Source organism: Nothobranchius furzeri, chromosome 15, assembly GCF_043380555.1.
Source record: "Nothobranchius furzeri strain GRZ-AD chromosome 15, NfurGRZ-RIMD1, whole genome shotgun sequence".
Classification (NCBI taxonomy): domain Eukaryota; kingdom Metazoa; phylum Chordata; class Actinopteri; order Cyprinodontiformes; family Nothobranchiidae; genus Nothobranchius; species Nothobranchius furzeri.
In genome coordinates, this window is record NC_091755.1 from 16,875,032 (window position 1) to 16,947,120 (window position 72,089).

Here is a 72,089-nt window from a genome sequence, read left to right on the forward strand (position 1 = left end):
GTTATAATGGTTGTCTTCGTACAAAGGGGGTGTTGAATACTCCTTCGCGAGTAGTCCAGGAGGTGGTGTGATGGGACGTATCTCAGAGGCGTTATGTGAGCGTACCACCATGGCCTGAGCAACTGCAACTACTGAGAGTACACCCAGTACAGACAGCGAGATCTTTTTTTTTCTTGGATGTTGTATGTGTGGGTACAGCCGCTTTAATGGCAGTGAGAGCAAGTGGGCAAATGTATTTATAGGTCACTAGCAGAAACTAAGGCACGTGGTCAGAGTGTAATCGTAACCACCGTAGCTCTTGTCATAATTTAATATACATAGAAATCAGAAACGGGCATGTCAGGATAGACATCGCGAGTGATAATGCGGCTAGTATCTGTGTGCGCTTGAGAGCACCTTGTTGTTCTACTGTGGTGCCAACGCCGCCGGGTCTGTAAATGTCATCGACCTTCTTTATATACGCATACGCTAAAGACCGTATATTCTCTATGGATTTGAACACGTCCTTTGTTTCGCGTAACGCTTGAGCTGTCTCGAGCGTGATGTTGTGAGTGTACGCCAGTGTTTCACGTGCACCGAGGTCCGAAAGGGCGTGCGCTACAACTATTAACCTTGGTTTGGGAGTGTGGCGAAATGCTCGCTCCGCTGTAATGGGCGGTTGCAATGTTATCACCTGGTACGTTTCGTTAGTCGGGTCGTAACACACCGGTCCGTCACATGGACCGTCACATTGTATGGGGCACAGTAAGGACAACACGCCGCCGACCGTGACTTCGCACTCGACCGCGGTGGTGTTATCGATTTGCAAAGGATCACATACGCCTCTCCAGTCGCAATGAGGCACATTGTAGTCGACGCGACCGTCGGTCACCATAGCTTTCGTCAGCCAACACACTCGATTGCCCTTCGAAACATCGGCGATCAACGTGAGCGTAGAGGTCGCCGTCGCTTTACTGTACGCCAGGATATCCGTGTGTGAGAGCACGCTCGACGTCGATTGACAACCGGTCATGTCAGACCTGATCAGACCTTCCGAACACATGACCATTAGTTGTTGTGCGGCCGAGAGTATCGTGATCATACCGTTGAGATGTGTAGAAAGCGCGTACACGCCAGCCTTCCACGTTTCCAAAGTTTCCAGCAGTCTAGAGGGACTTGTCTTAGTGCGCACGGCTGTGCTGAATTTGCGTTGGGTAGACACAACGGCTTCGACCTCGCTTAGGATCTGTGGGCTCATGTACTCGTGGTAGGCCAAGACGTGTATAGTCGAGCGTGGTGACGCCCCGAACACTTGACCCGGTTTTTTTGTGGCGATATGCGTGTCCAGTAACGCGGCAAAGTCCGCGTGTCTAGCTTGTATTGATTTTACAGCTCGCTCATACCCCAACAGTACGGTCCGTAGAAGTTCGTTCACTTGTTTCCATGCGCTCGTGGAACACAGGACATCGCAACCTCTGTGATACTCAAGTAAAGCGTCACACACCAGCTGCTTGCACGTTGGAAATACAATCGGTAGTAACTTCTTACTCCACTCTATGTTGAACTCGTATAGTATGTATATGGGCGGTTGCGGCGGTTTGCGCATTTTCTATCTACCCTCCGCTAATATGCCTCTGTGGTCTGTCTCCTGAGATGGTGCGGTTGGAACTTGCGAGAGTGCACTATCGACGGTAGGCGTTTCCATTTCGTCAACTGTGCCATTTTCAGCCGCTGGCAAACGGCTGTCGACGGTCGATGCGAGACACCAACATAGCGTTAGACCGCGACCCTCATGCCAGTTTTCTGTAGTACTGGTTGTAGTTTCTGGTGCACACTCGATACGCCATTACGATCACAATTGCGTTGATTAATAAATCCAGTGTTGTAGCGACTGCAGCCAGCGCCGTCGCGCAACTCGTGTCGGTGTTATCTCTCGATACTTTCATTCGTATCCAAGCGTATGCAGAATCTACGGATCTGGTGAAGTTGCCTGTCACTAGCTTGCGCACGTTTGATATGGCACTTTGCGCGAGACTCACACAACCTGCAGTGGCGACCGTCGAGTCAGTGCAAAGTTTTTCCGATATATCGCTCGCAACATCGTTTGTCATTTGCTGTACACTGCGCACACTGGCCGCGAGGTCGCGGAGAGGGTCTTCGTTACGAGTTGTGTAATCTGCTGACTTGCCGATTCAATTCTGGTGGCGCTGACCCAAACGAGAACGCTTTTAAGGCGCATGTCGTGGTATTTCTGGTAGCGCCGTGGTTGACGAGGACGATCATCTTGAGCAATAGTTCATCTCGAAGCGCAACGATGGTGAGGGCGACGGGTTGGCCGATTCCGCATTCAGGCCACTCGGTTGCCGCTAGATTGCCCAATGCCACACACGCAGACGAACCCTGTACACACTCAATGACCCGTGTGCGATCGTTGATTTCTGCTAGCACGTTTGCTAGTTCTACGTGCTTCCACGGATCGGGCGTGGGCACGCGCTTGTTTTAGAGGCGTTTTCGCGCAGCCTCTACCCTGCACGACCGCTCGTGGCCGCACTAGCTATATTTATCTTTATTTGTTTCACACACACACACACACACACACACACACACACACACACACACACACACACACACAGGCCCTTGCGTGCAAACCCCGGTCAGGCCTGCAGTGTACACATCAGAGACATGATGTTCTTTCAAAGAACTGAGGTTGTTCATTACTAAATGACTTTTACAGGAATATTGTTATTATACTATTCAACAGGTTTATCATAATAATGTGTATTAAACCCACAACCTAGCACTGAGGACAGAGGGACTTTATTTAAATTAGTACTTAATGGAAACGATACATAATGATACATAATAGCCATGTCATACATTCAGCCTAGGAACAGTAGCATTGTGCAGTATTAAAAATATACACATCAATTGCTCGAATCCCATTGTTGCAAAGTAAAACTCTAATAAAACTCTAGTCTGACATCAACAGAGAAGACTTAGTGTATGTACTACAAATACAGCATTAGGATTTCGAGTGGACCGTGCACCTTGTGAACCATCAGAGGCTTATGACGCAACATATCTTCCAGTTGCTATTAGACAAGTTATAATTCTCGACCATTTTTCGGAACTGGTTTCTTGGGTCCGTGAGTAAATGCCAAATGAGATGATAGTCCTTAAGTAAGTTCCTGGCGATCCCATGTCACGCTCTTGCCCATCAGCCGGTGAACGCTGAGACGGAACTCGATGAGAGCGATGTCTTTTTTAAGTGCTCCGAATGTACTTCTAACAAGCGTGCGATTCACTTCGTGAGTAAACCGCAGCTGCAGCTGATTCAAACAGTCGAGCCAACTTTCTACATCACAATATTCGTTTTGTAGTTAGTCGAGTTACCTTTTGTGTGGCGCATGCACGGGTCGTTAGCGTCCAGCTCCCAGCTTAGAGAGTCCTGTATTGACACAGACGTCAATACATCTCGATGTCATGCAACACACAAAGTCTGTCGCATACAGGTGGGTTAACACATGTACGATACCTTTTGTGTGGCGCATGCACGGGTCGTTAGCGTCCAGCTCCCGGCTTATAGAGAGTCCTGTATTGACACAGACGTCAATACATCTCGATGTCATGCAACACACAAAGTCTGTCGCATACAGGTGGGTTAACACACATGTACGATGTGTGCAATGGCGCGCCCGTTTACAATGGGACACGACGATGATCATTGTTAACCAAACTCTTGTTTCTCACGACAGGTGGTAGCGTTGTCTCCTGCACCTGGTCTTCGTGCACAGAGGGTGTTGTAATGTGCTCGTCATAGTCGCGATCGTTGTCACTCGAATCCGTTGTTTTCACGACAGGTGGTAGCGTTGTCTCCTGCATGTTGTCTTCGCGTGCGGCAAGCGTTGTGCTGTGCTCGTTATAATGGTTGTCTTCGTACAAAGGGGGTGTTGAATACTCCTTCGCGAGTAGTCTAGGAGGTGTTGTGATGGGACGTATCTCAGAGGCGTTATGTGAGCATACCACCATGGCCTGAGCAACTGCGACTACTGAGAGTACACCCAGTTCAGACAGCGAGATCATTTTTTTTCTTGGGTGTTGTACGTGTGGGTACAGCCGCTTTAATGGCAGTGAGAGGAAGTGGTCAAATGTATTTATAGGTCACTAGCAGAAACTAAGGCACGTGGTCAGAGTGTAATCGTAACCACCGTAGCTCTTGTCACAATTTAATATACATAAAAATCAGAAACGGGCATGTCAGGATAGACATCGCGAGTGATAATGTGGCCAGTATCTGTGTGCGCTTGAGAGCACCTTGTTGTTCTACTGTGGTGCCCACGCCGCCGGGTCTGTAAATGTCATCGACCTTCTTTATATACGCATACGCTAAAGACCGTATATTCTCTATGGATTTGAACACGTCCTTTGTTTCGCGTAACGCTTGAGCTGTCTCGAGCGTGATGTTGTGAGTGTACGCCAGTGTTTCGCGTGCACCGAGGTCCGAAAGGGCGTGCGCTACAACTATTAACCTTGGTTTGGGAGTGTGACCAAAAGCTCGCTCCGCTGTAATGGGCAGATGCAATGTTATCACCTGGTACGTTTCGTTAGTCGGGTCGTAACACACCGGTCCGTGACACGGACCATCACATTGTATGGGGCACAGTAAGGACAACACGCCGCCGACCGTGACTTCGCACTCGACCGCGGTGGTGTTGTCGATTTGCAAAGGATCACATACGCCTCTCCAGTCGCAATGAGGCACATTGTAGTCGACGCGACCGTCGGTCACCATAGCTTTCGTCAGCCAACACACTCGATTGCCCTTCGAAACATCGGCGATCAACGTGAGCGTAGAGGTCGCTGTCGCTTTACTGTACGCCAGGATATCCGTGTGTGAGTGCACGCTCGACGTCGATTGACAACCGGTCATGTCAGACCTGATCAGACCTTCCGAACACATGACCATTAGTTGTTGTGCGGCCGAGAGTATCGCGATCATACCGTTGAGATGTGTAGAAAGCGCGTACACGCCAGCCTTCCACGTTTCCAAAGTTTCCAGCAGTCTAGAGGGACTTGTCTTAGCGCGCACGGCTGTGCTGAATTTGCGTTGGGTAGACACAACGGCTTCGACCTCGCTTAGGATCTGTGGGCTCATGTACTCGTGGTAGGCCAAGACCTGTATAGTCGAGCGCGGTGACGCCCCGAACACTTGACCCGGTTTTGTTGTGGCGATATGCGTGTCCAGTAACGCGGCAAAGTCCGCGTGTCTAGGTTGTATTGATTTTACAGCTCGCTCATACCCCAACAGTACGGTCCGTACAAATTCGTTCACTTGTTTCCATGCGCTCGTGGAACACAGGACATCGCAACCTCTGTGATACTCAAGTAAAGCGTCACACACCAGCTGCTTTCACGTTGGAAATACAATCGGTAGTAACTTCTTACTCCACTCTATGTTGAACTCGTATAGTATGTATATGGGCGGTTGCGGCGGTTTGCGCATTTTCTATCTACCCTCCGCTAATATGACTCTGTGGTAAGTCTCCTGAGATGGTGCGGTTGGAACTTGCGAGAGTGCACTATCGACGGTCGGCGTTTCCATTTCGTCAACTGTGCCATTTTCAGCCGCTGGCAAACGGCTGTCGACGGTCGATGCGAGACACCAACATAACGTTAGACCGCGACCCTCATGCCAGTTTTCTGTAGTACTGGTTGTAGTTTCTGGTGCACACTCGATACGCCATTACGATCACAATTGCGTTGATTAATAAATCCAGTGTTGTAGCGACTGCAGCCAGCGCCGTCGCGCAACTCGTGTCGGTGTTATCTCTCGATACTTTCATTCGTATCCAAGCGTATGCAGAATCTACGGATCTGGTGAAGTTGCCTGTCACTAGCTTGCGCACGTTTGATATGGCACTTTGCGTGAGACTCACACAACCTGCAGTGGCGACCGTCGAGTCAGTGCAAAGTTTTTCCGATATATCGCTCGCAACATCGTTTGTCATTTGCTGTACACTGCGCACACTGGCCGCGAGGTCGCGGAGAGGGTCTTCGTTACGAGTTGTGTAATATCCGCTGACTTGCCGATTCAATTCTGGTGGCGCTGACCCAAACGAGAACGCTTTTAAGGCGCATATCGTGGTAACTCTGGTAGCGCCGTGGTTGACGAGGACGATCATCTTTAGCAATAGTTCATCTCGAAGCGCAACGATGGTGAGGGCGACGGGTTGGCCGGTTCCGCCTTCAGGCCACTCGGTTGCCGCTAGATTGCCCAATGCCACACACGCAGACGAACCCTGTACACACTCAATGACCCGTGTGCGATCGTTGATTTCTGCTAGTATGTTTGCTAGTTCTACGTGCTTCCACGGATCGGGCGTGGGCACGCGCTTGTTTTAGAGGCGTTTTCGCGCAGCCTCTACCCTGCACGACCGCTCGTGGCCGCACTAGCTATATTTATCTTTATTTGTTTCACACACACACACACACACACACACACACACACACACACACACACACAGGCCCTTGCGTGCAAACCCTGGTCAGGCCTGCAGTGTACACATTAGAGACATGATGTTCTTTCAAAGAACTGAGGTTGTTCATTACTAAATGACTTTTACAGGAATATTGTTATTATACTATTCAACAGGTTGATCATAATAATGTGTATTAAACCCACAACCTAGCACTGAGGACAGAGGGACTTTATTTAAATTAGTACTTAATGGAAACGATACATAATGATACATAAGAGCCATGTCATACATTCAGCCTAGGAATAGGCTATTAAAAATATACACATCAATTGCTCGAATCCCATTGTTGCAAAGTAATACTCTAATAAAACTCTAGTCTGACATCAACAGAGAAGACTTAGTGTATGTACTACAAATACAGCATTAGGATTTCGAGTGGACCGTGCACCTTGTGAACCATCAGAGGCTTATGACGCAACATATCTTCCAGTTGCTATTAGACAAGTTATAATTCTCGACCATTTTCGGAACTGGTTTCTTGGGTCCGTGAGTAAATGCCAAATGAGATGATAGTCCTTAAGTAAGTTCCTGGCGATCCCATGTCACGCTCTTGCACATCAGCCGGTGAACGCTGAGACAGAACTCGATGAGAGCAATGTATTTTTTAAGTGCTCCGAATGTACTTCTAACAAGCGTGCGATTCACTTCGTGAGTAAACCGCAGCTGCAGCTGATTCAAACAGTCGAGCCAACTTTCTACATCACAATATTTGTTTTGTAGTTAGTCGAGTTACCTTTTGTGTGGCGCATGCACGGGTCGTTAGCGTCCAGCTCCCAGCTTAGAGAGTCCTGTATTGACACAGACGTCAATACATCTCGATGTCATGCAACACACAAAGTCTGTCGCATACAGGTGGGTTAACACATGTACGATACCTTTTGTGTGGTGCATGCACGGGTCGTTAGCGTCCAGCTCCCGGCTTATAGAGAGTCCTGTATTGACACAGACGTCAATATTTACAAACCATAAATGCTAATGACTCCATTCCTTTTTGTGGTTGTAGGGGCTGTTGATTGGAGTACATTAAAACAAACCTGATCTCTCTAGGACATTCAGAAGCCAAGTTATAAGCCCACAAATGTGTAACTGGACTACTTCTTTAAATTGACACCAGATCCGGTGACCTTTGGGACATGGTGTGACCCCCTTAGGAAAGTGCTAACATCATGAAACGTTCAGATCACTTACAACTCAATAGATTCTACCTTCCTGTAACGTTTCAGCCTGATTGGACCTTGTTTTCCCACAAATGGATCCAGAATGATGTGAAATTGTGCTTCGTGCAACATAATTCTGGTTGCCATTTACAAACCATAAGTGCTAATGACTCCATTCCTTTTTGTGGTTGTAGGGGCTGTTGATTGGAGTACACTAAAACAAACCTGACCTCTCTAGGACATTCAGAAGCCAAGTTATAAGCCCACAAAGGTGTAACTGGACTACTTCTTTAAAGTGACACCAGGCCCGGTGACCTTTGGGACATGGTTTGACCCCCTATGGGAATGTGAGATCATCATGAAACGTTCAGATCACTTACAACTCAAAAGATTCTACCTTCTTGTAACGTTTCAGCCTGATTGGACCTTGTTTTCACACAAATGGACCCAGAATGATGTGAAATTGTGCTTCGTGCAACATAATTCTGGGTGCCATTTACAAACCATAAGGCTAATGACTCCAATCCTTTTGTGGTTGTAGGGGCTGTTGATTGGAGTACACTAAAACAAACCTGATCTCTCTAGGACATTCAGAAGCCAAGTTATAAGCCCACAAATGTGTAACTGGACTACTTCTTTAAATTGAAACCAGATCCGGTGACCTTTGGGACATGGTTTGATCCCCTTAGGAAAGCGCTATCATCATGAAACGTTCAGATCACTTACAACTAAATAGATTCTACCTTCCTGTAACGTTTCAGCCTGATTGGACCTTGTTTTCACACAAATGAACCCAGAATGATGTGAAATTGTGCTTCGTGCAACATAATTCTGGGTGCCATTTACAAACCATAAATGCTAATGACTCCATTCATTTTTTTGGTTGTAGGGGCTGTTGATTGGAGTACATTAAAACAAACCTGATCTCTCTAGGACATTCAGAAGCCAAGTTATAAGCCCACAAATGTGTAACTGGACTACTTCTTTAAATTGACACCAGATCCGGTGACCTTTGGGACATGGTTTGATCCCCTTAGGAAAGCGCTATCATCATGAAACGTTCAGATCACTTACAACTAAATAGATTCTCCCTTCCTGTAACGTTTCAGCCTGATTGGACCTTGTTTTCACACAAATGAACCCAGAATGATGTGAAATTGTGCTTCGTGCAACATAATTCTGGGTGCCATTTACAAACCATAAATGCTAATGACTCCATTCCTTTTTGTGGTTGTAGGGGCTGTTGATTGGAGTACATTAAAACAAACCTGATCTCTCTAGGACATTCAGAAGCCAAGTTATAAGCCCACAAATGTGTAACTGGACTACTTCTTTAAAATGACACCAGGCCCGGTGACCTTTGGGACATGGTTTGACCGCCCTTAGGAGAGTGCTATCATCATGAAACGTTCAGATCACTTACAACTAAATAGATTCTACCTTCCTGTAACGTTTCAGCCTGATTGGACCTTGTTTTCACACAAATGAACCCAGAATGATGTGAAATTGTGCTTCGTGCAACATAATTCTGAGTGCCATTTACAAACCATAAATGCTAATGACTTCATTCCTTTTAGTGGTAATGGCGGCTGCTAATTGGAGTACTCTAAAACAAACCTGACCTCTCTAGGATATTCAGAAGCCAAGTTATAAGCCCACAAAGGTGTAACTGGACTACTTCTTTAAAGTGACACCAGGCCCGGTGACCTTTGGGACATGGTTTGACCCCCTTAGGAAAGTGCTATCATCATGAAACGTTCAGATCACTTACAATTCAATAGATTCTACCTTCCTGTAACGTTTCAGCCTGATTGGACCTTGTTTTCACACAAATGAACCCAGAATGAAGTGAAATTGTGCTTCGCTCAACATAATTCTGGGTGCCATTTAAAAACCATAAGTGCTAATGACTCCATTCCTTATTGTGGTTGTAGGGGCTGTTGATTGGAGTATACTAAAACAAACCTGATCTCTCTAGGACATTCAGAAGCCAAGTTATAAGCCTACAAATGTGTAACTGGACTACTTTAAATTGACACCAGATCCGGTGACCTTTGGGACATGGTTTGACCCCCTTAGGAAAGTGCTATCATCATGAAACGTTCAGATCACTTACAACTCAATATATTCTACCTTCCTGTAACGTTTCAGCCTGATTGGACCTTGTTTTCACACAAATGGACCCAGAATGATGTGAAATTGTGCTTCGTGCAACATAATTCTGGGTGCCATTTACAAACCATAAGTGCTAATGACTCCATTCCTTTTTGTCGTTGTAGGGGCTGTTGATTGGAGTACACTAAAACAAACCTGATCTCTCTAGGACATTCAGAAGCCAAGTTATAAGCCCACAAATGTGTAACTGGACTACTTCTTTAAATTGACACCAGAACCGGTGATCTTTGGGACATGGTTTGACCCCCTTAGGAAAGTGCTATCATCATGAAACGTTCAGATCACTTACAACTCAGTAGATTCTACCTTCCTGTAACGTTTCAGCCTGATTGGACCTTGTTTTCACACAAATGAACCGAGAATGATGTGAAATTGTGCTTCGTGCAACATAATTCTGGGTGCCATTTAAAAACCATAAGTGCTAATGACTCCATTCCTTTTTGTGGTTGTAGGGGCTGTTGATTGGAGTACACTAAAATAACCATGACCTCTCTAGGACATTCAGAAGCCAAGTTATAAGCCCACAAATGTGTAACTGGACTACTTCTTTAAAGTGACACCAGATCCGGTGACCTTTGGGACATGGTTTGACCCCCTTAGGAAAGTGCGATCATCATGAAACCTTCAGATCACTTACAACTCAATAGATTCTACCTTCCTGTATTGTTTCAGCCTGATTGGACCTTGTTTTCACACAAATGAACCCAGAATGATGTGAAATTGTGCTTCGTGCAACATAATTCTGGGTGCCATTTAAAAACCATAAGTGCTAATGTCTCCATTCCTTTTTGTGGTTGTAGGGGCTGTTGATTGGAGTACACTAAAGCAAACCTGATCGCTCTAGGACATTCAGAAGCCAAGTTATAAGCCCACAAATGTGTAACTGGACTACTTCTTTAAATTGACACCAGATCCGGTGACCTTTGGGACATGGTTTGACCCCCTTAGGAAAGTGCTATCATCATGAAACGTTCAGATCACTTACAACTCAATAGATTCTACCTTCCTGTAACGTTTCAGCCTGATTGGACCTTGTTTTCACACAAATGGATCCAGAATGATGTGAAATTGTGCTTCGTGCAACATAATTCTGGTTGCCATTTACAAACCATAAGTGCTAATGACTCCATTCCTTTTTGTGGTTGTAGGGGCTGTTGATTGGAGTACACTAAAACAAACCTGACCTCTCTAGGACATTCAGAAGCCAAGTTATAAGCCCACAAAGGTGTAACTGGACTACTTCTTTAAAGTGACACCAGGCCCGGTGACCTTTGGGACATGGTTTGACCCCCTATGGGAATGTGAGATCATCATGAAACGTTCAGATCACTTACAACTCAAAAGATTCTACCTTCTTGTAACGTTTCAGCCTGATTGGACCTTGTTTTCACACAAATGGACCCAGAATGAAGTGAAATTGTGCTTTGTGCAACATAATTCTGGGTGCCATTTACAAACCATAAGGCTAATGACTCCATTCCTTTTGTGGTTGTAGGGGCTGTTGATTGGAGTACACTAAAACAAACCTGATCTCTCTAGGACATTCAGAAGCCAAGTTATAAGCCCACAAATGTGTAACTGGACTACTTCTTTAAATTGACACCAGATCCGGTGACCTTTGGGACATGGTTTGATCCCCTTAGGAAAGCGCTATCATCATGAAACGTTCAGATCACTTACAACTAAATAGATTCTACCTTCCTGTAACGTTTCAGCCTGACTGGACCTTGTTTTCACACAAATGAACCCAGAATGATGTGAAATTGTGCTTCGTGCAACATAATTCTGGGTGCCATTTACAAACCATAAATGCTAATGACTCCATTCATTTTTGTGGTTGTAGGGGCTGTTGATTGGAGTACATTAAAACAAACCTGATCTCTCTAGGACATTCAGAAGCCAAGTTATAAGCCCACAAATGTGTAACTGGACTACTTCTTTAAATTGACACCAGATCCGGTGACCTTTGGGACATGGTTTGATCCCCTTAGGAAAGCGCTACCATCATGAAACGTTCAGATCACTTACAACTAAATAGATTCTACCTTCCTGTAACGTTTCAGCCTGATTGGACCTTGTTTTCACACAAATGAACCCAGAATGATGTGAAATTGTGCTTCGTGCAACATAATTCTGGGTGCCATTTACAAACCATAAATGCTAATGACTCCATTCATTTTTGTGGTTGTAGGGGCTGTTGATTGGAGTACATTAAAACAAACCTGATCTCTCTAGGACATTCAGAAGCCAAGTTATAAGCCCACAAAGGTGTAACTGGACTACTTCTTTAAAGTGACACCAGGCCCGGTGACCTTTGGGACATGGTTTGACCCCCTATGGGAATGTGAGATCATCATGAAACGTTCAGATCACTTACAACTCAATAGATTCTACCTTCTTGTAACGTTTCAGCCTGATTTGACCTTGTTTTCACACAAATGGACCCAGAATGATGTGAAATTGTGCTTCGTGCAACATAATTCTGGGTGCCATTTACAAACCATAAGGTTAATGACTCCATTCCTTTTGTGGTTGTAGGGGCTGTTGATAGGAGTACACTAAAACAAACCTGATCTCTCTAGGACATTCAGAAGCCAAGTTATAAGCCCACAAATGTGTAACTGGACTACTTCTTTAAATTGACACCAGATCCGGTGACCTTTGGGACATGGTTTGATCCCCTTAGGAAAGCGCTATCATCATGAAACGTTCAGATCACTTACAACTAAATAGATTCTCCCTTCCTGTAACGTTTCAGCCTGATTGGACCTTGTTTTCACACAAATGAACCCAGAATGATGTGAAATTGTGCTTCGTGCAACATAATTCTGGGTGCCATTTACAAACCATAAATGCTAATGACTCCATTCCTTTTTGTGGTTGTAGGGGCTGTTGATTGGAGTACATTAAAACAAACCTGATCTCTCTAGGACATTCAGAAGCCAAGTTATAAGCCCACAAATGTGTAACTGGACTACTTCTTTAAAATGACACCAGGCCCAGTGACCTTTGGGACATGGTTTGACCGCCCTTAGGAGAGTGCTATCATCATGAAACGTTCAGATCACTTACAACTAAATAGATTCTACCTTCCTGTAACGTTTCAGCCTGATTGGACCTTGTTTTCACACAAATGAACCCAGAATGATGTGAAATTGTGCTTCGTGCAACATAATTCTGAGTGCCATTTACAAACCATAAATGCTAATGACTTCATTCCTTTTAGTGGTAATGGCGGCTGCTAATTGGAGTACTCTAAAACAAACCTGACCTCTCTAGGATATTCAGAAGCCAAGTTATAAGCCCACAAAGGTGTAACTGGACTACTTCTTTAAAGTGACACCAGGCCCGGTGACCTTTGGGACATGGTTTGACCCCCTTAGGAAAGTGCTATCATCATGAAACGTTCAGATCACTTACAATTCAATAGATTCTACCTTCCTGTAATGTTTCAGCCTGATTGTACCTTGTTTTCACACAAATGAACCCAGAATGAAGTGAAATTGTGCTTTGTGCAACATAATTCTGGGTGCCATTTAAAAACCATAAGTGCTAATGACTCCATTCCTTATTGTGGTTGTAGGGGCTGTTGATTGGAGTATACTAAAACAAACCTGATCTCTCTAGGACATTCAGAAGCCAAGTTATAAGCCTACAAATGTGTAACTGGACTACTTTAAATTGACACCAGATCCGGTGACCTTTGGGACATGGTTTGACCCCCTTAGGAAAGTGCTATCATCATGAAACGTTCAGATCACTTACAACTCAATATATTCTACCTTCCTGTAACGTTTCAGCCTGATTGGACCTTGTTTTCACACAAATGGACCCAGAATGATGTGAAATTGTGCTTCGTGCAACATAATTCTGGGTGCCATTTACAAACCATAAGTGCTAATGACTCCATTCCTTTTTGTCGTTGTAGGGGCTGTTGATTGGAGTACACTAAAACAAACCTGATCTCTCTAGGACATTCAGAAGCCAAGTTATAAGCCCACAAATGTGTAACTGGACCACTTCTTTAAATTGACACCAGAACCGGTGATCTTTGGGACATGGTTTGACCCCCTTAGGAAAGTGCTATCATCATGAAACGTTCAGATCACTTACAACTCAGTAGATTCTACCTTCCTGTAACGTTTCAGCCTGATTGGACCTTGTTTTCACACAAATGAACCGAGAATGATGTGAAATTGTGCTTCGTGCAACATAATTCTGGGTGCCATTTAAAAACCATAAGTGCTAATGACTCCATTCCTTTTTGTGGTTGTAGGGGCTGTTGATTGGAGTACACTAAAACAACCATGACCTCTCTAGGACATTCAGAAGCCAAGTTATAAGCCCACAAATGTGTAACTGGACTACTTCTTTAAAGTGACACCAGATCCGGTGACCTTTGGGACATGGTTTGACCCCCTTAGGAAAGTGCGATCATCATGAAACGTTCAGATCACTTACAACTCAATAGATTCTACCTTTCTGTATTGTTTCAGCCTGATTGGACCTTGTTTTCACACAAATGAACCCAGAATGATGTGAAATTGTGCTTCGTGCAACATAATTCTGGGTGCCATTTAAAAACCATAAGTGCTAATGTCTCCATTCCTTTTTGTGGTTGTAGGGGCTGTTGATTGGAGTACACTAAAGCAAACCTGATCGCTCTAGGACATTCAGAAGCCAAGTTATAAGCCCACAAATGTGTAACTGGACTACTTCTTTAAATTGACACCAGATCCGGTGACCTTTGGGACATGGTTTGACCCCCTTAGGAAAGTGCTATCATCATGAAACGTTCAGATCACTTACAACTCAATAGATTCTACCTTCCTGTAACGTTTCAGCCGGATTGGACCTTGTTTTCACACAAATGAACCCAGAATGATGTGAAATTGTGCTTCGTGCAACATAATTCTGGGTGCCATTTACAAACCATAAATGCTAATGACTCCATTCCTTTTTGTGGTTGTAGGGGCTGTTGATTCGAGTACATTAAAACAAACCTGATCTCTCTAGGACATTCAGAAGCCAAGTTATAAGCCCACAAAGGTGTAACTGGACTACTTATTTAAAGTGACACTTGGCCCGGTGACCTTTGGGACATGGTTTGACCCCCTATAGGAATGTGCGATCATCTTGAAACGTTCAGATCACTTACAACTCAATAGATTCTACCTCCATGTAGCGTTTCAGCCGGATTGGACCTTGTTTTCACACAAATGGACCCAGAATGATGTGAAATTGTGCTTCGTGCAACATAATTCTGGGTGCCACTTACAAACCATAAGTGCTAATGACTCCATTCCTTTTTGGGGTTGTAGGGGCTGTTGATTGGAGTACATTAAAACAAACCTGATCTCTCTAGGACATTCAGAAGCCAAGTTATAAGCCCACAAATGTGTAACTGGACTACTTCTTTAAATTGACACCAGATCCAGTGACCTTTGGGACATGGTTTGACCCCCTTAGGAAAGTGCTATCATCATGAAACGTTCAGATCAGTTACAACTCAATAGATTGTACCTTCCTGTAACGTTTCAGCCTGATTGGACCTTGTTTTCACACAAATGAACCCAGAATGATGTGAAATTGTGCTTCGTGCAACATAATTCTGGGTGCCATTTAAAAACCATAAGTGCTAATGACTCCATTCCTTTTTGTAGTTGTAGGGACTGTTGTTTGGAGTACACTAAAATAAACCTGATCTCTCTAGGACATTCAGAAGCCAAGTTATAAGCCCACAAATGTGTAACTGGACTACTTCTTTAAATTGACACCAGATCCGGTGACCTTTGGGACATGGTTTGACCCCCTTAATAAAGTGCTATCATCATGAAACGTTCAGATCACTTACAACTCAATAGATTCTACCTTCCTGTAACGTTTCAGCCTGATTGGACCTTGTTTTCACACAAATGGACCCAGAATGATGTGAAATTGTGCTTCGTGCAACATAATTCTGGGTGCCATTTACAAACCATAAGTGCTAATGACTCCATTCCTTTTTGTGGTTGTAGGGGCTGTTGATTGGAGTACACTAAAACAAACCTAACCTCTCTAGGACATTCAGAAGCCAAGTTATAAGCCCACAAAGGTGTAACTGGACTACTTCTTTAAAGTGACACCAGGCCCGGTGACCTTTGGGACATGGTTTTACCCCCTATAGGAATGTGCGATCATCTTGAAATGTTCAGATCACTTACAACTCAATAGATTCTACCTTCTTGTAGCGTTTCAGCCTGATTGGACCTTGTTTTCACACAAATGGACCCAGAATGATGTGAAATTGTGCTTCGTGCAACATAATTCTGGGTGCCATTTACAAACCATAAGTGCTAATGACTCCATTCCTTTTTGTGGTTGTAGGGGCTGTTGATTGGAGTACACTAAAACAAACCTGATCTCTCTAGGACATTCAGAAGCCAAGTTATAAGCCCACAAATGTGTAACTGGACTACTTCTTTAAATTGACACCAGATCCGGTGATCTTTGGGACATGGTTTGACCCCCTTAGGAAAGTGCTATCATCATGAAACGTTCAGATCACTTACAACTAAATAGATTCTACCTTCCTGTAACGTTTCAGCCTGATTGGACCTTGTTTTCACACAAATGAACCCAGAATGATGTGAAATTGTGCTTCGTGCAACATAATTCTGGGTGCCATTTACAAACCATAAATGCTAATGACTCCATTCATTTTTGTGGTTGTAGGGGCTGTTGATTGGAGTACATTAAAACAAACCTGATCTCTCTAGGACATTCAGAAGCCAAGTTATAAGCCCACAAATGTGTAACTGGACTACTTCTTTAAATTGACACCAGATCCGGTGACCTTTGGGACATGGTTTGATCCCCTTAGGAAAGCGCTATCATCATGAAACGTTCAGATCACTTACAACTAAATAGATTCTACCTTCCTGTAACGTTTCAGCCTGATTGGACCTTGTTTTCACACAAATGAACCCAGAATGATGTGAAATTGTGCTTCGTGCAACATAATTCTGGGTGCCATTTACAAACCATAAATGCTAATGACTCCATTCATTTTTGTGGTTGTAGGGGCTGTTGATTGGAGTACATTAAAACAAACCTGATCTCTCTAGGACATTCAGAAGCCAAGTTATAAGCCCACAAAGGTGTAACTGGACTACTTCTTTAAAGTGACACCAGGCCCGGTGACCTTTGGGACATGGTTTGACCCCCTGTGGGAATGTGAGATCATCATGAAACGTTCAGATCACTTACAACTCAATAGATTCTACCTTCTTGTAACGTTTCAGCCTGATTGGACCTTGTTTTCACACAAATGGACCCAGAATGATGTGAAATTGTGCTTCGTGCAACATAATTCTGGGTGCCATTTACAAACCATAAGGCTAATGACTCCATTCCTTTTGTGGTTGTAGGGGCTGTTGATTGGAGTACACTAAAACAAACCTGATCTCTCTAGGACATTCAGAAGCCAAGTTATAAGCCCACAAATGTGTAACTGGACTACTTCTTTAAATTGACACCAGATCCGGTGACCTTTGGGACATGGTTTGATCCCCTTAGGAAAGCGCTATCATCATGAAACGTTCAGATCACTTACAACTAAATAGATTCTCCCTTCCTGTAACGTTTCAGCCTGATTGGACCTTGTTTTCACACAAATGAACCCAGAATGATGTGAAATTGTGCTTCGTGCAACATAATTCTGGGTGCCATTTACAAACCATAAATGCTAATGACTCCATTCCTTTTTGTGGTTGTAGGGGCTGTTGATTGGAGTACATTAAAACAAACCTGATCTCTCTAGGACATTCAGAAGCCAAGTTATAAGCCCACAAATGTGTAACTGGACTACTTCTTTAAAATGACACCAGGCCCGGTGACCTTTGGGACATGGTTTGACCGCCCTTAGGAGAGTGCTATCATCATGAAACGTTCAGATCACTTACAACTAAATAGATTCTACCTTCCTGTAACGTTTCAGCCTGATTGGACCTTGTTTTCACACAAATGAACCCAGAATGATGTGAAATTGTGCTTCGTGCAACATAATTCTGAGTGCCATTTACAAACCATAAATGCTAATGACTTCATTCCTTTTAGTGGTAATGGCGGCTGCTAATTGGAGTACTCTAAAACAAACCTGACCTCTCTAGGATATTCAGAAGCCAAGTTATAAGCCCACAAAGGTGTAACTGGACTACTTCTTTAAAGTGACACCAGGCCCGGTGACCTTTGGGACATGGTTTGACCCCCTTAGGAAAGTGCTATCATCATGAAACGTTCAGATCACTTACAATTCAATAGATTCTACCTTCCTGTAACGTTTCAGCCTGATTGTACCTTGTTTTCACACAAATGAACCCAGAATGAAGTGAAATTGTGCTTCGCTCAACATAATTCTGGGTGCCATTTAAAAACCATAAGTGCTAATGACTCCATTCCTTATTGTGGTTGTAGGGGCTGTTGATTGGAGTATACTAAAACAAACCTGATCTCTCTAGGACATTCAGAAGCCAAGTTATAAGCCTACAAATGTGTAACTGGACTACTTTAAATTGACACCAGATCCGGTGACCTTTGGGACATGGTTTGACCCCCTTAGGAAAGTGCTATCATCATGAAACGTTCAGATCACTTACAACTCAATATATTCTACCTTCCTGTAACGTTTCAGCCTGATTGGACCTTGTTTTCACACAAATGGACCCAGAATGATGTGAAATTGTGCTTCGTGCAACATAATTCTGGGTGCCATTTACAAACCATAAGTGCTAATGACTCCATTCCTTTTTGTCGTTGTAGGGGCTGTTGATTGGAGTACACTAAAACAAACCTGATCTCTCTAGGACATTCAGAAGCCAAGTTATAAGCCCACAAATGTGTAACTGGACTACTTCTTTAAATTGACACCAGAACCGGTGATCTTTGGGACATGGTTTGACCCCCTTAGGAAAGTGCTATCATCATGAAACGTTCAGATCACTTACAACTCAGTAGATTCTACCTTCCTGTAACGTTTCAGCCTGATTGGACCTTGTTTTCACACAAATGAACCGAGAATGATGTGAAATTGTGCTTCGTGCAACATAATTCTGGGTGCCATTTAAAAACCATAAGTGCTAATGACTCCATTCCTTTTTGTGGTTGTAGGGGCTGTTGATTGGAGTACACTAAAATAACCATGACCTCTCTAGGACATTCAGAAGCCAAGTTATAAGCCCACAAAGGTGTAACTGGACTACTTCTTTAAAGTGACACCAGGCCCGGTGACCTTTGGGACATGGTTTTACCCCCTATAGGAATGTGCGATCATCTTGAAATGTTCAGATCACTTACAACTCAATAGATTCTACCTTCTTGTAGCGTTTCAGCCTGATTGGACCTTGTTTTCACACAAATGGACCCAGAATGATGTGAAATTGTGCTTCGTGCAACATAATTCTGGGTGCCATTTACAAACCATAAGTGCTAATGACTCCATTCCTTTTTGTGGTTGTAGGGGCTGTTGATTGGAGTATACTAAAACAAACCTGATCTCTCTAGGACATTCAGAAGCCAAGTTATAAGCCTACAAATGTGTAACTGGACTACTTTAAATTGACACCAGATCCGGTGACCTTTGGGACATGGTTTGACCCCCTTAGGAAAGTGCTATCATCATGAAACGTTCAGATCACTTACAACTCAATATATTCTACCTTCCTGTAACGTTTCAGCCTGATTGGACCTTGTTTTCACACAAATGGACCCAGAATGATGTGAAATTGTGCTTCGTGCAACATAATTCTGGGTGCCATTTACAAACCATAAGTGCTAATGACTCCATTCCTTTTTGTCGTTGTAGGGGCTGTTGATTGGAGTACACTAAAACAAACCTGATCTCTCTAGGACATTCAGAAGCCAAGTTATAAGCCCACAAATGTGTAACTGGACTACTTCTTTAAATTGACACCAGAACCGGTGATCTTTGGGACATGGTTTGACCCCCTTAGGAAAGTGCTATCATCATGAAACGTTCAGATCACTTACAACTCAGTAGATTCTACCTTCCTGTAACGTTTCAGCCTGATTGGACCTTGTTTTCACACAAATGAACCGAGAATGATGTGAAATTGTGCTTCGTGCAACATAATTCTGGGTGCCATTTAAAAACCATAAGTGCTAATGACTCCATTCCTTTTTGTGGTTGTAGGGGCTGTTGATTGGAGTACACTAAAATAACCATGACCTCTCTAGGACATTCAGAAGCCAAGTTATAAGCCCACAAATGTGTAACTGGACTACTTCTTTAAAGTGACACCAGATCTGGTGACCTTTGGGACATGGTTTGACCCCCTTAGGAAAGTGCGATCATCATGAAACGTTCAGATCACTTACAACTCAATAGATTCTACCTTCCTGTATTGTTTCAGCCTGATTGGACCTTGTTTTCACACAAATGAACCCAGAATGATGTGAAATTGTGCTTTGTGCAACATAATTCTGGGTGCCATTTAAAAACCATAAGTGCTAATGTCTCCATTCCTTTTTGTGGTTGTAGGGGCTGTTGATTGGAGTACAATAAAGCAAACCTGATCTCTCTAGGACATTCAGAAGCCAAGTTCTCAGCCCACAAATGTGTAACTGGACTACTTCTTTAAAGTGACACCAGGCCCGGTGACCTTTGGGACATGGTTTGACCCCCTATGGGAATGTGAGATCATCATGAAACGTTCAGATCACTTACAACTCAAAAGATTCTACCTTCTTGTAACGTTTCAGCCTGATTGGACCTTGTTTTCACACAAATGGACCCAGAATGAAGTGAAATTGTGCTTCGTGCAACATAATTCTGGGTGCCATTTACAAACCATAAGGCTAATGACTCCATTCCTTTTGTGGTTGTAGGGGCTGTTGATTGGAGTACACTAAAACAAACCTGATCTCTCTAGGACATTCAGAAGCCAAGTTATAAGCCCACAAATGTGTAACTGGACTACTTCTTTAAATTGACACCAGATCCGGTGACCTTTGGGACATGGTTTGATCCCCTTAGGAAAGCGCTATCATCATGAAACGTTCAGATCACTTACAACTAAATAGATTCTACCTTCCTGTAACGTTTCAGCCTGATTGGACCTTGTTTTCACACAAATGAACCCAGAATGATGTGAAATTGTGCTTCGTGCAACATAATTCTGGGTGCCATTTACAAACCATAAATGCTAATGACTCCATTCATTTTTGTGGTTGTAGGGGCTGTTGATTGGAGTACATTAAAACAAACCTGATCTCTCTAGGACATTCAGAAGCCAAGTTATAAGCCCACAAATGTGTAACTGGACTACTTCTTTAAATTGACACCAGATCCGGTGACCTTTGGGACATGGTTTGATCCCCTTAGGAAAGCGCTACCATCATGAAACGTTCAGATCACTTACAACTAAATAGATTCTACCTTCCTGTAACGTTTCAGCCTGATTGGACCTTGTTTTCACACAAATGAACCCAGAATGATGTGAAATTGTGCTTCGTGCAACATAATTCTGGGTGCCATTTACAAACCATAAATGCTAATGACTCCATTCATTTTTGTGGTTGTAGGGGCTGTTGATTGGAGTACATTAAAACAAACCTGATCTCTCTAGGACATTCAGAAGCCAAGTTATAAGCCCACAAAGGTGTAACTGGACTACTTCTTTAAAGTGACACCAGGCCCGGTGACCTTTGGGACATGGTTTGACCCCCTATGGGAATGTGAGATCATCATGAAACGTTCAGATCACTTACAACTCAATAGATTCTACCTTCTTGTAACGTTTCAGCCTGATTGGACCTTGTTTTCACACAAATGGACCCAGAATGATGTGAAATTGTGCTTCGTGCAACATAATTCTGGGTGCCATTTACAAACCATAAGGTTAATGACTCCATTCCTTTTGTGGTTGTAGGGGCTGTTGATAGGAGTACACTAAAACAAACCTGATCTCTCTAGGACATTCAGAAGCCAAGTTATAAGCCCACAAATGTGTAACTGGACTACTTCTTTAAATTGACACCAGATCCGGTGACCTTTGGGACATGGTTTGATCCCCTTAGGAAAGCGCTATCATCATGAAACGTTCAGATCACTTACAACTAAATAGATTCTCCCTTCCTGTAACGTTTCAGCCTGATTGGACCTTGTTTTCACACAAATGAACCCAGAATGATGTGAAATTGTGCTTCGTGCAACATAATTCTGGGTGCCATTTACAAACCATAAATGCTAATGACTCCATTCCTTTTTGTGGTTGTAGGGGCTGTTGATTGGAGTACATTAAAACAAACCTGATCTCTCTAGGACATTCAGAAGCCAAGTTATAAGCCCACAAATGTGTAACTGGACTACTTCTTTAAAATGACACCAGGCCCAGTGACCTTTGGGACATGGTTTGACCGCCCTTAGGAGAGTGCTATCATCATGAAACGTTCAGATCACTTACAACTAAATAGATTCTACCTTCCTGTAACGTTTCAGCCTGATTGGACCTTGTTTTCACACAAATGAACCCAGAATGATGTGAAATTGTGCTTCGTGCAACATAATTCTGAGTGCCATTTACAAACCATAAATGCTAATGACTTCATTCCTTTTAGTGGTAATGGCGGCTGCTAATTGGAGTACTCTAAAACAAACCTGACCTCTCTAGGATATTCAGAAGCCAAGTTATAAGCCCACAAAGGTGTAACTGGACTACTTCTTTAAAGTGACACCAGGCCCGGTGACCTTTGGGACAAGGTTTGACCCCCTTAGGAAAGTGCTATCATCATGAAACGTTCAGATCACTTACAATTCAATAGATTCTACCTTCCTGTAATGTTTCAGCCTGATTGTACCTTGTTTTCACACAAATGAACCCAGAATGAAGTGAAATTGTGCTTTGTGCAACATAATTCTGGGTGCCATTTAAAAACCATAAGTGCTAATGACTCCATTCCTTATTGTGGTTGTAGGGGCTGTTGATTGGAGTATACTAAAACAAACCTGATCTCTCTAGGACATTCAGAAGCCAAGTTATAAGCCTACAAATGTGTAACTGGACTACTTTAAATTGACACCAGATCCGGTGACCTTTGGGACATGGTTTGACCCCCTTAGGAAAGTGCTATCATCATGAAACGTTCAGATCACTTACAACTCAATATATTCTACCTTCCTGTAACGTTTCAGCCTGATTGGACCTTGTTTTCACACAAATGGACCCATAATGATGTGAAATTGTGCTTCGTGCAACATAATTCTGGGTGCCATTTACAAACCATAAGTGCTAATGACTCCATTCCTTTTTGTCGTTGTAGGGGCTGTTGATTGGAGTACACTAAAACAAACCTGATCTCTCAAGGACATTCAGAAGCCAAGTTATAAGCCCACAAATGTGTAACTGGACTACTTCTTTAAATTGACACCAGAACCGGTGATCTTTGGGACATGGTTTGACCCCCTTAGGAAAGTGCTATCATCATGAAACGTTCAGATCACTTACAACTCAGTAGATTCTACCTTCCTGTAACGTTTCAGCCTGATTGGACCTTGTTTTCACACAAATGAACCGAGAATGATGTGAAATTGTGCTTCGTGCAACATAATTCTGGGTGCCATTTAAAAACCATAAGTGCTAATGACTCCATTCCTTTTTGTGGTTGTAGGGGCTGTTGATTGGAGTACACTAAAACAACCATGACCTCTCTAGGACATTCAGAAGCCAAGTTATAAGCCCACAAATGTGTAACTGGACTACTTCTTTAAAGTGACACCAGATCCGGTGACCTTTGGGACATGGTTTGACCCCCTTAGGAAAGTGCGATCATCATGAAACGTTCAGATCACTTACAACTCAATAGATTCTACCTTTCTGTATTGTTTCAGCCTGATTGGACCTTGTTTTCACACAAATGAACCCAGAATGATGTGAAATTGTGCTTCGTGCAACATAATTCTGGGTGCCATTTAAAAACCATAAGTGCTAATGTCTCCATTCCTTTTTGTGGTTGTAGGGGCTGTTGATTGGAGTACACTAAAGCAAACCTGATCGCTCTAGGACATTCAGAAGCCAAGTTATAAGCCCACAAATGTGTAACTGGACTACTTCTTTAAATTGACACCAGATCCGGTGACCTTTGGGACATGGTTTGACCCCCTTAGGAAAGTGCTATCATCATGAAACGTTCAGATCACTTACAACTCAATAGATTCTACCTTCCTGTAACGTTTCAGCCGGATTGGACCTTGTTTTCACACAAATGAACCCAGAATGATGTGAAATTGTGCTTCGTGCAACATAATTCTGGGTGCCATTTACAAACCATAAATGCTAATGACTCCATTCCTTTTTGTGGTTGTAGGGGCTGTTGATTCGAGTACATTAAAACAAACCTGATCTCTCTAGGACATTCAGAAGCCAAGTTATAAGCCCACAAAGGTGTAACTGGACTACTTATTTAAAGTGACACTTGGCCCGGTGACCTTTGGGACATGGTTTGACCCCCTATAGGAATGTGCGATCATCTTGAAACGTTCAGATCACTTACAACTCAATAGATTCTACCTCCTTGTAGCGTTTCAGCCGGATTGGACCTTGTTTTCACACAAATGGACCCAGAATGATGTGAAATTGTGCTTCGTGCAACATAATTCTGGGTGCCACTTACAAACCATAAGTGCTAATGACTCCATTCCTTTTTGGGGTTGTAGGGGCTGTTGATTGGAGTACATTAAAACAAACCTGAACTCTCTAGGACATTCAGAAGCCAAGTTATAAGCCCACAAATGTGTAACTGGACTACTTCTTTAAATTGACACCAGATCCAGTGACCTTTGGGACATGGTTTGACCCCCTTAGGAAAGTGCTATCATCATGAAACGTTCAGATCAGTTACAACTCAATAGATTGTACCTTCCTGTAACGTTTCAGCCTGATTGGACCTTGTTTTCACACAAATGAACCCAGAATGATGTGAAATTGTGCTTCGTGCAACATAATTCTGGGTGCCATTTAAAAACCATAAGTGCTAATGACTCCATTCCTTTTTGTAGTTGTAGGGACTGTTGTTTGGAGTACACTAAAATAAACCTGATCTCTCTAGGACATTCAGAAGCCAAGTTATAAGCCCACAAATGTGTAACTGGACTACTTCTTTAAATTGACACCAGATCCGGTGACCTTTGGGACATGGTTTGACCCCCTTAGGAAAGTGCTATCATCATGAAACGTTCAGATCACTTACAACTCAATAGATTCTACCTTCCTGTAACGTTTCAGCCTGATTGGACCTTGTTTTCACACAAATGGACCCAGAATGATGTGAAATTGTGCTTCGTGCAACATAATTCTGGGTGCCATTTACAAACCATAAGTGATAATGACTCCATTCCTTTTTGTGGTTGTAGGGGCTGTTGATTGGAGTACACTAAAACAAACCTAACCTCTCTAGGACATTCAGAAGCCAAGTTATAAGCCCACAAAGGTGTAACTGGACTACTTCTTTAAAGTGACACCAGGCCCGGTGACCTTTGGGACATGGTTTTACCCCCTATAGGAATGTGCGATCATCTTGAAATGTTCAGATCACTTACAACTCAATAGATTCTACCTTCTTGTAGCGTTTCAGCCTGATTGGACCTTGTTTTCACACAAATGGACCCAGAATGATGTGAAATTGTGCTTCGTGCAACATAATTCTGGGTGCCATTTACAAACCATAAGTGCTAATGACTCCATTCCTTTTTGTGGTTGTAGGGGCTGTTGATTGGAGTACACTAAAACAAACCTGATCTCTCTAGGACATTCAGAAGCCAAGTTATAAGCCCACAAATGTGTAACTGGACTACTTCTTTAAATTGACACCAGATCCGGTGATCTTTGGGACATGGTTTGACCCCCTTAGGAAAGTGCTATCATCATGAAACGTTCAGATCACTTACAACTCAGTAGATTCTACCTTCCTGTAACGTTTCAGCCTGATTGGACCTTGTTTTCACACAAATGAACCCAGAATGATTTGAAATTGTGCTTCGTGCAACATAATTCTGGGTGCCATTTAAAAACCATAAGTGCTAATGACTCCATTCCTTTTTGTGGTTGTAGGGGCTGTTGATTGGAGTACACTAAAACAACCATGACCTCTCTAGGACATTCAGAAGCCAAGTTATAAGCCCACAAATGTGTAACTGGACTACTTCTTTAAAGTGACACCAGATCCGGTGACCTTTGGGACATGGTTTGACCCCCTTAGGAAAGTGCGATCATCATGAAACGTTCAGATCACTTACAACTCAATAGATTCTACCTTCCTGTATTGTTTCAGCCTGATTGGACCTTGTTTTCACACAAATGAACCCAGAATGATGTGAAATTGTGCTTCGTGCAACATAATTCTGGGTGCCATTTAAAAACCATAAGTGCTAATGTCTCCATTCCTTTTTGTGGTTGTAGGGGCTGTTGATTGGAGTACACTAAAGCAAACCTAATCGCTCTAGGACATTCAGAAGCCAAGTTATAAGCCCACAAATGTGTAACTGGACTACTTCTTTAAATTGACACCAGATCCGGTGACCTTTGGGACATGGTTTGACCCCCTTAGGAAAGTGCTATCATCATGAAACGTTCAGATCACTTACAACTCAATAGATTCTACCTTCCTGTAACGTTTCAGCCGGATTGGACCTTGTTTTCACACAAATGAACCCAGAATGATGTGAAATTGTGCTTCGTGCAACATAATTCTGGGTGCCATTTACAAACCATAAATGCTAATGACTCCATTCCTTTTTGTGGTTGTAGGGGCTGTTGATTCGAGTACATTAAAACAAACCTGATCTCTCTAGGACATTCAGAAGCCAAGTTATAAGCCCACAAAGGTGTAACTGGACTACTTATTTAAAGTGACACTTGGCCCGGTGACCTTTGGGACATGGTTTGACCCCCTATAGGAATGTGCGATCATCTTGAAACGTTCAGATCACTTACAACTCAATAGATTCTACCTTCTTGTAGCTTTTCAGCCGGATTGGACCTTGTTTTCACACAAATGGACCCAGAATGATGTGAAATTGTGCTTCGTGCAACATAATTCTGGGTGCCACTTACAAACCATAAGTGCTAATGACTCCATTCCTTTTTGGGGTTGTAGGGGCTGTTGATTGGAGTACATTAAAACAAACCTGATCTCTCTAGGACATTCAGAAGCCAAGTTATAAGCCCACAAATGTGTAACTGGACTACTTCTTTAAATTGACACCAGATCCAGTGACCTTTGGGACATGGTTTGACCCCCTTAGGAAAGTGCTATCATCATGAAACGTTCAGATCAGTTACAACTCAATAGATTGTACCTTCCTGTAACGTTTCAGCCTGATTGGACCTTGTTTTCACACAAATGAACCCAGAATGATGTGAAATTGTGCTTCGTGCAACATAATTCTGGGTGCCATTTACAAACCATAAATGCTAATGACTCCATTCCTTTTTGTGGTTGTAGGGGCTGTTGATTGGAGTACATTAAAACAAACCTGATCTCTCTAGGACATTCAGAAGCCAAGTTATAAGCCCACAAAGGTGTAACTGGACTACTTCTTTAAAGTGACACCAGGCCCGGTGACCTTTGGGACATGGTTTTACCCCCTATAGGAATGTGCGATCATCTTGAAATGTTCAGATCACTTACAACTCAATAGATTCTACCTTCTTGTAGCGTTTCAGCCTGATTGGACCTTGTTTTCACACAAATGGACCCAGAATGATGTGAAATTGTGCTTCGTGCAACATAATTCTGGGTGCCATTTACAAACCATAAGTGCTAATGACTCCATTCCTTTTTGTGGTTGTAGGGGCTGTTGATTGAAGTACACTAAAACAAACCTGATCTCTCTAGGACATTCAGAAGCCAAGTTATAAGCCCACAAATGTGTAACTGGACTACTTCTTTAAATTGACACCAGATCCGGTGATCTTTGGGACATGGTTTGACCCCCTTAGGAAAGTGCTATCATCATGAAACGTTCAGATCACTTACAACTCAGTAGATTCTACCTTCCTGTAACGTTTCAGCCTGATTGGACCTTGTTTTCACACAAATGAACCCAGAATGATGTGAAATTGTGCTTCGTGCAACATAATTCTGGGTGCCATTTAAAAACCATAAGTGCTAATGACTCCATTCCTTTTTGTGGTTGTAGGGGCTGTTGATTGGAGTACACTAAAACAACCATGACCTCTCTAGGACATTCAGAAGCCAAGTTATAAGCCCACAAATGTGTAACTGGACTACTTCTTTAAAGTGACACCAGATCCGGTGACCTTTGGGACATGGTTTGACCCCCTTAGGAAAGTGCGATCATCATGAAACGTTCAGATCACTTACAACTCAATAGATTCTACCTTCCTGTATTGTTTCAGCCTGATTGGATCTTGTTTTCACACAAATGAACCCAGAATGATGTGAAATTGTGCTTCGTGCAACATAATTCTGGGTGCCATTTAAAAACCATAAGTGCTAATGTCTCCATTCCTTTTTGTGGTTGTAGGGGCTGTTGATTGGAGTACACTAAAGCAAACCTGATCGCTCTAGGACATTCAGAAGCCAAGTTATAAGCCCACAAATGTGTAACTGGACTACTTCTTTAAATTGACACCAGATCCGGTGACCTTTGGGACATGGTTTGACCCCCTTAGGAAAGTGCTATCATCATGAAACGTTCAGATCACTTACAACTCAATAGATTCTACCTTCCTGTAACGTTTCAGCCGGATTGGACCTTGTTTTCACACAAATGAACCCAGAATGATGTGAAATTGTGCTTCGTGCAACATAATTCTGGGTGCCATTTACAAACCATAAATGCTAATGACTCCATTCCTTTTTGTGGTTGTAGGGGCTGTTGATTCGAGTACATTAAAACAAACCTGATCTCTCTAGGACATTCAGAAGCCAAGTTATAAGCCCACAAAGGTGTAACTGGACTACTTATTTAAAGTGACACTTGGCCCGGTGACCTTTGGGACATGGTTTGACCCCCTATAGGAATGTGCGATCATCTTGAAACGTTCAGATCTCTTACAACTCAATAGATTCTACCTTCTTGTAGCGTTTCAGCCGGATTGGACCTTGTTTTCACACAAATGGACCCAGAATGATGTGAAATTGTGCTTCGTGCAACATAATTCTGGGTGCCACTTACAAACCATAAGTGCTAATGACTCCATTCCTTTTTGGGGTTGTAGGGGCTGTTGATTGGAGTACATTAAAACAAACCTGATCTATTTAGGACATTCAGAAGCCAAGTTATAAGCCCACAAATGTGTAACTGGACTACTTCTTTAAATTGACACCAGATCCAGTGACCTTTGGGACATGGTTTGACCCCCTTAGGAAAGTGCTATCATCATGAAACGTTCAGATCAGTTACAACTCAATAGATTGTACCTTCCTGTAACATTTCAGCCTGATTGGACCTTGTTTTCACACAAATGAACCCAGAATGATGTGAAATTGTGCTTCGTGCAACATAATTCTGGGTGCCATTTAAAAACCATAAGTGCTAATGACTCCATTCCTTTTTGTAGTTGTAGGGACTGTTGTTTGGAGTACATTAAAATAAACCTGATCTCTCTAGGACATTCAGAAGCCAAGTTATAAGCCCACAAATGTGTAAGTGGACTACTTCTTTAAATTGACACCAGATCCGGTGACCTTTGGGACATGGTTTGACCCCCTTAGGAAAGTGCTATCATCATGAAACGTTCAGATCACTTACAACTCAGTAGATTCTACCTTCCTGTAACGTTTCAGCCTGATTGGACCTTGTTTTCACACAAATGAACCCAGAATGATTTGAAATTGTGCTTCGTGCAACATAATTCTGGGTGCCATTTAAAAACCATAAGTGCTAATGACTCCATTCCTTTTTGTGGTTGTAGGGGCTGTTGATTGGAGTACACTAAAACAACCATGACCTCTCTAGGACATTCAGAAGCCAAGTTATAAGCCCACAAATGTGTAACTGGACTACTTCTTTAAAGTGACACCAGATCCGGTGACCTTTGGGACATGGTTTGACCCCCTTAGGAAAGTGTGATCATCATGAAACGTTCAGATCACTTACAACTCAATAGATTCTACCTTCCTGTATTGTTTCAGCCTGATTGGACCTTGTTTTCACACAAATGAACCCAGAATGATGTGAAATTGTGCTTCGTGCAACATAATTCTGGGTGCCATTTAAAAACCATAAGTGCTAATGTCTCCATTCCTTTTTGTGGTTGTAGGGGCTGTTGATTGGAGTACACTAAAGCAAACCTGATCGCTCTAGGACATTCAGAAGCCAAGTTATAAGCCCACAAATGTGTAACTGGACTACTTCTTTAAATTGACACCAGATCCGGTGACCTTTGGGACATGGTTTGACCCCCTTAGGAAAGTGCTATCATCATGAAACGTTCAGATCACTTACAACTCAATAGATTCTACCTTCCTGTAACGTTTCAGCCGGATTGGACCTTGTTTTCACACAAATGAACCCAGAATGATGTGAAATTGTGCTTCGTGCAACATAATTCTGGGTGCCATTTACAAACCATAAATGCTAATGACTCCATTCCTTTTTGTGGTTGTAGGGGCTGTTGATTCGAGTACATTAAAACAAACCTGATCTCTCTAGGACATTCAGAAGCCAAGTTATAAGCCCACAAAGGTGTAACTGGACTACTTCTTTAAAGTGACACCAGGCCCGGTGACCTTTGGGACATGGTTTTACCCCCTATAGGAATGTGCGATCATCTTGAAATGTTCAGATCACTTACAACTCAATAGATTCTACCTTCTTGTAGCGTTTCAGCCTGATTGGACCTTGTTTTCACACAAATGGACCCAGAATGATGTGAAATTGTGCTTCGTGCAACATAATTCTGGGTGCCATTTACAAACCATAAGTGCTAATGACTCCATTCCTTTTTGTGGTTGTAGGGGCTGTTGATTGGAGTACACTAAAACAAACCTGATCTCTCTAGGACATTCAGAAGCCAAGTTATAAGCCCACAAATGTGTAACTGGACTACTTCTTTAAATTGACACCAGATCCGGTGATCTTTGGGACATGGTTTGACCCCCTTAGGAAAGTGCTATCATCATGAAACGTTCAGATCACTTACAACTCAGTAGATTCTACCTTCCTGTAACGTTTCAGCCTGATTGGACCTTGTTTTCACACAAATGAACCCAGAATGATGTGAAATTGTGCTTCGTGCAACATAATTCTGGGTGCCATTTAAAAACCATAAGTGCTAATGACTCCATTCCTTTTTGTGGTTGTAGGGGCTGTTGATTGGAGTACACTAAAACAACCATGACCTCTCTAGGACATTCAGAAGCCAAGTTATAAGCCCACAAATGTGTAACTGGACTACTTCTTTAAAGTGACACCAGATCCGGTGACCTTTGGGACATGGTTTGACCCCCTTAGGAAAGTGCTATCATCATTAAACGTTCAGATCAATTACAACTCAATAGATTCTACCTTCCTGTAACGTTTCAGCCTGATTGGACCTTGTTTTCACACAAATGAACCCAAATGATGTGAAATTGTGCTTCGTGCAACATAATTCTGGGTGCCATTTAAAAACCATAAGTTCTAATGACTCCATTCCTTTTTGTGGTTGTAGGGGCTGTTGATTGGAGTACACTAAAATAAACCTGATCTCTCTAGGACATTCAGAAGCCAAGTTATAAGCCCAGAGATGTGTAACTGGACTACTTCTTTAAATTGACACCAGATCCGGTGACCTTTGGGACATGGTTTGACCCCCTTAGGAAAGTGATATCATCATGAAATGTTCAGATCACTTACAACTCAATAGATTCTACCTTCCTGTAACGTTTCAGCCTGATTGGACCTTGTTTTCACACAAATGGACCCAGAATGATGTGAAATAGAGCTTCGTGCAACATAATTCTGGGTGCCATTTACAAACCATAAGTGCTAATGACTCCATTCCTTTTTGTGGTTGTAGGGGCTGTTGATTGGAGTACACTAAAATAAACTTGATCTCTCTAGGACATTCAGAAGCCAAGTTATAAGCCCACACATGTGTAACTGGACTACTTCTTTAATTTGACACCAGATCCGGTGACCTTTGGGACATGGTTTGACCCCCTTAGGAAAGTGCTATCATCATGAAACGTTCAGATCACTTACAACTCAATAGATTCTACCTTCCTGTAACGTTTCAGCCTGATTGGACCTTGTTTTCACACAAATGAACCCAGAATGATGTGAAATTGTGCTTCGTGCAACATAACTCTGGGTGCCATTTAAAAACCATAAGTGCTAATGACTCCATTCCTTTTTGTGCTTGTAGGGGCTGTTGATTGGAGTATACTAAAACAAACCTGATCTCTCTAGGACATTCAGAAGCCACGTTATAAGCCCACAAATGTGTAACTGGACTACTTCTTTAAATTGACACCAGATCCGGTGACCTTTGGGACATGGTTTGACCCCCTTAGGAAAGTGCTATCATCATGAAACGTTCAGATCACTTACAACTCAATAGATTCTAACTTCCTGTAACGTTTCAGCCTGATTGGACCTTGTTTTCACACAAATGAACCCAGAATGATGTGAAAGTGTGCTTCGTGCAACATAATTCTGGGTGCCATTTAAAAACCATAAGTGCTAATGACTCCATTCCTCTTTGGGGTAATGGGGGCTGTTAACTGGAGTACTCTAAAACAAACCTGACCTCTCTCGGATATTCAGAAGCCAAGTTATAAGCCCACAAATGTGTAACTGGACTACTTCTTTAAAGTGACACCAGATCCGGTGACCTTTGGGACATGGTTTGACCCCCTATAGGAATGTGCGATCATCATGAAACGTTCAGATCACTTACAACTCAATACATTCTACCTTCTTGTAACGTTTCAGCCTGATTGGACCTTGTTTTCACACAAATGGACCCAGAATGATGTGAAATTGTGCTTCGTGCAACATAATTCTGGGTGCCATTTACAAACCATAAGTGCTAATGACTCCATTCCTTTTTGTGGTTGTAGGGGCTGTTGATTGGAGTACACTAAAACAAACCTGATCTCTCTAGGACATTCAGAAGCCAAGTTATAAGCCCACAAATGTGTAACTGGACTACTTCTTTAAATTGACACCAGATCCGGTGATCTTTGGGACATGGTTTGACCCCCTTAGGAAAGTGCTATCATCATGAAACGTTCAGATCACTTACAACTCAGTAGATTCTACCTTCCTGTAACGTTTCAGCCTGATTGGACCTTGTTTTCACTCAAATGAACCCAGAATGATGTGAAATTGTGCTTCGTGCAACATAATTCTGGGTGCCATTTAAAAACCATAAGTGCTAATGACTCCATTCCTTTTTGTGGTTGTAGGGGCTGTTGATTGGAGTACACTAAAACAACCATGACCTCTCTAGGACATTCAGAAGCCAAGTTATAAGCCCACAAATGTGTAACTGGACTACTTCTTTAAAGTGACACCAGATCCGGTGACCTTTGGGACATGGTTTGACCCCCTTAGGAAAGTGCGATCATCATGAAACGTTCAGATCACTTACAACTCAATAGATTCTACCTTCCTGTATTGTTTCAGCCTGATTGGACCTTGTTTTCACACAAATGAACCCAGAATGATGTGAAATTGTGCTTCGTGCAACATAATTCTGGGTGCCATTTAAAAACCATAAGTGCTAATGTCTCCATTCCTTTTTGTGGTTGTAGGGGCTGTTGATTGGAGTACACTAAAGCAAACCTGATCGCTCTAGGACATTCAGAAGCCAAGTTATAAGTCCACAAATGTGTAACTGGACTACTTCTTTAAATTGACACCAGATCCGGTGACCTTTGGGACATGGTTTGACCCCCTTAGGAAAGTGCTATCATCATGAAACGTTCAGATCACTTACAACTCAATAGATTCTACCTTCCTGTAACGTTTCAGCCGGATTGGACCTTGTTTTCACACAAATGAACCCAGAATCATGTGAAATTGTGCTTCGTGCAACATAATTCTGGGTGCCATTTACAAACCATAAATGCTAATGACTCCATTCCTTTTTGTGGTTGTAGGGGCTGTTGATTCGAGTACATTAAAACAAACCTGATCTCTCTAGGACATTCAGAAGCCAAGTTATAAGCCCACAAAGGTGTAACTGGACTACTTATTTAAAGTGACACTTGGCCCGGTGACCTTTGGGACATGGTTTGACCCCCTATAGGAATGTGCGATCATCTTGAAACGTTCAGATCACTTACAACTCAATAGATTCTACCTTCTTGTAGCGTTTCAGCCGGATTGGACCTTGTTTTCACACAAATGGACCCAGAATGATGTGAAATTGTGCTTCGTGCAACATAATTCTGGGTGCCACTTACAAACCATAAGTGCTAATGACTCCATTCCTTTTTGGGGTTGTAGGGGCTGTTGATTGGAGTACATTAAAACAAACCTGATCTATTTAGGACATTCAGAAGCCAAGTTATAAGCCCCCAAATGTGTAACTGGACTACTTCTTTAAATTGACACCAGATCCAGTGACCTTTGGGACATGGTTTGACCCCCTTAGGAAAGTGCTATCATCATGAAACGTTCAGATCACTTACAACTCAATAGATTGTACCTTCCTGTAACATTTCAGCCTGATTGGACCTTGTTTTCACACAAATGAACCCAGAATGATGTGAAATTGTGCTTCGTGCAACATAATTCTGGGTGCCATTTAAAAACCATAAGTGCTAATGACTCCATTCCTTTTTGTAGTTGTAGGGACTGTTGTTTGGAGTACATTAAAATAAACCTGATCTCTCTAGGACATTCAGAAGCCAAGTTATAAGCCCACAAATGTGTAAGTGGACTACTTCTTTAAATTGACACCAGATCCGGTGACCTTTGGGACATGGTTTGACCCCCTTAGGAAAGTGCTATCATCATGAAACGTTCAGATCACTTACAACTCAATAGATTCTACCTTCCTGTAACGTTTCAGCCTGATTGGACCTTGTTTTCACACAAATGGACCCAGAATGATGTGAAATTGTGCTTTTTGCAACATAATTCTGGGTGCCATTTACAAACCATAAGTGCTAATGACTCCATTCCTTTTTGTGGTTGTAGGGGCTGTTGATTGGAGTACACTAAAACAAACCTAACCTCTCTAGGACATTCAGAAGCCAAGTTATAAGCCCACAAAGGTGTAACTGGACTACTTCTTTAAAGTGACACCAGGCCCGGTGACCTTTGGGACATGGTTTTACCCCCTATAGGAATGTGCGATCATCTTGAAATGTTCAGATCACTTACAACTCAATAGATTCTACCTTCTTGTAGCGTTTCAGCCTGATTGGACCTTGTTTTCACACAAATGGACCCAGAATGATGTGAAATTGTGCTTCGTGCAACATAATTCTGGGTGCCATTTACAAACCATAAGTGCTAATGACTCCATTCCTTTTTGTGGTTGTAGGGGCTGTTGATTGGAGTACACTAAAACAAACCTGATCTCTCTAGGACATTCAGAAGCCAAGTTATAAGCCCACAAATGTGTAACTGGACTACTTCTTTAAATTGACACCAGATCCGGTGATCTTTGGGACATGGTTTGACCCCCTTAGGAAAGTGCTATCATCATGAAACGTTCAGATCACTTACAACTCAGTAGATTCTACCTTCCTGTAACGTTTCAGCCTGATTGGACCTTGTTTTCACACAAATGAACCCAGAATGATGTGAAATTGTGCTTCGTGCAACATAATTCTGGGTGCCATTTAAAAACCATAAGTGCTAATGACTCCATTCCTTTTTGTGGTTGTAGGGGCTGTTGATTGGAGTACACTAAAACAACCATGACCTCTCTAGGACATTCAGAAGCCAAGTTATAAGCCCACAAATGTGTAACTGGACTACTTCTTTAAAGTGACACCAGATCCGGTGACCTTTGGGACATGGTTTGACCCCCTTAGGAAAGTGCTATCATCATTAAACGTTCAGATCAATTACAACTCAATAGATTCTACCTTCCTGTAACGTTTCAGCCTGATTGGACCTTGTTTTCACACAAATGAACCCAAATGATGTGAAATTGTGCTTCGTGCAACATAATTCTGGGTGCCATTTAAAAACCATAAGTTCTAATGACTCCATTCCTTTTTGTGGTTGTAGGGGCTGTTGATTGGAGTACACTAAAATAAACCTGATCTCTCTAGGACATTCAGAAGCCAAGTTATAAGCCCAGAGATGTGTAACTGGACTACTTCTTTAAATTGACACCAGATCCGGTGACCTTTGGGACATGGTTTGACCCCCTTAGGAAAGTGCTATCATCATGAAATGTTCAGATCACTTACAACTCAATAGATTCTACCTTCCTGTAACGTTTCAGCCTGATTGGACCTTGTTTTCACACAAATGGACCCAGAATGATGTGAAATAGAGCTTCGTGCAACATAATTCTGGGTGCCATTTACAAACCATAAGTGCTAATGACTCCATTCCTTTTTGTGGTTGTAGGGGCTGTTGATTGGAGTACACTAAAATAAACTTGATCTCTCTAGGACATTCAGAAGCCAAGTTATAAGCCCACACATGTGTAACTGGACTACTTCTTTAATTTGACACCAGATCCGGTGACCTTTGGGACATGGTTTGACCCCCTTAGGAAAGTGCTATCATCATGAAACGTTCAGATCACTTACAACTCAATAGATTCTACCTTCCTGTAACGTTTCAGCCTGATTGGACCTTGTTTTCACACAAATGGACCCAGAATGATGTGAAATAGTGCTTCGTGCAACATAATTCTGGGTGCCATTTACAAACCATAAGTGCTAATGACTCCATTCCTTTTTGTGGTTGTAGGGGCTGTTGATTGGAGTACACTAAAATAAACCTGATCTCTCTAGGACATTCAGAAGCCAAGTTATAAGCCCACAAATGTGTCACTGGACTACTTCTTTAAATTGACACCAGATCCGGTGACCTTTGGGACATGGTTTGACCCCCTTAGGAAAGTGCTATCATCATGAAACGTTCAGATCAGTTACAACTCAATAGATTCTACCTTCCTGTAACGTTTCAGCCTGATTGGACCTTGTTTTCACACAAATGGACCCAGAATCATGTGAAATTGTGCTTCGTGCAACATAATTCTGGGTGCCATTTAAAAACCATAAGTGCTAATGACTCCATTCCTTTTTGTGCTTGTAGGGGCTGTTGATTGGAGTATACTAAAACAAACCTGATCTCTCTAGGACATTCAGAAGCCACGTTATAAGCCCACAAATGTGTAACTGGACTACTTCTTTAAATTGACACCAGATCCGGTGACCTTTGGGACATGGTTTGACCCCCTTAGGAAAGTGCTATCATCATGAAACGTTCAGATCACTTACAACTCAATAGATTCTAACTTCCTGTAACGTTTCAGCCTGATTGGACCTTGTTTTCACACAAATGAACCCAGAATGATGTGAAAGTGTGCTTCGTGCAACATAATTCTGGGTGCCATTTAAAAACCATAAGTGCTAATGACTCCATTCCTCTTTGGGGTAATGGGGGCTGTTAACTGGAGTACTCTAAAACAAACCTGACCTCTCTCGGATATTCAGAAGCCAAGTTATAAGCCCACAAATGTGTAACTGGACTACTTCTTTAAAGTGACACCAGATCCGGTGACCTTTGGGACATGGTTTGACCCCCTATAGGAATGTGCGATCATCATGAAACGTTCAGATCACTTACAACTCAATACATTCTACCTTCTTGTAACGTTTCAGCCTGATTGGACCTTGTTTTCACACAAATGGACCCAGAATGAAGTGAACTTGTGCTTCGTGCAACATAATTCTGGGTGCCATTTAAAAACCATAAGTTCTAATGACTCCATTCCTTTTTGTGGTTGTAGGGATTGTTGATTGGAGTACACTAAAATAAAGCTGATCTCTCTAGGACATTCAGAAGCCAAGTTATAAGCCCAGAGATGTGTAACTGGACTACTTCTTTAAATTGACACCAGATCCGGTGACCTTTGGGACATGGTTTGACCCCCTTAGGAAAGTGCTATCATCATGAAATGTTCAGATCACTTACAACTCAATAGATTCTACCTTCCTGTAACGTTTCAGCCTGATTGGACCTTGTTTTCACACAAATGGACCCAGAATGAAGTGAACTTGTGCTTCGTGCAACATAATTCTGGGTGCCATTTAAAAACCATAAGTTCTAATGACTCCATTCCTTTTTGTGGTTGTAGGGATTGTTGATTGGAGTACACTAAAATAAAGCTGATCTCTCTAGGACATTCAGAAGCCAAGTTATAAGCCCAGAGATGTGTAACTGGACTACTTCTTTAAATTGACACCAGATCCGGTGACCTTTGGGACATGGTTTGACCCCCTTAGGAAAGTGCTATCATCATGAAATGTTCAGATCACTTACAACTCAATAGATTCTACCTTCCTGTAACGTTTCAGCCTGATTGGACCTTGTTTTCACACAAATGGACCCAGAATGATGTGAAATAGAGCTTCGTGCAACATAATTCTGGGTGCCATTTACAAACCATAAGTGCTAATGACTCCATTCCTTTTTGTGGTTGTAGGGGCTGTTGATTGGAGTACACTAAAACAAACCTGACCTCTCTAGGACATTCAGAAGCCAAGTTATAAGCCCACAAAGGTGTAACTGGACTACTTCTTTAAAGTGACACCAGGTCCAGTGACCTTTGGGACATGGTTTGACCCCCTATAGGAATGTGCGATCATCATGAAACGTTCAGATCACTTACATCTCAATAGATTCTACCTTCTTGTAACGTTTCAGCCTGATTGGACCTTGTTTTCACACAAATGGACCCAGAATGATGTGAAATTGTGCTTCGTGCAACATAATTCTGGGTGCCATTTTCAAACCATAAGTGCTAATGACTCCATTCCTTTTTGTGGTTGTAGGGGCAGTTTATTGGAGTACACTAAAACAAACCTGACCTCTCTAGGACATTCAGAAGCCAAGTTATAAGCCCACAAATGTGTAACTGGACTACTTCTTTAAAGTGACACCAGATCCTGTGACCTTTGGGACATGGTTTGACCCCCTTAGGAAAGGGCTATCATCATGAAACGTTGAGATCACTTACAACTCAATAGATTCTACCTTCCTGTAACGTTTCAGCCTGATTGGACCTTGTTTTCACACAAATGAACCCAGAATGATGTGAAATTGTGCTTCGTGCAACATAATTCTGGGTGCCATTTACAAACCATAAGTGCTAATGACTCCATTCCTTTTTGTGGTTGTAGGGGCTGTTGATTGGAGTACACTAAAACAAACCTGACCTCTCTAGGACATTCAGAAGCCAAGTTATAAGCCCACAAATGTGTAACTGGACTACTTCTTTAAAGTGACACCAGATCCGGTGACCTTTGGGACATGGTTTGACCCCCTTAGGAAAGTGCTATCATCATGAAACGTTCAGATCACTTACAACTCAATAGATTCTACCTTCCTGTAACGTTTCAGCCTGATTGGACCTTGTTTTCACACAAATGAACCCAGAATGATGTGAAATTGTGCTTCCTGCAAGATAATTCTGGGTGCCATTTACAAACCATAAGTGCTAATGACTCCATTCCGTTTTGTTGTTGTAGGGGCTGTTGATTGGAGTACACTAAAACAAACATAACCTCTCTAGGACATTCAGAAGCCAAGTTATAAGCCCACAAATGTGTAACTGGACTACTTCTTTAAATTGACACCAGATCCGGTGACCTTTGGGACATGGTTTGACCCCCTTAGGAAAGTGCTATCATCATGAAACGTTCAGATCACTTACAACTCAATAGATTCTACCTTCCTGTAACGTTTCAGCCTGAGTGGACCTTGTTTTCACACAAATGAACCCAAAATGATGTGAAATTGTGCTTCGTGCAACATAATTCTGGGTGCCATTTAAAAACCATAAGTGCTAATGACTCCATTCCTTTTTGAGGTTGTAGGGGCTGTTGATTGGAGTACACTAAAACAAACCTGATCTCTCTAGGACATTCAGAAGCCAAGTTATAAGCCCTCAAAGGTGTAACTGGACTACTTCTTTAAAGTGACACCAGGCCCGGTGACCTTTGGGACATGGTTTTACCCCCTTAGGAAAGTGCTATCATCATGAAAGGTTCAGATCACTTACAACTCAGTAGATTCTACCTTCCTGTAACGTTTCAGCCTGATTGGACCTTGTTTTCACACAAATGAACCCAGAATGATGTGAAATTGTGCTTCGTGCAAAATAATTCTGGGTGCCATTCTGGGTGATCTGAACGTTTCATGGTGATAGCACTTTCCTAAGGGGGTCAAACTATGTCCCAAAGATCACCGGATCTGGTGTCAATTTAAAGAAGTAGTCCAGTTACACATTTGTGGGCTTATAACTTGGCTTCTGAATGTCCTAGAGAGGTTAGGTTTGTTTTAGTGTACTCCAATCAACAGCCCCTACAACCACAAAAAGGAATGGAGTCATTAGCACCTATGGTTTGTAAATGGCACCCAGAATTATGTTGCACGAAGCACAATTTCACATCATTCTGGGTCCATTTGTGTGAAAACAAGGTCCAATCAGGCTGAAACGTTACAGGAAGGTAGAATCTATTGAGTTGTAAGTGATCTGAACGTTTCATGATGATAGCACTTTCCTAAGGGGGTCAAACCATGTCCCAAAGGTCATCGGATCTGGTGTCAATTTAAAGAAGTAGTCCAGTTACACATTTGTGGGCTTATAACTTGGCTTCTGAATGTCCTAGAGAGATCAGGTTTGTTTTAGTGTACTCCAATGAACAGTCCCTACAACTACAAAAAGGAATGGAGTCATTAGCACTTATGGTTTTTAAATGGCACCCAGAATTATGTTGCACGAAGCACAATTTCACATCATTCTGGGTTCATTTGTGTGAAAACAAGGTCCAATCAGGCTGAAACGTTACAGGAAGGTAGAATCTATTGAGTTGTAAGTGATCTGAACGTTTCATGATGATAGCACTTTCCTAAGGGGGTCAAACCATGTCCCAAAGGTCATCGGATCTGGTGTCAATTTAAAGAAGTAGTCCAGTTACACATTTGTGGGCTTATAACTTGGCTTCTGAATGTCCTAGAGAGATCAGGTTTGTTTTAGTGTACTCCAATCAACAGCCCCTACAACCACAAAAGGAATGGAGTCATTAGCACTTATGGTTTGTAAATGGCACCCAGAATTATGTTGCACGAAGCACAATTTCACATCATTCTGGGTCCATTTGTGTGAAAACAAGGTCCAATCAGGCTGAAACGTTACAAGAAGGTAGAATCTATTGAGTTGTAAGTGATCGGAACGTTTCATGATGATCTCACATTCCCATAGGGGGTCAAACCATGTCCCAAAGGTCACCGGGCCTGGTGTCACTTTAAAGAAGTAGTCCAGTTACACATTTGTGGGCTTATAACTTGGCTTCTGAATGTCCTAGAGAGGTCAGGTTTGTTTTAGTGTACTCCAATCAACAGCCCCTACAACCACAAAAAGGAATGGAGTCATTAGCACTTATGGTTTGTAAATGGCACCCAGAATTATGTTGCACGAAGCACAATTTCACATCATTCTGGGTCCATTTGTGTGAAAACAAGGTCCAATCAGGCTGAAACATTACAGGAAGGTAGAATCTATTGAGTTGTAAGTGATCTGAACGTTTCATGATGATCGCACTTTCCTAAGGGGGTCAAACCATGTCCCAAAGGTCACCGGATCTGGTGTCAATTTAAAGAAGTAGTCCAGTTACACATTTGTGGACTTATAACTTGGCTTCTGAATGTCCTAGAGAGATCAGGTTTGTTTTAATGTACTCCAATCAACAGCCCCTACAACCACAAAAAGGAATGGAGTCATTAGCATTTATGGTTTGTAAATGGCACCCAGAATTATGTTGCACGAAGCACAATTTCACATCATTCTGGGTTCATTTGTGTGAAAACAAGGTCCAATCAGGCTGAAACGTTACAGGAAGGTAGAATCTATTGAGTTGTAAGTGATCTGAACGTTTCATGATGATAGCACTTTCCTAAGGGGGTCAAACCATGTCCCAAAGGTCACCGGATCTGGTGTCAATTTAAAGAAGTAGTCCAGTTACACATTTGTGGGCTTATAATTTGGCTTCTGAATGTCCTAGAGCGATCAGGTTTGCTTTAGTGTACTCCAATCAACAGCCTCTACAACCACAAAAAGGAATGGAGACATTAGCACTTATGGTTTTTAAATGGCACCCAGAATTATGTTGCACGAAGCACAATTTCACATCATTCTGGGTTCATTTGTGTGAAAACAAGGTCCAATCAGGCTGAAACAATACAGGAAGGTAGAATCTATTGAGTTGTAAGTGATCTGAACGTTTCATGATGATCGCACTTTCCTAAGGGGGTCAAACCATGTCCCAAAGGTCACCGGATCTGGTGTCACTTTAAAGAAGTAGTCCAGTTACACATTTGTGGGCTTATAACTTGGCTTCTGAATGTCCTAGAGAGGTCAGGTTATTTTTAGTGTACTCCAATCAACAGCCCCTACAACCACAAAAGGAATGGAGTCATTAGCACTTATGGTTTTTAAATGGCACCCAGAATTATGTTGCACGAAGCACAATTTCACATCATTCTGGGTTCATTTGTGTGAAAACAAGGTCCAATCAGGCTGAAACGTTACAGGAAGGTAGAATCTACTGAGTTGTAAGTGATCTGAACGTTTCATGATGATAGCACTTTCCTAAGGGGGTCAAACCACCATGTCCCAAAGATCACCGGATCTGGTGTCAATTTAAAGAAGTAGTCCAGTTACACATTTGTGGTTTTATAACTTGGCTTCTGAATGTCCTAGAGAGATCAGGTTTGTTTTAGTGTACTCCAATAAACAGCCCCTACAACCACAAAAAGGAATGGAGTCATTAGCACTTATGGTTTGTAAATGGCACCCAGAATTATGTTGCACGAAGCACAATTTCACATCATTCTGGGTCCATTTGTGTGAAAACAAGGTCCAATGAGGCTGAAACGCTACAAGAAGGTAGAATCTATTGAGTTGTAAGTGATCTGAACGTTGCAAGATGATCGCACATTCCTATAGGGGGTAAAACCATGTCCCAAAGGTCACCGGGCCTGGTGTCACTTTAAAGAAGTAGTCCAGTTACACCTTTGTGGGCTTATAGCTTGGCTTCTGAAAATGTCCTAGAGAGGTTAGGTTTGTTTTAGTGTACTCCAATCAACAGCCCCTACAACCACAAAAAGGAATGGAGTCATTAGCACTTATGGTTTGTAAATGGCACCCAGAATTATGTTGCACGAAGCACAATTTCACATCATTCTGGGTCCATTTGTGTGAAAACAAGGTCCAATCAGGCTGAAACGTTACAGGAAGGTAGAATCTATTGAGTTGTAAGTGATCTGAACGTTTCATGATGATAGCACTTTCCTAAGGGGGTCAAACCATGTCCCAAAGGTCACCGGATCTGGTGTCAATTTAAAGAAGTAGTCCAGTTACACATTTGTGGGCTTATAACTTGGCTTCTGAATGTCCTAGAGAGATCAGGTTTGTTTTAATGTTCTCCAATCAACAGCCCCTACAACCACAAAAAGGAATGGAGTCATTAGCACTTATAGTTTGTAAGTGGCACCCAGAATTATGTTGCACGAAGCACAATTTCACATCATTCTGGGTCAATTTGTGTGAAAACAAGGTCCAATCCGGCTGAAACGCTACAAGAAGGTAGAATCTATTGAGTTGTAAGTGATCTGAACGTTTCAAGATGATCGCACATTCCTATAGGGGGTCAAACCATGTCCCAAAGGTCACCGGGCCAAGTGTCACTTTAAAGAAGTAGTCCAGTTACACCTTTGTGGGCTTATAACTTGGCTTCTGAATGTCCTAGAGTGGTTAGGTTTGTTTTAGTGTACTCCAATCAACAGCCCCTACAACCACAAAAAGGAATGGAGTCATTAGCACTTATGGTTTGTAAATGGCACCCAGAATTATTTTGCACGAAGCACAATTTCACATCATTCTGGGTCCATTTGTGTGAAAACAAGGTCCAATCAGGCTGAAACGCTACAAGAAGGTAGAATCTATTGAGTTGTAAGTGATCTGAACGTTTCAAGATGATCGCACATTCCTATAGGGGGTAAAACCATGTCCCAAAGGTCACCGGGCCTGGTGTCACTTTAAAGAAGTAGTCCAGTTACACCTTTGTGGGATTATAGCTTGGCTTCTGAATGTCCTAGAGAGGTTAGGTTTGTTTTAGTGTACTCCAATCAACAGCCCCTACAACCACAACAAGGAATGGAGTCATTAGCACTTATGGTTTGTAAATGGCACCCAGAATTATGTTGCACGAAGCACAATTTCACATCATTCTGGGTCCATTTGTGTGAAAACAAGGTCCAATCAGGCTGAAATGTTACAGGAAGGTAGAATCTATTGAGTTGTAAGTGATCTGAACGTTTCAATATGATAGCACTTTCCTAAGGGGGTCAAACCATGTCCCAAAGGTCACCGGATCTGGTGTCAATTTAAAGAAGTAGTCCAGTTACACATTTGTGGGCTTATAACTTGGCTTCTGAATGTCCTAGAGAGATCAGGTTTGTTTTAATGTTCTCCAATCAACAGCCCCTACAACCACAAAAAGGAATGGAGTCATTAGCACTTATAGTTTGTAAGTGGCACCCAGAATTATGTTGCACGAAGCACAATTTCACATCATTCTGGGTCAATTTGTGTGAAAACAAGGTCCAATCCGGCTGAAACGCTACAAGAAGGTAGAATCTATTGAGTTGTAAGTGATCTGAACGTTTCAAGATGATCGCACATTCCTATAGGGGGTCAAACCATGTCCCAAAGGTCACCGGGCCAAGTGTCACTTTAAAGAAGTAGTCCAGTTACACATTTGTGGGCTTATTACTTGGCTTCTCAATGTCCTAGAGAGGTTTGGTTTGTTTTAGTGTACTCCAATCAACAGCCACTACAACCACAAAAAGGAATGGAGTCATTAGCACTTATGGTTTGTAAATGGCACCCAGAATTATTTTGCACAAAGCACAATTTCACATCATTCTGGGTTCGTTTGTGTGAAAACAAGGTCCAATCAGGCTGAAACGTTACTGGAAGCTAGAATCTATTGAGTTGTAAGTGATCTGAACGTTTCATGATGATAGCGCTTTCCTAAGGGGGTCAAAACATGTCCCAAAGGTCACCGGATCTGGTGTCAATTTAAAGAAGTAGTCCAGTTACATCTTTGTGGGCTTATAACTTGGCTTCTGAATGTCCTAGAGAGGTTAGGTTTGTTTTAGTGTACTCCAATCAACAGCCCCTACATCCACAAAAAGGAATGGAGTCATTAGCACTTATGATTTGTAAATGGCACCCAGAATTATGTTGCACGAAGCACAATTTCACATAATTCTGGGTTCATTTGTGTGAAAACAAGGTCCAATCAGGCTGAAACGTTACAAGAAGGTAGAATCTATTGAGCTGTAAGTGATCTGAACGTTTCATGATGATCGGACATTCCTATAGGGGGTCAAACCATGTCCCAAAGGTCACCGGGCCTGGTGTCACTTTAAAGAAGTAGTCCAGTTACACATTTGTGGGCTTATAACTTGGCTTCTGAATGTCCTAGAGCGATCAGGTTTGTTTTAGTGTACTCCAATCAACAGCCCCTACAACCACAAAAAGGAATTGAGTCATTAGCACTTATGGTTTTTAAATGGCACCCAGAACTATGTTGCATGAAGCACTATTTCACATCATTCTGGGTTCATTTGTGTGAAAACAAGGTCCAATCAGGCTGAAACGTTACAGGAAGGTAGAATCTATTGAGTTGTAAGTGATCTGAACGTTTCATGATGATAGCACTTTCCTAAGGGGGTCAAACCATGTCCCAAAGGTCACCGGATCTGGTGTCAATTTAAAGAAGTAGTCCAGTTACACATTTGTGGGCTTATAACTTGGCTTCTGAATGTCCTAGAGAGATCAGGTTTGTTTTAGTGTACTCCAGTCAACATCCCCTCCAACCTCAAAAAGGAATGGAGTCATTAGCTCTTATGGTTTGTAAATGGCACCCAGAATTATTTTGCACGAAGCACAATTTCACATCATTCTGGGTTCATTTGTGTAAAAACAAGGTCCAATCAGGCTGAAACGTTACTGGAAGCTAGAATCTATTGAGTTGTAAGTGATCTGAACGTTTCATGATGATAGCGCTTTCCTAAGGGGGTCAAAACATGCCCCAAAGGTCACCGGATCTGGTGTCAATTTAAAGAAGTAGTCCAGTTACATCTTTGTGGGCTTATAACTTGGCTTCTGAATGTCCTAGAGAGGTTAGGTTTGTTTTAGTCTACTCCAATCAACAGCCCCTACATCCACAAAAAGGAATGGAGTCATTAGCACTTATGGTTTGTAAATGGCACCCAGAATTATGTTGCACGAAGCACAATTTCACATCATTCTGGGTTCATTTGTGTGAAAACAAGGTCCAATCAGGCTGAAACGTTACAAGAAGGTAGAATCTATTGAGCTGTAAGTGATCTGAACGTTTCATGATGATCGGACATTCCTATAGGGGGTCAAACCATGTCCCAAAGGTCACCGGGCCTGGTGTCACTTTAAAGAAGTAGTCCAGTTACACATTTGTGGGCTTATAACTTGGCTTCTGAATGTCCTAGAGCGATCAGATTTGTTTTAGTGTACTCCAATCAACAGCCCCTACAACCACAAAAAGGAATGGAGTCATTAGCACTTATGGTTTTTAAATGGCACCCAGAATTATGTTGCATGAAGCACTATTTCACATCATTCTGGGTTCATTTGTGTGAAAACAAGGTCCAATCAGGCTGAAACGTTACAGGAAGGTAGAATCTATTGAGTTGTAAGTGATCTGAACGTTTCATGATGATAGCACTTTCCTAAGGGGGTCAAACCATGTCCCAAAGGTCACCGGATCTGGTGTCAATTTAAAGAAGTAGTCCAGTTACACATTTGTGGGCTTATAACTTGGCTTCTGAATGTCCTAGAGAGATCAGGTTTGTTTTAGTGTACTCCAATCAACATCCCCTACAACCTCAAAAAGGAATGGAGTCATTAGCTCTTATGGTTTGTAAATGGCACCCAGAATTATGTTGCACGAAGCACAATTTCACATCATTCTGGGTCCATTTGTGTGAAAACAAGGTCCAATCAGGCTGAAACGTTACAAGAAGGTAGAATCTATTGAGTTGTAAGCGATCTGAACGTTTCATGATGATCGCACACTCCTATAGGGGGTAAAACCATGTCCCAAAGGTCACCGGGCCTGGTGTCACTTTAAAGAAGTAGTCCAGTTACACCTTTGTGGGCTTATAGCTTGGCTTCTGAATGTCCTAGAGAGGTTAGGTTTGTTTTAGTGTACTCCAATCAACAGCCTCTACAACCACAAAAAGGAATGGAGTCATTAGCACTTATGGTTTGTAAATGGCACCCAGAATTATGTTGCACGAAGCACAATTTCACATCATTCTGGGTCCATTTGTGTGAAAACAAGGTCCAATCAGGCTGAAACGTTACAGGAAGGTAGAATCTATTGAGTTGTAAGTGATCTGAACGTTTCATGATGATAGCACTTTCCTAAGGGGGTCAAACCATGTCCCAAAGGTCACCGGATCTGGTGTCAATTTAAAGAAGTAGTCCAGTTACACATTTGTGGGCTTATAACTTGGCTTCTGAATGTCCTAGAGAGATCAGGTTTGTTTTAATGTTCTCCAATCAACAGCCCCTACAACCACAACAAGGAATGGAGTCATTAGCACTTATAGTTTGTAAGTGGCACCCAGAATTATGTTGCACGAAGCACAATTTCACATCATTCTGGGTCAATTTGTGTGAAAACAAGGTCCAATCCGGCTGAAACGCTACAAGAAGGTAGAATCTATTGAGTTGTAAGTGATCTGAACGTTTCAAGATGATCGCACATTCCTATAGGGGGTCAAACCATGTCCCAAATGTCACCGGGCCAAGTGTCACTTTAAAGAAGTAGTCCATTTACACCTTTGTGGGCTTATTACTTGGCTTCTGAATGTCCTAGAGAGGTTAGGTTTGTTTTAGTGTACTCCAATCAACAGCCCCTACAACCACAAAAAGGAATGGAGTCATTAGCACTTATGGTTTGTAAATGGCACCCAGAATTATTTTGCACGAAGCACAATTTCACATCATTCTGGGTTCATTTGTGTGAAAACAAGGTCCAATCAGGCTGAAACGTTACTGGAAGCTAGAATCTATTGAGTTGTAAGTGATCTGAACGTTTCATGATGATAGCGCTTTCCTAAGGGGGTCAAAACATGTCCCAAAGGTCACCGGATCTGGTGTCAATTTAAAGAAGTAGTCCAGTTACACATTTGTGGGCTTATAACTTGGCTTCTGAATGTCCTAGAGCGATCAGGTTTGTTTTAGTGCACTCCAATCAACAGCCCCTACAACCACAAAAAGGAATGGAGTCATTAGCACTTATGGTTTTTAAATGGCACCCAGAATTATGTTGCATGAAGCACTATTTCACATCATTCTGGGTTCATTTGTGTGAAAACAAGGTCCAATCAGGCTGAAACGTTACAGGAAGGTAGAATCTATTGAGTTGTAAGTGATCTGAACGTTTAATGATGATAGCGCTTTCCTAAGGGGGTCAAACCATGTCCCAAAGGTCACCGGATCTGGTGTCAATTTAAAGAAGTAGTCCAGTTACACATTTGTGTGCTTATAACTTGGCTTCTGAATGTCCTAGAGAGGTTAGGTTTGTTTTAGTGTACTCCAATCAACAGCCCCTACATCCACAAAAAGGAATGGAGTCATTAGCACTTATGATTTGTAAATGGCACCCAGAATTATGTTGCACGAAGCACAATTTCACATCATTCTGGGTTCATTTGTGTGAAAACAAGGTCCAATCAGGCTGAAACGTTACAAGAAGGTAGAATCTATTGAGCTGTAAGTGATCTGAACGTTTCATGATGATCGGACATTCCTATAGGGGGTCAAACCATGTCCCAAAGGTCACCGGGCCTGGTGTCACTTTAAAGAAGTAGTCCAGTTACACATTTGTGGGCTTATAACTTGGCTTCTGAATGTCCTAGAGCGATCAGGTTTGTTTTAGTGTACTCCAATCAACAGCCCCTACAACCACAAAAAGGAATTGAGTCATTAGCACTTATGGTTTTTAAATGGCACCCAGAATTATGTTGCATGAAGCACTATTTCACATCATTCTGGGTTCATTTGTGTGAAAACAAGGTCCAATCAGGCTGAAACGTTACAGGAAGGTAGAATCTATTGAGTTGTAAGTGATCTGAACGTTTCATGATGATAGCACTTTCCTAAGGGGGTCAAACCATGTCCCAAAGGTCACCGGATCTGGTGTCAATTTAAAGAAGTAGTCCAGTTACACATTTGTGGGCTTATAACTTGGCTTCTGAATGTCCTAGAGAGATCAGGTTTGTTTTAGTGTACTCCAGTCAACATCCCCTACAACCTCAAAAAGGAATGGAGTCATTAGCTCTTATGGTTTGTAAATGGCACCCAGAATTATTTTGCACGAAGCACAATTTCACATCATTCTGGGTTCATTTGTGTAAAAACAAGGTCCAATCAGGCTGAAACGTTACTGGAAGCTAGAATCTATTGAGTTGTAAGTGATCTGAACGTTTCATGATGATAGCGCTTTCCTAAGGGGGTCAAAACAGGCCCCAAAGGTCACCGGATCTGGTGTCAATTTAAAGAAGTAGTCCAGTTACATCTTTGTGGGCTTATAACTTGGCTTCTGAATGTCCTAGAGAGGTTAGGTTTGTTTTAGTCTACTCCAATCAACAGCCCCTACATCCACAAAAAGGAATGGAGTCATTAGCACTTATGGTTTGTAAATGGCACCCAGAATTATGTTGCACGAAGCACAATTTCACATCATTCTGGGTCCATTTGTGTGAAAACAAGGTCCAATCAGGCTGAAACGTTACAAGAAGGTAGAATCTATTGAGCTGTAAGTGATCTGAACGTTTCATGATGATCGGACATTCCTATAGGGGGTCAAACCATGTCCCAAAGGTCACCGGGCCTGGTGTCACTTTAAAGAAGTAGTCCAGTTACACATTTGTGGGCTTATAACTTGGCTTCTGAATGTCCTAGAGCGATCAGGTTTGTTTTAGTGTACTCCAATCAACAGCCCCTACAACCACAAAAAGGAATGGAGTCATTAGCACTTATGGTTTTTAAATGGCACCCAGAATTATGTTGCATGAAGCACTATTTCACATCATTCTGGGTTCATTTGTGTGAAAACAAGGTCCAATCAGGCTGAAACGTTACAGGAAGGTAGAATCTATTGAGTTGTAAGTGATCTGAACGTTTCATGATGATAGCACTTTCCTAAGGGGGTCAAACCATGTCCCAAAGGTCACCGGATCTGGTGTCAATTTAAAGAAGTAGTCCAGTTACACATTTGTGGGCTTATAACTTGGCTTCTGAATGTCCTAGAGAGATCAGGTTTGTTTTAGTGTACTCCAATCAACATCCCCTACAACCTCAAAAAGGAATGGAGTCATTAGCTCTTATGGTTTGTAAATGGCACCCAGAATTATGTTGCACGAAGCACAATTTCACATCATTCTGGGTCCATTTGTGTGAAAACAAGGTCCAATCAGGCTGAAACGTTACAAGAAGGTAGAATCTATTGAGTTGTAAGTGATCTGAACGTTTCATGATGATCACACACTCCTATAGGGGGTAAAACCATGTCCCAAAGGTCACCGGGCCTGGTGTCACTTTAAAGAAGTAGTCCAGTTACACCTTTGTGGGCTTATAGCTTGGCTTCTGAATGTCCTAGAGAGGTTAGGTTTGTTTTAGTGTACTCCAATCAACAGCCTCTACAACCACAAAAAGGAATGGAGTCATTAGCACTTATGGTTTGTAAATGGCACCCAGAATTATGTTGCACGAAGCACAATTTCACATCATTCTGGGTCCATTTGTGTGAAAACAAGGTCCAATCAGGCTGAAACGTTACAGGAAGGTAGAATCTATTGAGTTGTAAGTGATCTGAACGTTTCATGATGATAGCACTTTCCTAAGGGGGTCAAACCATGTCCCAAAGGTCACCGGATCTGGTGTCAATTTAAAGAAGTAGTCCAGTTACACATTTGTGGGCTTATAACTTGGCTTCTGAATGTCCTAGAGAGATCAGGTTTGTTTTAATGTTCTCCAATCAACAGCCCCTACAACCACAACAAGGAATGGAGTCATTAGCACTTATAGTTTGTGAGTGGCACCCAGAATTATGTTGCACGAAGCACAATTTCACATCATTCTGGGTCAATTTGTGTGAAAACAAGGTCCAATCCGGCTGAAACGCTACAAGAAGGTAGAATCTATTGAGTTGTAAGTGATCTGAACGTTTCAAGATGATCGCACATTCCTATAGGGGGTCAAACCATGTCCCAAATGTCACCGGGCCAAGTGTCACTTTAAAGAAGTAGTCCAGTTACACCTTTGTGGGCTTATTACTTGGCTTCTGAATGTCCTAGAGAGGTTAGGTTTGTTTTAGTGTACTCCAATCAACAGCCCCTACAACCACAAAAAGGAATGGAGTCATTAGCACTTATGGTTTGTAAATGGCACCCAGAATTATTTTGCACGAAGCACAATTTCACATCATTCTGGGTTCATTTGTGTGAAAACAAGGTCCAATCAGGCTGAAACGTTACTGGAAGCTAGAATCTATTGAGTTGTAAGTGATCTGAACGTTTCATGATGATAGCGCTTTCCTAAGGGGGTCAAAACATGTCCCAAAGGTCACCGGATCTGGTGTCAATTTAAAGAAGTAGTCCAGTTACACATTTGTGGGCTTATAACTTGGCTTCTGAATGTCCTAGAGCGATCAGGTTTGTTTTAGTGTACTCCAATCAACAGCCCCTACAACCACAAAAAGGAATGGAGTCATTAGCACTTATGGTTTTTAAATGGCACCCAGAATTATGTTGCATGAAGCACTATTTCACATCATTCTGGGTTCATTTGTGTGAAAACAAGGTCCAATCAGGCTGAAACGTTACAGGAAGGTAGAATCTATTGAGTTGTAAGTGATCTGAACGTTTAATGATGATAGCGCTTTCCTAAGGGGGTCAAACCATGTCCCAAAGGTCACCGGATCTGGTGTCAATTTAAAGAAGTAGTCCAGTTACACATTTGTGGGCTTATAACTTGGCTTCTGAATGTCCTAGAGCGATCAGGTTTGTTTTAGTGTACTCCAATCAACAGCCCCTACAACCACAAAAAGGAATGGAGTCATTAGCACTTATGGTTGGTAAATGGCACCCAGAATTATGTTGCACGAAGCACAATTTCACATCATTCTGGGTCCATTTGTGTGAAAACAAGGTCCAATCAGGCTGAAACGTTACAAGAAGGTAGAATCTATTGAGTTGTAAGTGATCTGAACGTTTCATGATGATCGCACATTCCTATAGGGGGTCAAACCATGTCCCAAAGGTCACCGGGCCTGGTGTCACTTTAAAGAAGTAGTCCAGTTACACCTTTGTGGCCTTATAACTTGGCTTCTGAATGTCCTAGAGAGGTCAGGTTTGTTTTAGTGTACTCCAATCAACAGCCCCTACAACCACAAAAAGGAATGGAGTCATTAGCACTTATGGTTTGTAAATGGCACCCAGAATTATGTTGCACGAAGCACAATTTCACATCATTCTGGGTTCATTTGTGTGAAAACAAGGTCCAATCAGGCTGAAACGTTACAGGAAGGTAGAATCTATTGAGTTGTAAGTGATCTGAACGTTTCATGATGATAGCACTTTCCTAAGGGGGTCAAACCATGTCCCAAAGGTCACCGGTTCTGGTGTCAATTTAAAGAAGTAGTCCAGTTACACATTTGTGGGCTTATAACTTGGCTTCTGAATGTCCTAGAGAGATCAGGTTTGTTTTAGTGTACTCCAATCAACAGCCCCTACAACCACAAAAAGGAATGGAGTCATTAGCACTTATGGTTTGTAAATGGCACCCAGAATTATGTTGCACGAAGCACAATTTCACATCATTCTGGGTCCATTTGTGTGAAAACAAGGTCCAATCAGGCTGAAACGCTACAAGAAGGTAGAATCTATTGAGTTGTAAGTGATCTGAACGTTTCATGATGATCGCACATTCCTATAGGGGGTCAAACCATGTCCCAAAGGTCACCGGGCCTGGTGTCACTTTAAAGAAGTAGTCCAGTTACACATTTGTGGGCTTATAACTTGGCTTCTGAATGTCCTAGAGAGATCAGGTTTGTTTTAGTGTACTCCAATCAACAGCCCCTACAACCACAAAAAGGAATGGAGTCATTAGCTCTTATGGTTTATAAATGGCACCCAGAATTATGTTGCATGAAGCACTATTTCACATCATTCTGGGTTCATTTGTGTGAAAACAAGGTCCAATCAGGCTGAAACGTTACAGGAAGGTAGAATCTATTGAGTTGTAAGTGATCTGAACGTTTAATGATGATAGCGCTTTCCTAAGGGGGTCAAACCATGTCCCAAAGGTCACCGGATCTGGTGTCAATTTAAAGAAGTAGTCCAGTTACACATTTGTGGGCTTATAACTTGGCTTCTGAATGTCCTAGAGAGATCAGGTTTGTTTTAGTGTACTCCAATCAACAGCCTCTACAACCACAAAAAGGAATGGAGTCATTAGCACTTATGGTTTGTAAATGGCACCCAGAATTATGTTGCACGAAGCACAATTTCACATCATTCTGGGTCCATTTGTGTGAAAACAAGGTCCAATCAGGCTGAAACGTTACAAGAAGGTAGAATCTATTGAGTTGTAAGTGATCTGAACGTTTCATGATGATCGCACATTCCTATAGGGGGTCAAACCATGTCCCAAAGGTCACCGGGCCTGGTGTCACTTTAAAGAAGTAGTCCAGTTACACCTTTGTGGCCTTATAACTTGGCTTCTGAATGTCCTAGAGAGGTCAGGTTTGTTTTAGTGTACTCCAATCAACAGCCCCTACAACCACAAAAAGGAATGGAGGCATTAGCACTTATGGTTTGTAAATGGCACCCAGAATTATGTTGCACGAAGCACAATTTCACATCATTCTGGGTTCATTTGTGTGAAAACAAGGTCCAATCAGGCTGAAACGTTACAGGAAGGTAGAATCTATTGAGTTGTAAGTGATCTGAACGTTTCATGATGATAGCACTTTCCTAAGGGGGTCAAACCATGTCCCAAAGGTCACCGGTTCTGGTGTCAATTTAAAGAAGTAGTCCAGTTACACATTTGTGGGCTTATAACTTGGCTTCTGAATGTCCTAGAGAGATCAGGTTTGTTTTAGTGTACTCCAATCAACAGCCCCTACAACCACAAAAAGGAATGGAGTCATTAGCACTTATGGTTTGTAAATGGCACCCAGAATTATGTTGCACGAAGCACAATTTCACATCATTCTGGGTCCATTTGTGTGAAAACAAGGTCCAATCAGGCTGAAACGCTTCAAGAAGGTAGAATCTATTGAGTTGTAAGTGATCTGAACGTTTCATGATGATCGCACATTCCTATAGGGGGTCAAACCATGTCCCAAAGGTCACCGGGCCTGGTGTCACTTTAAAGAAGTAGTCCAGTTACACATTTGTGTGCTTATAACTTGGCTTCTGAATGTCCTAGAGAGATCAGGTTTGTTTTAGTGTACTCCAATCAACAGCCCCTACAACCACAAAAAGGAATGGATTCATTAGCTCTTATGGTTTGTAAATGGCACCCAGAATTATGTTGCACGAAGCACAATTTCACATCATTCTGGGTCCATTTGTGTGAAAACAAGGTCCAATCAGGCTGAAACGTTACAAGAAGGTAGAATCTATTGAGTTGTAAGTGATCTGAACGTTTCATGATGATCGCACATTCCTATAGTGGGTAAAACCATGTCCCAAAGGTCACCGGGCCTGGTGTCACTTTAAAGAAGTAGTCCAGTTACATCTTTGTGGGCTTATAACTTGGCTTCTGAATGTCCTAGAGAGGTTAGGTTTGTTTTAGTGTACTCCAATCAACAGCCCCTACAACCACAAAAAGGAATGGAGTCATTAGCACTTATGGTTTGTAAATGGCACCCAGAATTTTGTTGCACGAAGCACAATTTCACATCATTCTGGGTTCATTTGTGTGAAAACAAGGTCCAATCAGGCTGAAACGTTACAAGAAGGTAGAATCTATTGAGTTGTAAGTGATCTGAACGTTTCATGATGATAGCACTTTCCTAAGGGGGTCAAACCATGTCCCAAAGGTCACCGGATCTGGTGTCAATTTAAAGAAGTAGTCCAGTTACACATTTGTGGGCTTATAACTTGGCTTCTGAATGTCCTAGAGAGATCAGGTTTGTTTTAATGTTCTCCAATCAACAGCCCCTACAACCACAACAAGGAATGGAGTCATTAGCACTTATAGTTTGTAAGTGGCACCCAGAATTATGTTGCACGAAGCACAATTTCACATCATTCTGGGTCAATTTGTGTGAAAACAAGGTCCAATCCGGCTGAAACGCTACAAGAAGGTAGAATCTATTGAGTTGTAAGTGATCTGAACGTTTCAAGATGATCGCACATTCCTATAGGGGGTCAAACCATGTCCCAAATGTCACCGGGCCAAGTGTCACTTTAAAGAAGTAGTCCAGTTACACCTTTGTGGGCTTATTACTTGGCTTCTGAATGTCCTAGAGAGGTTAGGTTTGTTTTAGTGTACTCCAATCAACAGCCCCTACAACCACAAAAAGGAATGGAGTCATTAGCACTTATGGTTTGTAAATGGCACCCAGAATTATTTTGCACGAAGCACAATTTCACATCATTCTGGGTTCATTTGTGTGAAAACAAGGTCCAATCAGGCTGAAACGTTACTGGAAGCTAGAATCTATTGAGTTGTAAGTGATCTGAACGTTTCATGATGATAGCGCTTTCCTAAGGGGGTCAAAACATGTCCCAAAGGTCACCGGATCTGGTGTCAATTTAAAGAAGTAGTCCAGTTACACATTTGTGGGCTTATAACTTGGCTTCTGAATGTCCTAGAGCGATCAGGTTTGTTTTAGTGTACTCCAATCAACAGCCCCTACAACCACAAAAAGGAATGGAGTCATTAGCACTTATGGTTTTTAAATGGCACCCAGAATTATGTTGCATGAAGCACTATTTCACATCATTCTGGGTTCATTTGTGTGAAAACAAGGTCCAATCAGGCTGAAACGTTACAGGAAGGTAGAATCTATTGAGTTGTAAGTGATCTGAACGTTTAATGATGATAGCGCTTTCCTAAGGGGGTCAAACCATGTCCCAAAGGTCACCGGATCTGGTGTCAATTTAAAGAAGTAGTCCAGTTACACATTTGTGGGCTTATAACTTGGCTTCTGAATGTCCTAGAGAGATCAGGTTTGTTTTAGTGTACTCCAATCAACAGCCTCTACAACCACAAAAAGGAATGGAGTCATTAGCACTTATGGTTGGTAAATGGCACCCAGAATTATGTTGCACGAAGCACAATTTCACATCATTCTGGGTCCATTTGTGTGAAAACAAGGTCCAATCAGGCTGAAACGTTACAAGAAGGTAGAATCTATTGAGTTGTAAGTGATCTGAACGTTTCATGATGATCGCACATTCCTATAGGGGGTCAAACCATGTCCCAAAGGTCACCGGGCCTGGTGTCACTTTAAAGAAGTAGTCCAGTTACACCTTTGTGGCCTTATAACTTGGCTTCTGAATGTCCTAGAGAGGTCAGGTTTGTTTTAGTGTACTCCAATCAACAGCCCCTACAACCACAAAAAGGAATGGAGTCATTAGCACTTATGGTTTGTAAATGGCACCCAGAATTATGTTGCACGAAGCACAATTTCACATCATTCTGGGTTCATTTGTGTGAAAACAAGGTCCAATCAGGCTGAAACGTTACAGGAAGGTAGAATCTATTGAGTTGTAAGTGATCTGAACGTTTCATGATGATAGCACTTTCCTAAGGGGGTCAAACCATGTCCCAAAGGTCACCGGTTCTGGTGTCAATTTAAAGAAGTAGTCCAGTTACACATTTGTGGGCTTATAACTTGGCTTCTGAATGTCCTAGAGAGATCAGGTTTGTTTTAGTGTACTCCAATCAACAGCCCCTACAACCACAAAAAGGAATGGAGTCATTAGCACTTATGGTTTGTAAATGGCACCCAGAATTATGTTGCACGAAGCACAATTTCACATCATTCTGGGTCCATTTGTGTGAAAACAAGGTCCAATCAGGCTGAAACGCTACAAGAAGGTAGAATCTATTGAGTTGTAAGTGATCTGAACGTTTCATGATGATCGCACATTCCTATAGGGGGTCAAACCATGTCCCAAAGGTCACCGGGCCTGGTGTCACTTTAAAGAAGTAGTCCAGTTACACATTTGTGGGCTTATAACTTGGCTTCTGAATGTCCTAGAGAGATCAGGTTTGTTTTAGTGTACTCCAATCAACAGCCCCTACAACCACAAAAAGGAATGGAGTCATTAGCTCTTATGGTTTATAAATGGCACCCAGAATTATGTTGCATGAAGCACTATTTCACATCATTCTGGGTTCATTTGTGTGAAAACAAGGTCCAATCAGGCTGAAACGTTACAGGAAGGTAGAATCTATTGAGTTGTAAGTGATCTGAACGTTTAATGATGATAGCGCTTTCCTAAGGGGGTCAAACCATGTCCCAAAGGTCACCGGATCTGGTGTCAATTTAAAGAAGTAGTCCAGTTACACATTTGTGGGCTTATAACTTGGCTTCTGAATGTCCTAGAGAGATCAGGTTTGTTTTAGTGTACTCCAATCAACAGCCTCTACAACCACAAAAAGGAATGGAGTCATTAGCACTTATGGTTTGTAAATGGCACCCAGAATTATGTTGCACGAAGCACAATTTCACATCATTCTGGGTCCATTTGTGTGAAAACAAGGTCCAATCAGGCTGAAACGTTACAAGAAGGTAGAATCTATTGAGTTGTAAGTGATCTGAACGTTTCATGATGATCGCACATTCCTATAGGGGGTCAAACCATGTCCCAAAGGTCACCGGGCCTGGTGTCACTTTAAAGAAGTAGTCCAGTTACACCTTTGTGGCCTTATAACTTGGCTTCTGAATGTCCTAGAGAGGTCAGGTTTGTTTTAGTGTACTCCAATCAACAGCCCCTACAACCACAAAAAGGAATGGAGGCATTAGCACTTATGGTTTGTAAATGGCACCCAGAATTATGTTGCACGAAGCACAATTTCACATCATTCTGGGTTCATTTGTGTGAAAACAAGGTCCAATCAGGCTGAAACGTTACAGGAAGGTAGAATCTATTGAGTTGTAAGTGATCTGAACGTTTCATGATGATAGCACTTTCCTAAGGGGGTCAAACCATGTCCCAAAGGTCACCGGTTCTGGTGTCAATTTAAAGAAGTAGTCCAGTTACACATTTGTGGGCTTATAACTTGGCTTCTGAATGTCCTAGAGAGATCAGGTTTGTTTTAGTGTACTCCAATCAACAGCCCCTACAACCACAAAAAGGAATGGAGTCATTAGCACTTATGGTTTGTAAATGGCACCCAGAATTATGTTGCACGAAGCACAATTTCACATCATTCTGGGTCCATTTGTGTGAAAACAAGGTCCAATCAGGCTGAAACGCTACAAGAAGGTAGAATCTATTGAGTTGTAAGTGATCTGAACGTTTCATGATGATCGCACATTCCTATAGGGGGTCAAACCATGTCCCAAAGGTCACCGGGCCTGGTGTCACTTTAAAGAAGTAGTCCAGTTACACATTTGTGTGCTTATAACTTGGCTTCTGAATGTCCTAGAGAGATCAGGTTTGTTTTAGTGTACTCCAATCAACAGCCCCTACAACCACAAAAAGGAATGGATTCATTAGCTCTTATGGTTTGTAAATGGCACCCAGAATTATGTTGCACGAAGCACAATTTCACATCATTCTGGGTCCATTTGTGTGAAAACAAGGTCCAATCAGGCTGAAACGTTACAAGAAGGTAGAATCTATTGAGTTGTAAGTGATCTGAACGTTTCATGATGATCGCACATTCCTATAGTGGGTAAAACCATGTCCCAAAGGTCACCGGGCCTGGTGTCACTTTAAAGAAGTAGTCCAGTTACATCTTTGTGGGCTTATAACTTGGCTTCTGAATGTCCTAGAGAGGTTAGGTTTGTTTTAGTGTACTCCAATCAACAGCCCCTACAACCACAAAAAGGAATGGAGTCATTAGCACTTATGGTTTGTAAATGGCACCCAGAATTTTGTTGCACGAAGCACAATTTCACATCATTCTGGGTTCATTTGTGTGAAAACAAGGTCCAATCAGGCTGAAACGTTACAAGAAGGTAGAATCTATTGAGTTGTAAGTGATCTGAACGTTTCATGATGATCGCACATTCCTATAGGGGGTCAATCCATGTCCCAAAGGTCACCGGGCCTGGTGTCACTTTAAAGAAGAAGTCCACTTACACCTTTGTGGGCTTATAACTTGGCTTCTGAATGTCCTAGAGAGGTCAGGTTTGTTTTAGTGTACTCCAATCAACAGCCCCTACAACCACAAAAAGGAATGGAGTCATAAGCACTTATGGTTTGTAAATGGCACCCAGAATTATGTTGCACAAAGCACAATTTCACATCATTCTGGGTTCATTTGTGTGAAAACAAGGTCCAATCAGGCTGAAACGTTACAGGAAGGTAGAATCTATTGAGTTGTAAGTGATCTGAACGTTTCATGATGATAGCACTTTCCTAAGGGGGTCAAACCATGTCCCAAAAGTCACCGGTTCTGGTGTCAATTTAAAGAAGTAGTCCAGTTACACATTTGTGGGCTTATAACTTGGCTTCTGAATGTCCTAGAGAGATCAGGTTTGTTTTAGTATACTCCAATCAACAGCCCCTACAACCACAAAAAGGAATGGAGTCATTAGCACTCATGGTTTTTAAATGGGACCCAGAATTATGTTGCACAAAGCACAATTTCACATCATTCTGGGTTCATTTGTGTGAAAACAAGGTCCAATCAGGCTGAAACGTTACAGGAAGGTAGAATCTATTGAGTTGTAAGTGATCTGAACGTTTCATGATGATAGCACTTTCCTAAGGGGGTCAAACCATGTCCCAAAGGTCACCGGATCTGGTGTCAATTTAAAGAAGTAGTCCAGTTTCACATTTGTGGGCTTATAACTTGGCTTCTGAATGTCCTAGAGAGATCAGGTTTGTTTTAGTGTACTCCAATCAACAGCCCCTACAACCACAAAAAGGAATGGAGTCATTAGCACTTATGGTTTGTAAATGGCACCCAGAATTATGTTGCACGAAGCACAATTTCACATCATTCTGGGTCCATTTGTGTGAAAACAAGGTCCAATCAGGCTGAAACGTTACAAGAAGGTAGAATCTATTGAGTTGTAAGTGATCTGAACGTTTCATGATGATCGCACATTCCTATAGGGGGTCAAACCATGTCCCAAAGGTCACCGGGCCTGGTGTCACTTTAAAGAACTAGTCCAGTTACACATTTGTGGGCTTATAACTTGGCTTCTGAATGTCCTAGAGAGGTCAGGTTTGTTTTAGTGTACTCCAATCAACAGCCCCTACAACCACAAAAAGGAATGGAGTCATTAGCACTTATGGTTTGTAAATGGCACCCAGAATTATGTTGCACGAAGCACAATTTCACATCATTCTGGGTTCATTTGTGTGAAATCAAGGTCCAATCAGGCTGAAACGTTATAGGAAGGTAGAATCTATTGAGTTGTAAGTGATCTGAACGTTTCATGATGATAGCACTTTCCTAAGGGGGTCAAACCATGTCCCAAAGGTCACCGGATCTGGTGTCAATTTAAAGAAGTAGTCCAGTTACACATTTGTGGGCTTATAACTTGGCTTCTGAATGTCCTAGAGAGATCAGGTTTGTTTTAGTGTACTCCAATCAACAGCCCCTACAACCACAAAAAGGAATGGAGTCATTAGCACTTATGGTTTGTAAATGGCACCCAGAATTATGTTGCACGAAGCACAATTTCACATCATTCTGGGTCCATTTGTGTGAAAACAAGGTCCAATAGGCTGAAACGTTACAGGAAGGTAGAATCTATTGAGTTGTAAGTGATCTGAACGTTTCAAGATGATCACACATTCCTATAGGGGGTAAAACCATGTCCCAAAGGTCACCGGGCCTGGTGTCACTTTAAAGAAGTAGTCCAGTTACATCTTTGTGGGCTTATAACTTGGCTTCTGAATGTCCTAGAGAGGTTAGGTTTGTTTTAGTGTACTCCAATCAACAGCCCCTAAAACCACAAAAAGGAATGGAGTCATTAGCATTGATGGTTTGTAAATGGCACCCAGAATTATGTTGCACGAAGCACAATTTCACATCATTCTGGGTTCATTTGTGTGAAAACAAGGTCCAATTAGGCTGAAACGTTACAAGAAGGTAGAATCTATTGAGTTGTAAGTGATCTGAACGTTTCATGATGATCGCACATTCCTATAGGGGGTCAAACCATGTCCCAAAGGTCACCGGGCCTGGTGTCACTTTAAAGAAGTAGTCCAGTTACACATTTGTGGGCTCATAACTTGGCTTCTGAATGTCCTAGAGAGATCAGGTTTGTTTTAGTGTACTCCAATCAACAGACCCTACAACCACAAAAAGGAATGGAGTCATTAGCTCTTATGGTTTGTAAATGGCACCCAGAATTATGTTGCACGAAGCACAATTTCACATCATTCTGGGTCCATTTGTGTGAAAACAAGGTCCAATCAGGCTGAAACGTTACAAGAAGGTAGAATCTATTGAGTTGTAAGTGATCTGAACGTTTCATGATGATCGCACATTCCTATAGGGGGTAAAACCATGTCCCAAAGGTCACCGGGCCTGGTGTCACTTTAAAGAACTAGTCCAGTTACACATTTGTGGGCTTATAACTTGGCTTCTGAATGTCCTAGAGCGATCAGGTTTGTTTTAGTGTACTCCAATCAACAGCCCCTACAACCACAAAAAGGAATGGAGTCATTAGCACTTATGGTTTTTAAATGGCACCCAGAATTATGTTGCACGAAGCACAATTTCACATCATTCTGGGTTCATTTGTGTGAAATCAAGGTCCAATCAGGCTGAAACGTTATAGGAAGGTAGAATCTATTGAGTTGTAAGTGATCTGAACGTTTCATGATGATAGCACTTTCCTAAGGGGGTCAGACCATGTCCCAAAGGTCACCGGATCTGGTGTCAATTTAAAGAAGTAGTCCAGTTACACATTTGTGGGCTTATAACTTGGCTTCTGAATGTCCTAGAGAGATCAGGTTTGTTTTAGTGTACTCCAATCAACAGCCCCTACAACCACAAAAAGGAATGGAGTCATTAGCTCTTATGGTTTGTAAATGGCACCCAGAATTATGTTGCACGAAGCACAATTTCACATCATTCTGGGTCCATTTGTGTGAAAACAAGGTCCAATCAGGCTGAAACGTTACAGGAAGGTAGAATCTATTGAGTTGTAAGTCATCTGAACGTTTCATGATGATAGCACTTTCCTAAGGGGGTCAAACCATGTCCCAAAGGTCACCGGATCTGGTGTCAATTTAAAGAAGTAGTCCAGTTACACATTTGTGGGCTTATAACTTGGCTTCTGAATGTCCTAGAGAGATCAGGTTTGTTTTAGTGTACTCCAATCAACAGCCCCTACAACCACAAAAAGGAATGGAGTCATGAGCACTTATGGTTTGTAAATGGCACCCAGAATTATGTTGAACGAAGCACAATTTCACTTCATTCTGGGTCCATTTGTGTGAAAACAAGGTCCAATCAGGCTGAAACGCTACAAGAAGGTAGAATCTATTGAGTTGTAAGTGATCTGAACGTTTCAAGATGATCGCACATTCCTATAGGGGGTAAAACCATGTCCCAAAGGTCACCGGGCCTGGTGTCACTTTAAAGAAGTAGTCCAGTTACATCTTTGTGGGCTTATAACTTGGCTTCTGAATGTCCTAGAGAGGTTAGGTTTGTTTTAGTGTACTCCAATCAACAGCCCCTACAACCACAAAAAGGAATGGAGTCATTAGCACTTATGGTTTGTAAATGGCACCCAGAATTATGTTGCACGAAGCACAAATTCACATCATTCTGGGTTCATTTGTGTGAAAACAAGGTCCAATCAGGCTGAAACGTTACAAGAAGGTAGAATCTATTGAGTTGTAAGTGATCTGAACGTTTCATGATGATCGCACATTCCTATAGGGGGTCAAACCATGTCCCAAAGGTCACCGGGCCTGGTTTCACTTTAAAGAAGTAGTCCAGTTACACCTTTGTGGGCTTATAACTTGGCTTCTGAATGTCCTAGAGAGGTCAGGTTTGTTTTAGTGTACTCCAATCAACAGCCCCTACAACCACAAAAAGGAATGGAGTCATTAGCATTTATGGTTTGTAAATGGCACCCAGAATTATGTTGCACGAAGCACAATTTCACATCATTCTGGGTTCATTTGTGTGAAAACAAGGTCCAATCAGGCTGAAACGTTACAGGAAGGTCGAATCTATTGAGTTGTAAGTGATCTGAAAGTTTCGTGATGATAGCACTTTCCTAAGGGGGTCAAACCATGTCCCAAAGGTCACCGGATCTGGTGTCAATTTAAAGAAGTAGTCCAGTTACACATTTGTATGCTTATAACTTGGCTTCTGAATGTCCTAGAGAGATCAGGTTTGTTTTAGTATACTCCAATCAACAGCCCCTACAACCACAAAAAGGAATGGAGTCATTAGCACTTATGGTTTGTAAATGGCACCCAGAATTATGTTGCACGAAGCACAATTTCACATCATTCTGGGTTCATTTGTGTGAAAACAAGGTCCAATCAGGCTGAAACGTTACAGGAAGGTAGAATCTATTGAGCTGTAAGTGATCTGAATGTTTCATGATGATAACACTTTCCTTAGGGGGTCAAACCATGTCCCAAATGTCACCGGATCTGGTGTCAATTTAAAGTAGTAGTCCAGTTACACATTTGTGGGCTTATAACTTGGCTTCTGAATGTCCTAGAGAGGTCAGGTTTGTTTTAATGTACTCCAATCAACAGCCCCTACAACCACAAAAAGGAATGGAGTCATTAGCACTTATGGTTTGTAAATGGCACCCAGAATTATGTTGCACGAAACACAATTTCACATCATTCTGGGTCCATTTGTGTGAAAACAAGGTCCAATCAGGCTGAAACGTTACAAGAAGGTAGAATCTTTTGAGTTGTAAGTGATCTGAACGTTTCATGATGATCGGACATTCCTATAGGGGGTCAAACCATGTCCCAAAGGTCACCGGGCCTGGTGTCACTTTAAAGAAGTAGTCCAGTTACGCATTTGCGGGCTTATAACTTGGCTTCTGAATGTCCTAGAGAGGTCAGGTTTGTTTTAGTGTACTCCAATCAACAGCCCCTACAACCACAAAAAGGAATGGAGTCATTAGCACTTATGGTTTGTAAATGGCACCCAGAATTTTGTTGCACGAAGCACAATTTCACATCATTCTGGGTTCATTTGTGTGAAAACAAGGTCCAATCAGGCTGAAACGTTACAAGAAGGTAGAATCTATTGAGTTGTAAGTGATCTGAACGTTTCATGATGATCGCACATTCCTATAGGGGGTCAAACCATGTCCCAAAGGTCACCGGGCCTGGTGTCACTTTAAAGAAGTAGTCCAGTTACACATTTGTGGGCTTATAACTTGGCTTCTGAATGTCCTAGAGGGATCAGGTTTGTTTTAGTGTACTCCAATCAACAGCCCCTACAACCACAAAAAGGAATGGAGTCATTAGCACTTATGGTTTTTAAATGGCACCCAGAATTATGTTGCACGAACCACAATTTCACATCATTCTGGGTTCATTTGTGTGAAATCAAGGTCCAATAAGGCTGAAACGTTATAGGAAGGTAGAATCTATTGAGTTGTAAGTGATCTGAACGTTTCATGATGATAGCACTTTCCTAAGGGGGTCAAACCATGTCCCAAAGGTCACCGGATCTGGTGTCAATTTAAAGAAGTAGTCCAGTTACACATTTGTGGGCTTATAACTTGGATTCTGAATGTCCTAGAGAGATCAGGTTTGTTTTAGTGTACTCCAATCAACAGCCCCTACAACCACAAAAAGGAATGGAGTCATTAGCACTTATGGTTTTTAAATGGCACCCAGAATTATGTTGCACGAAGCACAATTTCACATCATTCTGGGTTCATTTGTGTGAAAACAAGGTCCAATCAGGCTGAAACGTTACAGGAAGGTAGAATCTATTGAGTTGTAAGTGATCTGATGTTTCATGATGATAGCACTTTCCTAAGGGGGTCAAACCATGTCCCAAAAGTCACCGGTTCTGGTGTCAATTTAAAGAAGTAGTCCAGTTACACATTTGTGGGCTTATAACTTGGCTTCTGAATGTCCTAGAGAGATCAGGTTTGTTTTAGTATACTCCAATCAACAGCCCCTACAACCACAAAAAGGAATGGAGTCATTAGCACTCATGGTTTTTAAATGGGACCCAGAATTATGTTGCACAAAGCACAATTTCACATCATTCTGGGTTCATTTGTGTGAAAACAAGGTCCAATCAGGCTGAAACGTTACAGGAAGGTAGAATCTATTGAGTTGTAAGTGATCTGAACGTTTCATGATGATAGCACTTTCCTAAGGGGGTCAAACCATGTCCCAAAGGTCACCGGATCTGGTGTCAATTTAAAGAAGTAGTCCAGTTTCACATTTGTGGGCTTATAACTTGGCTTCTGAATGTCCTAGAGAGATCAGGTTTGTTTTAGTGTACTCCAATCAACAGCCCCTACAACCACAAAAAGGAATGGAGTCATTAGCACTTATGGTTTGTAAATGGCACCCAGAATTATGTTGCACGAAGCACAATTTCACTTCATTCTGGGTCCATTTGTGTGAAAACATGGTCCAATCAGGCTGAAACGTTACAAGAAGGTAGAATCTATTGAGTTGTAAGTGATCTGAACGTTTCATGATGATCGCACATTCCTATAGGTGGTCAAACCATGTCCCAAAGGTCACCGGGCCTGGTGTCACTTTAAAGAACTAGTCCAGTTACACATTTGCGGGCTTATAACTTGGCTTCTGAATGTCCTAGAGAGGTTAGGTTTGTTTTAGTGTACTCCAATCAACAGCCCCTAAAACCACAAAAAGGAATGGAGTCATTAGCATTTATGGTTTGTAAATGGCACCCAGAATTATGTTGCACGAAGCACAATTTCACATCATTCTGGGTTCATTTGTGTGAAAACAAGGTCCAATTAGGCTGAAACGTTACAAGAAGGTAGAATCTATTGAGTTGTAAGTGATCTGAACGTTTCATGATGATCGCACATTCCTATAGGGGGTCAAACCATGTCCCAAAGGTCACCGGGCCTGGTGTCACTTTAAAGAAGTAGTCCAGTTACACATTTGTGGGCTCATAACTTGGCTTCTGAATGTCCTAGAGAGATCAGGTTTGTTTTAGTGTACTCCAATCAACAGCCCCTACAACCACAAAAAGGAATGGAGTCATTAGCTCTTATGGTTTGTAAATGGCACCCAGAATTATGTTGCACGAAGCACAATTTCACATCATTCTGGGTCCATTTGTGTGAAAACAAGGTCCAATCAGGCTGAAACGTTACAAGAAGGTAGAATCTATTGAGTTGTAAGTGATCTGAACGTTTCATGATGATCGCACATTCCTATAGGGGGTAAAACCATGTCCCAAAGGTCACCGGGCCTGGTGTCACTTTAAAGAACTAGTCCAGTTACATCTTTGTGGGCTTATAACTTGGCTTCTGAATGTCCTAGAGAGGTCAGGTTTGTTTTAGTGTACTCCAATCAACAGCCCCTACAACCACAAAAAGGAATGGAGTCATTAGCACTTATGGTTTGTAAATGGCACCCAGAATTTTGTTGCACGAAGCACAATTTCACATCATTCTGGGTTCATTTGTGTGAAAACAAGGTCCAATCAGGCTGAAACGTTACAAGAAGGTAGAATCTATTGAGTTGTAAGTGATCTGAACGTTTCATGATGATCGCACATTCCTATAGGGGGTCAAACCATGTCCCAAAGGTCACCGGGCCTGGTGTCACTTTAAAGAAGTAGTCCAGTTACACATTTGTGGGCTTATAACTTGGCTTCTGAATGTCCTAGAGGGATCAGGTTTGTTTTAGTGTACTCCAATCAACAGCCCCTACAACCACAAAAAGGAATGGAGTCATTAGCACTTATGGTTTTTAAATGGCACCCAGAATTATGTTGCACGAACCACAATTTCACATCATTCTGGGTTCATTTGTGTGAAATCAAGGTCCAATAAGGCTGAAACGTTATAGGAAGGTAGAATCTATTGAGTTGTAAGTGATCTGAACGTTTCATGATGATAGCACTTTCCTAAGGGGGTCAAACCATGTCCCAAAGGTCACCGGATCTGGTGTCAATTTAAAGAAGTAGTCCAGTTACACATTTGTGGGCTTATAACTTGGATTCTGAATGTCCTAGAGAGATCAGGTTTGTTTTAGTGTACTCCAATCAACAGCCCCTACAACCACAAAAAGGAATGGAGTCATTAGCACTTATGGTTTTTAAATGGCACCCAGAATTATGTTGCACGAAGCACAATTTCACATCATTCTGGGTTCATTTGTGTGAAAACAAGGTCCAATCAGGCTGAAACGTTACAGGAAGGTAGAATCTATTGAGTTGTAAGTGATCTGAACGTTTCATGATGATAGCACTTTCCTAAGGGGGTCAAACCATGTCCCAAAAGTCACCGGTTCTGGTGTCAATTTAAAGAAGTAGTCCAGTTACACATTTGTGGGCTTATAACTTGGCTTCTGAATGTCCTAGAGAGATCAGGTTTGTTTTAGTATACTCCAATCAACAGCCCCTACAACCACAAAAAGGAATGGAGTCATTAGCACTCATGGTTTTTAAATGGGACCCAGAATTATGTTGCACAAAGCACAATTTCACATCATTCTGGGTTCATTTGTGTGAAAACAAGGTCCAATCAGGCTGAAACGTTACAGGAAGGTAGAATCTATTGAGTTGTAAGTGATCTGAACGTTTCATGATGATAGCACTTTCCTAAGGGGGTCAAACCATGTCCCAAAGGTCACCGGATCTGGTGTCAATTTAAAGAAGTAGTCCAGTTTCACATTTGTGGGCTTATAACTTGGCTTCTGAATGTCCTAGAGAGATCAGGTTTGTTTTAGTGTACTCCAATCAACAGCCCCTACAACCACAAAAAGGAATGGAGTCATTAGCACTTATGGTTTGTAAATGGCACCCAGAATTATGTTGCACGAAGCACAATTTCACTTCATTCTGGGTCCATTTGTGTGAAAACATGGTCCAATCAGGCTGAAACGTTACAAGAAGGTAGAATCTATTGAGTTGTAAGTGATCTGAACGTTTCATGATGATCGCACATTCCTATAGGGGGTCAAACCATGTCCCAAAGGTCACCGGGCCTGGTGTCACTTTAAAGAACTAGTCCAGTTACACATTTGCGGGCTTATAACTTGGCTTCTGAATGTCCTAGAGAGGTTAGGTTTGTTTTAGTGTACTCCAATCAACAGCCCCTAAAACCACAAAAAGGAATGGAGTCATTAGCATTTATGGTTTGTAAATGGCACCCAGAATTATGTTGCACGAAGCACAATTTCACATCATTCTGGGTTCATTTGTGTGAAAACAAGGTCCAATTAGGCTGAAACGTTACAAGAAGGTAGAATCTATTGAGTTGTAAGTGATCTGAACGTTTCATGATGATCGCACATTCCTATAGGGGGTCAAACCATGTCCCAAAGGTCACCGGGCCTGGTGTCACTTTAAAGAAGTAGTCCAGTTACACATTTGTGGGCTCATAACTTGGCTTCTGAATGTCCTAGAGAGATCAGGTTTGTTTTAGTGTACTCCAATCAACAGCCCCTACAACCACAAAAAGGAATGGAGTCATTAGCTCTTATGGTTTGTAAATGGCACCCAGAATTATGTTGCACGAAGCACAATTTCACATCATTCTGGGTCCATTTGTGTGAAAACAAGGTCCAATCAGGCTGAAACGTTACTAGAAGGTAGAATCTATTGAGTTGTAAGTGATCTGAACGTTTCATGATGATCGCACATTCCTATAGGGGGTAAAACCATGTCCCAAAGGTCACCGGGCCTGGTGTCACTTTAAAGAACTAGTCCAGTTACATCTTTGTGGGCTTATAACTTGGCTTCTGAATGTCCTAGAGAGGTCAGGTTTGTTTTAGTGTACTCCAATCAACAGCCCCTACAACCACAAAAAGGAATGGAGTCATTAGCACTTATGGTTTGTAAATGGCACCCAGAATTTTGTTGCACGAAGCACAATTTCACATCATTCTGGGTTCATTTGTGTGAAAACAAGGTCCAATCAGGCTGAAACGTTACAAGAAGGTAGAATCTATTGAGTTGTAAGTGATCTGAACGTTTCATGATGATCGCACATTCCTATAGGGGGTCAAACCATGTCACAAAGGTCACCGGGCCTGGTGTCACTTTAAAGAAGTAGTCCAGTTACACATTTGTGGGCTTATAACTTGGCTTCTGAATGTCCTAGAGCGATCAGGTTTGTTTTAGTGTACTCCAATCAACAGCCCCTACAACCACAAAAAGGAATGGAGTTATTAGCACTTATGGTTTTTAAATGGCACCCAGAATTATGTTGCACGAAGCACAATTTCACATCATTCTGGGTTCATTTGTGTGAAATCAAGGTCCAATCAGGCTGAAACGTTATAGGAAGGTAGAATCTATTGAGTTGTAAGTGATCTGAACGTTTCATGATGATAGCACTTTCCTAAGGGGGTCAAACCATGTCCCAAAGGTCACCGGATCTGGTGTCAATTTAAAGAAGTAGTCCAGTTACACATTTGTGGGCTTATAACTTGGCTTCTGAATGTCCTAGAGAGATCAGGTTTGTTTTAGTGTACTCCAATCAACAGCCCCTACAACCACAAAAAGGAATGGAGTCATTAGCACTTATGGTTTGTAAATGGCACCCAGAATTATGTTGCGCGAAGCACAATTTCACATCATTCTGGGTCCATTTGTGTGAAAACAAGGTCCAATCAGGCTGAAACATTACAGGAAGGTAGAATCTATTGAGTTGTAAGTCATCTGAACGTTTCATGATGATAGCACTTTCCTAAGGGGGTCAAACCATGTCCCAAAGGTCACCGGGCCTGGTGTCACTTTAAAGAAGTAGTCCAGTTACATCTTTGTGGGCTTATAACTTGGCTTCTGAATGTCCTAGAGAGGTTAGGTTTGTTTTAGTGTACTCCAATCAACAGCCCCTACAACCACAAAAAGGAATGGAGTCATTAGCACTTATGGTTTGTAAATGGCACCCAGAATTATGTTGCACGAAGCACAATTTCACATCATTCTGGGTTCATTTGTGTGAAAACAAGGTCCAATCAGGCTGAAACGTTACAAGAAGGTAGAATCTATTGAGTTGTAAGTGATCTGAACGTTTCATGATGATCGCACATTCCTATAGGGGGTCAAACCATGTCCCAAAGGTCACCGGGCCTGGTTTCACTTTAAAGAAGTAGTCCAGTTACACCTTTGTGGGCTTATAACTTGGCTTCTGAATGTCCTAGAGAGGTCAGGTTTGTTTTAGTGTACTCCAATCAACAGCCCCTACAACCACAAAAAGGAATGGAGTCATTAGCATTTATGGTTTGTAAATGGCACCCAGAATTATGTTGCACGAAGCACAATTTCACATCATTCTGGGTTCATTTGTGTGAAAACAAGGTCCAATCAGGCTGAAACGTTACAGGAAGGTCGAATCTATTGAGTTGTAAGTGATCTGAACGTTTCGTGATGATAGCACTTTCCTAAGGGGGTCAAACCATGTCCAAAAGGTCACCGGATCTGGTGTCAATTTAAAGAAGTAGTCCAGTTACACATTTGTGGGCTTATAACTTGGCTTCTGAATGTCCTAGAGAGATCAGGTTTGTTTTAGTATACTCCAATCAACAGCCCCTACAACCACAAAAAGGAATGGAGTCATTAGCACTTATGGTTTTTAAATGGCACCCAGAATTATGTTGCACGAAGCACAATTTCACATCATTCTGGGTTCATTTGTGTGAAAACAAGGTCCAATCAGGCTGAAACGTTACAGGAAGGTAGAATCTATTGAGCTGTAAGTGATCTGAACGTTTCATGATGATAGCACTTTCCTTAGGGGGTCAAACCATGTCCCAAATGTCACCGGATCTGGTGTCAATTTAAAGTAGTAGTCCAGTTACACATTTGTGGGCTTATAACTTGGCTTCTGAATGTCCTAGAGAGGTCAGGTTTGTTTTAATGTACTCCAATCAACAGCCCCTACAACCACAAAAAGGAATGGAGTCATTAGCACTTATGGTTTGTAAATGGCACCCAGAATTATGTTGCACGAAACACAATTTCACATCATTCTGGGTCCATTTGTGTGAAAACAAGGTCCAATCAGGCTGAAACGTTACAAGAAGGTAGAATCTTTTGAGTTGTAAGTGATCTGAACGTTTCATGATGATCGGACATTCCTATAGGGGGTCAAACCATGTCCCAAAGGTCACCGGGCCTGGTGTCACTTTAAAGAAGTAGTCCAGTTACGCATTTGCGGGCTCATAACTTGGCTTCTGAATGTCCTAGAGAGGTCAGGTTTGTTTTAGTGTACTCCAATCAACAGCCCCTACAACCACAAAAAGGAATGGAGTCATTAGCACTTATGGTTTGTAAATGGCACCCAGAATTTTGTTGCACGAAGCACAATTTCACATCATTCTGGGTTCATTTGTGTGAAAACAAGGTCCAATCAGGCTGAAACGTTACAAGAAGGTAGAATCTATTGAGTTGTAAGTGATCTGAACATTTCATGATGATCGCACATTCCTATAGGGGGTCAAACCATGTCCCAAAGGTCACCGGGCCTGGTGTCACTTTAAAGAAGTAGTCCAGTTACACATTTGTGGGCTTATAACTTGGCTTCTGAATGTCCTAGAGGGATCAGGTTTGTTTTAGACATTCAGAAGCCAAGTTATAAGCCCACA